Source organism: Dendrobates tinctorius, unplaced genomic scaffold (assembly GCF_039654945.1).
Source record: "Dendrobates tinctorius isolate UK_male_01 unplaced genomic scaffold, ASM3965494v1 ptg000384l, whole genome shotgun sequence".
NCBI lineage: Eukaryota > Metazoa > Chordata > Amphibia > Anura > Dendrobatidae > Dendrobates > Dendrobates tinctorius.
The window spans coordinates 2703525-2775613 of record NW_027362050.1 but is presented as its reverse complement, the minus strand read 5'-3'; the positions used below and the strand labels follow the sequence as shown (position 1 = coordinate 2775613).

At 46.4% G+C, this 72089-nt stretch overlaps 1 protein-coding gene across 2 annotated transcripts; it reads left to right on the top strand.

Annotated features, from left to right (window-relative positions):
* The first annotated feature begins 36973 nt into the window (after positions 1-36973).
* On the top strand, positions 36974-67677 carry CHKA (choline kinase alpha). Of its 2 annotated transcripts, XM_073563306.1 has the most exons (13): positions 36974-37056; positions 37155-37412; positions 43995-44103; positions 53299-53352; positions 54681-54794; positions 55231-55364; positions 56296-56400; positions 57223-57281; positions 58555-58642; positions 60601-60709; positions 61439-61545; positions 62414-62495; positions 63985-67677. In XM_073563306.1, exons 2-13 carry the CDS (start codon positions 37156-37158, stop codon positions 64042-64044), a joined length of 1278 nt encoding a protein of 425 aa, XP_073419407.1. In that variant the 5' UTR covers positions 36974-37056; position 37155; the 3' UTR covers positions 64045-67677. The 2 variants fall into 2 exon arrangements, with proteins under 2 accessions (XP_073419407.1, XP_073419406.1); XM_073563305.1 differs by having other exon boundaries at positions 37001-37412.
* Positions 67678-72089: the final 4412 nt, after the last annotated feature.

Below are 72089 nucleotides of genomic sequence, written 5' to 3'. Positions count from 1 at the left end.
CCCCCCAAATTCAATTTCGCTATGTGTGGCCCATAAACCCAGCCGAGTTTGAGACCCCTGATTTATATCATGGAGAGATGCTGTCAAAATGTGTATGGGCAGTTGTAGATTTTTTACAAAATGCAACATGACGTCAGGATTTCTCCAAAATTGGGAGATTCCATAGAATACAGGAATAAAGTACGATTTTTGACTTTTTCAAAGACTTTTTTAAGCTTTAGATTGTTGGCAGTCTTGGGAAGGTTACAGATGTGTGGCATGTTCAACCTCTGTGACTTTGATTTTACACTAATAGTCTGTGCCGAAATTCCTGAAATTCCTGCTGTGGAGGGTGAGGCTTGATAGTCATCAATAAAATGTCTGTGTGTAACTTGTATACCACGTGTATCTGTAGGTATTTATCTATATATACGTGTATGTATATATGGTTTTGTGCCGGATATCTCTGTGTAAATGTGTACTTATGTATATGTGCGTACCTATATCTACAAGTACAGATACATCCAGGGATGCCAACCTACGGTTCAATTTTTTCTGGTCAACTGGACCAAAATGGATGGCCCCAAATTTTGGGGGATATTTGCTACGCCACCTAAAAAAAACACACCCAAGATAAAGATAACACCCTGTGAGACATTAAAAAGCGTAGATACTCAGAAGGACACCCAGTATGCAGGACAGGAACAGGAGGAGTCAGAGCTGGCGTCACCATCCGGTGTACCGGGGCAAGTGGCGGGGCCCAGAGTAAGCAAGGGGGGTCACTCGCCGTCAGGGACACCGGCATGCTATGGAGCCCCCGTGCTTTAATCTGTCCTTAATACTTATCTTTCCTCATTCCCCGCTGGACGCAGGTTCGGTCTCTTCCGTATCTTATGACATCTCATGGCAGACGGTGCAATGACGTCACTACAGCACTCCCGATGTCCTGAGCAGTGCAGAGAGGCAGAAGTCGCAGAGGAGACAGGACCTGCGGCCGGCAAGGAGAGGTATTTTTTTTTTAATGTATGGAGCATTATATGGGGCCCATCAATTTATATAATTGCCTCGTAATGTTTTCATTTCCTGTTCTGTCCAGATGTCACCGTATCCCAGAATTCCAAGCAGAGGAAGTTCACCAACTGCCATATTGGGACACCCAAGTGATGTCTCAATATGGAAACTGCTGCTGGCACCAACCTATTGTGCGGTACCACCAGTGGAACACCGTCGCACCACACACACTCTGTACGCCGTACGCACCACACACACTCACAAACTCACACACTCACACTCACACAGACTCATACACTCAGACTCACACACTCTCACACTCATACACTCACGCACACACACTACTCACACACTCACGCACACACACTCACTCTCACACTCACTCACACACTCAGACTCGCGCACACACACAGACTCACACACTCAGACTCACACTCTCACACTCACAGTCACACACTCACGAAGGCTCTTGCATGGTACCACCAGCGGAACACCGTCGCACTGCGCCTGCCCGAATTCCACGCAGGCGCAGTGAATCATTCAGCTGATCCCGGTGGCAGATGCACAACGTGTCTACAAGCAGAGGAAGCCTGTCACATTAAAGGGGTTTTTACACGAACGAAAGTCCATTTTAAAAATTGTCTGTGTCTGACCGTGTACGGTGCATACCACATCTCCTGGGCAGGGGAGGAAGCAAAAGACAATACTGACATTACAGCAGGGGATCACAGAGGATTCATTTTGTGAGGTAAAATATTTCATTGACTGCTTTTAAACAATATTTTACCTCACAAAATGTATCCTCTGCGATCTCCTGAGGTAATGTCAGTATTGTCTTTTGCTTCCTCCCCTGCCCAGGAGCTGAGGTATGTTCTGTACATGGTCAGACACAGGGGTGAGACAGACAGAGCACAGGGGGGAGACAGCTGAAACGGGACAGCACATGAGGGGAGAACACAGCACAGGAAGGGGAGACCGCAGACCAGGGGGATAGCACGTGGGGTAGACAGGTCAAAGAAGAGAGCACAGACGAGAGAAGTCAGCACATGGAGAAAGAGAGAGTGGATAGGTGGGTGAGCGCATGGGGGGAGAGATTCTCAACGTTGCAAAGCCTGCCCTCATCGTGACATTACCGCCCTCTGGATGCAATAGTTATTATATATTAAGCATTATTTGGGGCCCATTCTATATGGAGTAATATATGGGGCCCATTATACTGTATGAAGCATTATATGGGGCCCATTATTCTATATGGAGCATTATCTGGGGCCCATTCATCTGTATCATGCAATATATGGGGCTCATTCTGTATGGAGCAATATATGGGGCCCATTCTATATGGAGTATTGTATGGGGCCATTCTGTATGGAGCATTATATGGTGCCTATTCTGTATGGAGCATTATATGGTGTCCATTCTGTATGGAGCATTATATTGGGTCCATTTTTTGGCATGGAGCATTATATGAGGTCCATTATTCTGTGTAGAGTATTGTATGGGGTCCATTGTTCTGTATGGAGCAATTTATAGGGCTCATTATACTATATGGAGCACTATATGGAGATCATTATACTTTACGGAGAAATATATGGGGCTCATTATCCTGTATGGACCAATATATGGGGCTCATTATACTGTATGGAGCAATATATCGGGCTCATTATTCTGAATGGAGCAGGTCACGCACTGTGCACGGCGAGGATTCGCCTGTTTCTGAGATATTGTAGAATTTACAACACAGTATATATCACTCATGTAATGTAAGAAGTAAGTGAAAACTTTGACATTATACTACAGCTATATTTCTTTGCTGTATCTGTCCATCATGAATCATGGTATGTGTTAAAGGGAAGCAGTGACACTCTTTTGCCCTGGGCTCACGAAAATCTGGAGCCGGTCCTGGGTGGAGTGGTACTTTGTAGTGTATATGTACTGAATACTACAGATACTGAGGATTACACCCAGTATAAAGGTCAGGAGAAGCGGTGCTGTGCAGAGTATATATACAGGACAGGAGGAGTGGTGCTGTGCAGTGTATAAATACAGGACAGTAGGAGTGGTGCTGTGCAGTGTATAAATACAGGACAGTAGGAGTGGTGCTGTGCAGTGTATATATACAGGACAGGAGGAGCGGTACTGTGCAGTGTATATATACAGGACAGGAGGAGTGGTACTGTGCAGCGTATATATACAGGACAGGAGAAGTGGTGCTGTGCAGTGTATATATACAGGACAGGAGGAGTGGTGCTGTGCAGTGTATATATTCAGGACAGGAGGAGTGGTGCTGTGCAGTGTATATATACAGGACAGGAGGAGTGGTGCTGTGCAGTGTATATATTCAGGACAGGAGGAGTGGTGCTGTGCAGTGTATATATACAGGACAGGAGGAGTGGTGCTGTGCAGTGTATATATACAGGACAGGAGGAGTGATACTGTGCAGTGTATATATACAGGACAGGAGAAGTGGTGCTGTGCAGTGTATATATACAGGACAGGAGGAGTGGTGCTGTGCAGTGTATATATTCAGGACAGGAGGAGTGGTGCTGTGCAGTGTGTATATACAGGACAGTAGGAGTGGTGCTGTGCAGTGTATATATTCAGGACAGGAGGAGTGGTGTTGTGCAGTGTATATATACAGGACAGGAGGAGTGGTGCTGTGCAGTGTATATATTCAGGACAGGAGGAGTGGTGCTGTGCAGTGTATATATACAGGACAGGAGGAGTGGTGATGTGCAGTGTATATATACATGACAGGAGGAGTGATACTGTGCCGTGTATATACACAGGACAGGAGGAGTGGTGCTGAGCAGTGTATATACATAGGACAGGAGGAGTGGTGCTGTGCAGTGTATATATACAGGACAGGAGGAGTGGTACTGTGCAGTGTATATACAGGACAGGAGGAGTGGTACCATGCAGTGTATATATACAGGACAGGAGGAGCGGTACTGTGCAGTGTATATATACAGCACAGGAGGAATGGTACTGTGCAGTGTATATATACAGGACAGGAGTAGTAGTACTGTGCAGTGTATATATACAGTGTAGGAGGAGTGGTACTGTGCAGTGTATATATACAGGACAGGAGGAGTGGTACTGTGCAGTGTATATATACAGGACAGGAGGAGTAGTACTATGCAGTGTATATATACAGGACAGGAGGAGTGGTACTGTGCAGTGTACATATACAGGACAGGAGGAGTGGTGCTGTGCAGTGTATATATACAGGACAGCAGGAGTAGTACTGTGCAGTGTATATATACAGGACAGGAGTGGTACTGTGCAGTGTATATACACAGGACAGGAGTAGTAGTACTGTGCAGTGTATATATACAGGACAGGAGTGGTACTGTGCAGTGTATATATACTGGACAGGAGGGAGTGGTGCTGTGCAGTGTATATATACAGGACAGGAGGAGTGGTACTGTGTAGTGTATATTTACAGGACAGGAGGAGTGGTACTGTGCAGTGTATATATACAGGACAGGTGGAGTAGTACTGTGCAGTGTATATATACAGGACAGGAGGAGTGGTGCTGTGCAGTGTATATATACAGGACAGGAGGAGTGGTACTGTGCAGTGTATATATACAGGACAGGAGGAGTGGTACTGTGCAGTGTATATATACAGGACAGGAGGAGTGGTACCGCGCAGTGTATATATATACAGGACAGGAGGAGTGGTGCTGTGCAGTGTATATATACAGGACAGGAGGAGTGGTACAGTGCAGTGTATATATACAGGACAGGAGGAGTGGTGCTGTGCAGTGTATATATACAGGAGGAGTGGTACTGTGCAGTGTATATATACAGGACAGGAGGAGCGGTGCTGTGCAGTGTATATATACAGGACAGGAGGAGTGGTGCTGTGCAGTGTACATATACAGGACAGGAGGAGTGGTGCTGTGCAGTGTATATATACAGGACAGGAGGAGTGGTACTGTGCAGTGTATATATACAGGACAGGAGGAGTGGTACTGTGCAGTGTATATATACAGGACAGGAGGAGTGGTACTGTGCAGCGTATATATACAGGACAGGAGGAGTGGTGCTGTGCAGTGTATATATACAGGACAGGAGGAGTGGTACTGTGCAGTGTATATATACAGGACGGACAGGAGGAGTGGTACTGTGCAGTGTATATATACAGGACAGGAGGAGTGGTGCTGTGCAGTGTATATATACAGGACAGGAGGAGTGGTACTGTGCAGCGTATATATACAGGACAGGAGTAGTGGTGCTGTGCAGTGTATATATACAGGACAGGAGGACTGGTGCTGTACAGTGTATATATACAGGACAGGAGGAGTGGTACTGTGCAGTGTATATATACAGGACGGACAGGAGGAGTGGTACTGTGCAGTGTATATATACAGGACAGGAGGAGTGGTGCTGTGCAGTGTATATATACAGGACAGGAGGAGTGGTACTGTGCAGCGTATATATACAGGACAGGAGTAGTGGTGCTGTGCAGTGTATATATACAGGACAGGAGGAGTGGTACTGTGCAGTGTATATATACAGGACAGGAGGAGTGGTGCTGTGCAGTGTATATATACAGGACGGACAGGAGGAGTGGTACTGTGCAGCGTATATATACAGGACAGGAGGAGTGGTGCTGTACAGTGTATATATACAGGACAGGAGGAGTGGTACTGTGCAGTGTATATATACAGGACGGACAGGAGGAGTGGTGCTGTGCAGTGTATATATACAGGACAGGAGGAGTGGTGCTGTGCAGTGTATATATACAGGACAGGAGGAGTGGTACTGTGCAGCGTATATATACAGGACAGGAGGAGTGGTGCTGTGCAGTGTATATATACAGGACAGGAGGAGTGGTGCTGTGCAGTGTATATATACAGGACAGGAGGAGTGGTGCTGTGCAGTGTATATATACAGGACAGGAGGAGTGGTACTGTGCAGTGTATATATACAGGACGGACAGGAGGAGTGGTACTGTGCAGTGTATATATACAGGACAGGAGGAGTGGTGCTGTGCAGTGTATATATACAGGACAGGAGGAGTGGTACTGTGCAGCGTATATATACAGGACAGGAGGAGTGGTGCTGTGCAGTGTATATATACAGGACAGGAGGAGTGGTGCTGTGCAGTGTATATATACAGGACAGGAGGAGTGGTACTGTGCAGTGTATATATACAGGACAGGAGGAGTGGTACTGTGCAGTGTATATATACAGGACAGGAGGAGTGGTGCTGTGCAGTGTATATATGTAAGGGAGTGAGATATGATGTATTTCTTGCTTCCCTTCCTCGGATTGTCCCTCCTATGTTATTGTGTATATATTGCTAAGTGATAATGTTTATGATTAACATCTGCAGTACTGCTACATAGAAATATGTATTATCGCTCGTCTTTAACCCTTTCATGACCCAGCCTATTTTGACCTTAATGACCAGGCCATTTTTTTGCAATTCTGACCTTTATGACATCACAATTACATGCAAAAAGACATCACTTCCTGTGGAAACGCCCCCTCCAATGTCAAAATGTCATACACCAGTCCAGGCTCGGACTGGCCCACCGGAGAACCGGAGGATTCTCCGGTGGGCCCAATCACTGACACCTGCTGGCATACTGGCCAGCAGGTGCCTAGGGCCCCCATTGCTCGATGGGCCCCCAAGCCAGTGGCTATGGGGCCCCTGAGTCAAGGGGGTCCGCCCTGTGCCAGCTAGCAGCAGCGGGAGATAGGATCCTGTCCCCGCTGCTAAAGCGAAATGAATATTCACGCTTCTCCACGCCCCTATGGGCATGGAGAGGTGTGTATACCATTCCTCTTTAATAGCGGGCAGACCATCCCCACCACACCACACACACAGCACCCCATCACTCACTCACACATACACGCAGCAGACACACAGCACAGCTCACCTCTCCGCAGCCGCAGCACATCCCGGCGTCCTGCTTTCTGGGCGTTTCCTCTCTGAGACAGCCCAGCTGGATGACGTCATCATCGAGCATGCTGTCTCAAGAGAGAAAGCTGCCGGAGAGAAAGAGGCTTCCGGGATGTGCTGCTGCAGGGAGGTGACCTGTGCTGTGTGTCTGCTGCGTGTGTGTGAGTGTGAGAGAGATGCAGTGCTGTGTGTGTGTGAGATACGGTGCTGTGTGAGTGTGAGTGAGTGATGCGGACCGGTGCTGTGTGAGTGTGAGAGGGGTGGTGGGGAAGGACAATATTGGTGGGGAAGGCAATGATGGAGGTAATGGGCAATGATGGAGGTGATGGGCAATGATATTGGTGTAAGGAGGCAATAATGGAGGTGATGGGCAAAGATGGTGGGGAAGTAGTGATGGAGGTGATGGGCAAAGATGGCGGTGGGGGAGGCAATGATGGAGTTGATTGACAATGCTGGTGGGGGAGGCAATGATGGAGGTGATGGGCAATGATGGCGGTGGGGGAGGCAATGATGAAGGTGATGGGCAATGATGGAGGTGATGGGCAATGATTGATGGAAGGGAATGATGGAGGTGATGGGCAATGATGGAGGTGGGGGAGGCAATGATGGACGTGGGGGAGGCAATAATGGACGTGATGGGCAATGATGGTGGTGGGGAGAGGCAATGATGGCGGTGAGGGAGGCAATGATGGAGGTGATGAAATGGACAATGATGGTGGGGAGGAGGAAATGATTGAGGTGAAATGGTCAGTGATGGGGTGGTGGGGGAGAATGATAGGGGTGGTGGGGGAAAAGGCAATGATGGAGGTGGTGATGAGGACAATGATGGGGTGGAGAGGGGCTGCATTATACTTTATGATGGGACTACATTATATTCTGTGGGGGACTGCATTATTCTCAGGGGACTACATTATATTCTGGGGGGCTACATCATACTATATGAGGGGGCTGCATTATATTCTGTGGTGGGGCTGCATTATTCTCTCAGGAGACTACATTATATTCTGGGGGCTACATATTACTATATGAGGGGGCTACAGTATACTCTATGGGGGGCTGCATTATATTCTTTGGTGGGGATGCATTATTCTCTCAGGCGACTACATTATATTCTGGGGGGCTACATCATGCTATATGAGGGGGGCAGCATTATGCCCTATTAGGGGGCTACAGTATACTCTATGGGGGTTGCATTATATTCTGTGGTGGTGCTGCATTATATTATATGAGAGGGGCTGCATTATACCCTATGAGGGTGCTACAATATATTCAATGGTGGGGACTGTGTTATACCTTATGTGGGGGTTGCATTATATTTTGTGGGGTGCTGCATTATACTCTATGAGGGGGGCTGCATTATATTTTATGAGGGAGGCTACATTATATTCTATGAGGTGGCTACCCCTCTATGATTCTACGCCAACCCCTGCTACATAATTAAGACGCGTACTACCTTATATTATACCCTGATATTAGCGTGTTTTACCACACAATTGGTTGTCTTGTATTTCTATGTAGCTACATAGTGGGCCCCAAGAATGATTTTCTCTGGTGGGCCCAAGGTGCTCCAGTCCGACGCTGCACCAGTAACAATAACTTTACATCAAGATCTAACCTCTGATGAAACACATTAAACATCTAAACAATTCATCTTTAATTTGAAAAAGTATATGAAACCTATAATCACTACATATTAAAATAGAGTTAACTAGAATCAAACCCACAGGTTTTAGGCAAGTCAGAACACTTAAGGCTTCCCATTACCATTATGCTATCTCTCCACTTGTAAGGAATGGTTGTGTGATTTGGAATTTACCGATTATTTGGTAAAATCCCCACTAGGTGTCCGACATCCAAAACCGGACCCCCACGTGAGAACGCTCACCCGCCAGGTCAGGCAAAGAAATCCGTCGGGCTGCTAGGGACAAATGGACAAAAAAACATTAGGGACAGCTTATCAAAAAAGATCTATCAACTCATTAAGGCACAGCTTTGAAGAATATTTCTGTCCTTGTGTGGTCAGCGCAGATACATTGAAAAACCGGGTCATTTTCTTTCCTCCTTTGTGACATTGGTATCTACGGGAGTCTGCAGCGATCACTGATTCCTTTTACATTCTGCAAGGGGTTGTGACTGTTCACAACCTGTAAAGGTGAGTGCACTAACCTTACTAACCTAACTAACCTAACTATTGTCACCCAAAAAATCACTTTTATCGCCCTATGTGCGCTCTCTTTCCTTAATTTCAGAGTTTTTTTCGTGACATATTGGGCTTCATGTTAGTGGTAAATTTAGGTTGATAATTTTTGCGTTTATTTGTGAAAAAAATGGAAATTTGGCGAAAATTTTGAAAATTTCAAATTTTGAATTTTTATTCTGTTAAACCAGAGTTTATGTGACACAAGATAGTTAATAAATAACATTTCCCACATGTCTACTTTACATCAGCACAATTTTGGAAACAAATTTTTTTTTGTTAGGAGGTTATAAGGGTTAAAATTTGACCAGCGATCTCTCATTTTTACAACAAAATTTACAAAACCATTTTTTTTAGGGACCACCTCACATTTGAAGTCACTTTGAGGGGTCTATATGGCAGAAAATACCCAAAATTGACACCATTCTCAAGCTACTTAAAACTACATTCAAGAAGATTATTAACCCTTCAGGTGCTTCACAGGAACTAAAGCAACGTGGAAGGAAAAATGGACATTTTAATTTTTCCAACAAAAATTTTCTTTTAGCCTCAATTTTTCCATTTTCACATGGGTAACAGGATAAAATGGATCCTAAAATCTGTTGGGCAATTTCTCCTGAGTACACCGATACCTCATATGTGGTCATAAACCACTGTTTGGGCGCACGGCAGGGCTCAGAAGGAAGGAGCGCCGTTTGACTTTTTGAATGGAAAATATGCTGGAATATTTAGCGGTTGCCTTGTTGCGTTTGGAGAGCCCCTGTGTGCCTAAACATTGGAGCTCCCCCACAAGTGACACCATTTTGGAAACTAGACCCTCCAAGGAACTTATCTAGATGCATAGTGAGCACTTTGAACCCCCAGGTGCTTCACAAATTGATCCGTAAATAAAAGAAATACTTTTTTTATCACAAACATTTTCTTTTAGCCTCAGTTTTTTCATTTTCACATGGGCAACAGGATAAAATGGATCCTAAAATTTGTTGGGCAATTTCTCCTGCGTACACCGATACCTCATATGTGGTCATAAACCACTGTTTGGAAGCATGGCAGGGCCCGGAAGGGAAGGAGTGCCATTTGACTTTTTGAATGGAAATTAGCTCCAATCATTAGCGGACACCATGTCGCGTTTGGAGAGCCCCGTGTGCCTAAACATTGGAGCTCCCCCATATGTGACCCCATTTTGGAAATTAGACCCCCAAGGAACTTATCTAGATGTGTGGTGACTCTGGTGAGCACTTTGAACCCCCAAGTGCTTCACAGAAGTTTATAACGCAGAGCAGTGAAAACAAAAAATATTTTTTTTCCTCAAAAATTATTTTTTTAGCCCGCTATTTTTTATTTTCACAAGGCTAACAGGAGAAATTGGATAACAAAAGTTGTTGTGCAATTTGTCCTGAGTACACCGATACCCCATATGTGGGGGGAACCACTGTTTGGGTGCATGGGAGAGCTCAGAAGGGAAGGAGCACCATTTTGGAATGCAGACTTTGATGGAATGATCTGCGGGTGTCATGTTGCGTTTGCAGAGCCCCTGATGTGCCTAAACAGTAGAAATCCCCCACAAGTGACGCAATTTTGAAAACTAGACCCCCAAGGAGCTTATCTAGATGTGTAGTGAGCACTTTGAACCCCCAAGTGCTTCACAGACGTTTATAAACGTAGAGCCATGAAAATTAAAAATCATTTTTTTTCCTCAAAAATCATTTTTTAGCCCGCTATTTTTTATTTTCCCAAGGGTAACATTGGACCCCAAAAGTTGTTGTCCAGTTTGTCCTGAGTATGCTAGTACCCCATATGTGGGGGCAAACCACTGTTTGGGCGCACGGCAGGGCTCACAAGGGAAGGAGCGCCATTTGACTTTTTGAATGGAAAATTAGCTCCAATTAGTGGACACCATGTCGTGTTTGGAGAGCCCGTGTGCCTAAATTTTGGAGCTCCCCCACAAATGACCCCATTTCGGAAACTAGACCCCCTAAGGAACTTATCTAGATGCATAGTGAGCACTTTGAACCCCCAGATGCTTCATAGAAGTTTATAACGCAGAGCTGTGAAAATAAAAAATCATTTTTTTCCTCAAAAAATTATTTTAAGCCCATAATTTTTTATTTTCACAAGGGTAACAGGAGAAATTGGACCCCAAAAGTTGTTGTACAGTTTGTCCTGAGTACGCTGGTACTCCATATGTGGGGGGGGAACCACAGTTCGGGCACACGTCGGGGCTTGGAAGGGAAGTAGTGATGTTCTGAAATGCCGACTTTGATGGAATGGTCTGCGGGCGTCATGTTATGTACGTTTGCAGAGTCCCTGATGTGCCTAAACAGTGGAAACCCCCCACAAGTGACCGCATTTTGGAAACTAGACCACCCAAGGAACTTATCTAGATGTGTGGTGAGCACTTTGAGCCCCCAAGTGCTTCACAACAGTTTATAACGCAGCCGTGAAAATAAAAAATCTTTTTTTTCCTCAAAAATGATTTTTTAGCCTACAATTTTTTATTTTCACAAGGGTAACAGGAGAAATTCGACCCCAAAGCTGTTGTGCAATTTTTCCTGAGTATGCTGATAACCCATATGTGGGGGTAAACCACTGTTTGGGCACACGTCGGGGCTCGGAATGGAGGGAGCACTGTTGGACTTTTTGAACGCAAAATTGGCTGGAATAAATGGTGGCGCCATGTCGCATTTGGAGACCCCGTGATGTGCCTAAACATTGGAAACCCCTCAATTCTAACTCCAACCCTAACCCCAACACACCCCTTACCCTAATCCCAACCCTAATTATAACCCAAACCACAACCCTTACCCCAACACACCCCTAACCCTAATCCCTATTCTAATCCTAACCACAAGCCTAACCCTAATCCCAAGCCCAACCCACCCCTAACCCTAATCTTAACCCTAATATCAACCCTAATCCTAATTCCAACCCTAACCCTACTCCCAACCCTATTTCTAACCCTAACCCTATTTCTAACCCTAACCCTAATTCTAACCCTAACCCTTATTCCAACCCTAACTCTAATTTCAACCCTAACCCTAATTCTAACCCTAATGGAAAAATAAAAATATTTTCTTTATTTTATTATTTGTGCCTGCCTAAGGGGGTGATAAGGTGAGCGGTGATTTACTTTTTTTAATTTTGATCACTGTGAGAGTTTATCACAGTCATCAAATAAATGAATGAATCTGCAGCTTTGCAGATTCCGACGGGCGCACTGCGCATGCCATTTTCCAAGATGGTGGCGTCCATGATCCGGGACGGACATCGAAGGCACTGTGGAGGGTGAGGGGGGGTGAACGGAAGGTGGGGGGGCGGAGGGAAGGGGAGGGGGAGCAGATGATGACGGCGGCGGCCGATCGGCGCCGTCAGTCGGTGGTGGCGGCTGATCGGCCCCGTCAGTTGGTGGGTGGGGGGTCAGATCTCAGTCTCCAGTCATGGCAGATGCTATTGCAGCATCGGCCATGTCTGGATTGTAATATTTCACCAAATTTCATTGGTGAAATATTACAATCGCTCTGATTGGCTGTCAAAAGTGAAACAGCCAACCAGAGCGATCGTAGCCATGGGGGGCTAAGCCACCCCCCCTGGGGTGAAGCACAAAGGGTCCTGTGCTTGCGGGTTGGGTGACCTTTCAGTGACCCCGGTCACCCGACCCGCAGGAACGCGATTCCCCAGACACAGCATATGCGTCACAGGTCGGATTGGCACCGACTTTCATGATGCATACGCTGTGTCACAGGTCGGGAAGGGGTTAATGGTATTGCCACATGTATGTGTTACCATTGTGTAGAAAGCTGTAACATATTGTCTTGTGTTTCTGTATTATATTATTGCATAATATAGTGTACCTGTTGTGCATGTACAGTTGGGGTAAGTTAGTGTAACCTTTTGGGGACATTAGTGGAGGGCACTTTAATATATAGTTTACATAGTCATGGGTAAGTGTAGTTCTGTTGCGGGCCACTAGATGGGGGCATAATAGTGGGCCATATAGGTATAGCTGATAGGACGTTCATAGAGGGTTATTTGTAGGAGGGGCTGTCGGGTAGTAAGCGGGGACCTTGTAGGAAGTTAGCTCAGACGGGGCCAGTGTGCTCTAGTGTCCACATGGGCTATAGGCCCGGACAGCTTGGCAGCCACGCAACGTTCAAGCGCTGCAGCCCACGTTACCCACGGCCACTGTGTGTCATAGCAGTGGGCCAGTACAGAAATGGAAAGATGTGGCGACTTGTCGCCTGGGCAGATGCTTTTAAGGCAGGAGTCGGTTGGACAGCTGAAGTGAAGGAAGTTGGAGCTTCAACGAGTTCGGTACAGACGGGCCAGATGCTTTACCAGAGGCAACCAAACCTGGTGATTGATGATTTTGAGTCTGGGGCGAAACAGGCAGAAGGAATTGTCATCATGGCAAGGTTAGGCAAGGCAGGAATTGGGGAGCAGTCTAGGACGGTCCGGTCCGGGCGTGTACTGCACAGAAGTGACAGCCAGAGAGGGAAAGATGAGGAGGCAAGTAAGTGTCACAATGTACCAGCTGTGGATGTAATGTGTGAAGTATTCAGTAAAGAAAGTGTTAAAGTTGACTCAGACTGTGTCTCCATTGCTGGGGGTCGCCTGAAAGAGGGACCATTATCGCCTAGGAAGCGCCCAGAGGAAGCTGATTCTGGAGATGCAGGTATGCAGAAGAGAAAAGTACCTTTTTCTGTAGGGGAAGGACTGGACATGGATATGGCAGTTGTTCAGGTCACGACTACAGTCCTGTCCCTCCCTTACATATAGAAGTGGTACTGTGCAGTCTATATATACAGGACAGGAGTGTCATGATCCAGAGTGGATCTGACAGTTTAAATGTACAAAATGAGTTTTTTTCCTTTGGCAAGGTGCCAAAGTGGTGTGATTGCCCCCGGTGGCCATTAGAATTATTGCACTGTGGTGTCGTTTGTTCTAAGTTGCCCCGGTGGTGGTGAGTGGTATTGCACTTTAGTTCTTTGGTTTAATGTGCACATAATTACCAATCAGGTGTGAGGTTCTATAAAAGAGTGTCAGATGTGTTTGGTCACCGTTGGTGATATTGTGAGTTCATCATTTGGGAGGCAAGCCTGGGTGATGAAGGAGCTGAATGAGAGTCCTGGGCAGCCCAGCCAGAGGGGTTGAGTCAGCTATGGCGTCTGCAAGGAGTGCTGGCATGGATTGGTGGAGTTCATCGTTGAAGTCTACAAGAAAGGCTGGCATGGCGTGGTGGAGTCGCAGTTTTGGGGTCGGCAGGAAGTGCTCGCATGGTTTGGTGGAGTGGCGACTATGGTGTAGAGTTGCACTCACCATGCTGGACTTGGTTGCTGAGAGCTGTACTCAAGCATGCTTGACTTCTTGGCAGATAAGTTGGACTCGAGCATGCTCGACTTTTTGGTAGAAGCGGGGACTCTGTTTACTGGGCAGCTACAACTGGTGGTGGACTCTGCTCCAAGGCTGCACTATGGTGATGGATCCGGTTATGGTGATGGATCCGGGTGGAGGAAAAGATGCACGCAGGTGGTGGGCTCTGTTTCTAGGAGCGTACGCAACAGAGCAAAGCTAAGTGGTGTTTCCCCTGTATTGTCATTTTTCCTCATGTGTGTTTAGTGCAGTGGTGGGATTAGTTTCCGCATCGACCAATTCCCTAGTGAGGGTTTAGGTGCAGGGCGAGTCAGGGTTTTAAGGTTTCTGTGCGTCGCCCGGTGCGGAACCGGCATAGGGAACGTTAGGAGTGCAGGGACTCTGGCTCAGGGGAGTTCAGGAGGTCTCCACTTTCCCGTTCCCTATTGCAGGGCCCCCATTGTTAATGTTACCCAGGTTTCCCTTTATTATTTAAATTCGCCTTCCTGGAGGTGGGGTTTCCAGACTACTGTATATATAACGTGTATTACCTAAATTTGCCAGTTGGAGGCGGCGTATCCAGCTGCACATTTTATTATTTAAATTCGCCCTACTGGAGGCGGTGTATCCAGGGTCACGCGTGTCATGGGTTCGCCTTGCGGTGGTCGCTGCGTCCAGACACACGCGTGATCGTGACATTATCACCAACCCTACATTTTTTTTTTCTCTGGTGAGCCTTGGCCATGTGGAGACCTGTAATTGCTGCCGGGCCTCACTGAGGTGAGTGGGGAGCGGCATGGTGTGTTAGAGCCGCTGCAGCAGCAGTTATCAGGGTCTGGGGCCTCTCCTCAGGCAACCAGGAAATCAAAATGGTGGCTTTGGCAAAATGCCCCTAGAGTCGCTGCTGGGGAGCGGGACTTGTTCATACAGGCGGACGTAACCAGACAGGTGGGTGGAATTGGTGTCCCCATGGTGCTGTCTGGGGTTCCCCGAGGTGAAGGGGTACATCCCTGTAGTGAGCAGACTGGTGCCAAATCTTCAATACCACCGAAGAAGCCGCCCTCTCCTGGTCGTGTGGAGGAAGGTGACCAGCGAGTGTATATTTCCTCCATATCCCGGTTCCCTTCTCCTCCAGGTGTGAGCAGCAGGTGCGCTGCGGGGGAGTGGGGGCAAATCTCAACCCTTGCCATTAACCAACCCTGGGAGGCACAGACCTCATGGTGAAAGGGTTAGAGGGTGGTGTCCCTTGGTGAATAGCGGGGGTGTGTGTGTGGTGACACAGGGGGATGCCTCTGTTGTCGATCCAAGAGTGAGTTCACCGAATATTGACAAACGAATGCGTGGCAATAAACGTTCAGGTCCGGACCTGTGTGTGAACGAGCATGTATGGGTGGCCACCAAAAAACATCCTGTGGAAGTGTGATGTGGAGTCTTACCAGCTCATAACAAACCTACACATACAAAACTCGTTCTCCAGGTCAGCGCTGTGAAGATGTGTGGTGCCTCCAAAACATACATTGCCAATACCAGCGGTGCGTTTGTCATAAACCTGAAGTGTCAGGTAGTGGTGGGGTGAACTCTGGATCTGGGCGTCCCCGCTGTAGGTGTTTTCCCTAATGAGGAGTGGTCTTGAGGGTCCAGAGGCCCCTCATTAAGGAGGGGGTACTGTCATGATCCAGAGTGGATCTGACAGTTTAAATGTACAAAATGAGTTTTTTTTTCCTTTGGAAAGGTGCCAAAGTGGTGTGATTGCCCCCGGTGGCCATTAGAATTATTGCACTGTGGTGTCGTTTATTCTAAGTTGCCCCGGTGGTGGTGAGTGGTATCGCACTTAAGTTCTTTGGTTTAATGTGCACGTAATTACCAATCAGGTGTGAGGCTCTATAAAAGAGTGTCAGGTGTGTTTGGTCACCGTTGGTGATATTGTGAGTTCATCATTTGGGAAGCAAGTCTGGGTGATGAAGGAGCTGAATGAGAGTCCTGGGCAGCTCAGCCAGAGGGGTTGAGTCAGCTATGGAGTCTGCAAGGAGTGCTGGCATGGATTGGTGGAGTTCATCGTTGGAGTCTACAAGAAGGGCTGGCATGGCGTGGTGGAGTCGAAGTTTTGGTGTCGGCAAGAAGTGCTCGCATGGTTTAGTGGAGTGTCGACTATGGTGTAGAGTTGCACTCACCATGCTGGACTTGGTTGCTGAGAGCTGTACTCAAGCATGCTTGACTTCTTGGCAGATAAGTTGGACTCAAGCATGCTCGACTTTTTGGCAGAAGCTGGACTCATCTTTGGGACTCTGTTTACTGGGCAGCTACAACTGGTGGTGGACTCTGCTCAAAGGCTGCACTATGGTGATGGATCCGGTTATGGTGATGGATCCGGGTGGAGGAGAAGATGCACGCAGGTGGTGGGCTCTATTGCTAGGAGCGTACGCAACAGAGCAAAGCTAAGTGGTGTTTCCCCTGTATTGTCATTTTTCCTCGTGTGTGTTTAGTGCAGTGGTGGGATTAATTTCCGCACCGACCAATTCCCTAGTGAGGGTTTAGGTGCAGGGCGAGTCAGGGTTTTAAGGTTCCTGTGCGTAGCCTGGTGCGGAACCGGCATAGGGAACGTTAGGAGTGCAGGGACTCTGGCTCAGGGGAGTTCAGGAGGTCTCCACTTTCCCGTTTCCTATTGCAGGGCCCCCATTGTTAATGTTACCCAGGTTTCCCTTTATTATTTAAATTCGCCTTCCTGGAGGCGGGGTTTCCAGACTACTGTATATATAACGTGTATTACCTAAATTCGCCAGTTGGAGGTGGCGTATCCAGCTGCACGTTTTATTATTTAAATTCGCCCTACTGGAGGCGGTGTATCCAGGATCACGCGTGTCATGGGTTCGCCTTGCGGTAGTCGCTGCGTCCAGACACACGCGTGACCGTGACAAGGAGAAGTGGTACTGTGCAGTGTATATATACAGGACAGGAGAAGTGGTATTGTGCAGTGTATATACTGTATACAAGAGGAGTGGTACTGTGCAGTGTATATGTAGTGAAGTGGACTGACCTATGGACCTGTCTGAAGAGGAACAGTGAATGTAAAATGTGCAGTAAACATCTTGGAAGTGAATTTGTATATTCATGTGGGGAGACAGCTAGAAATGGTGAAAGATGGTGACGTGTTGTGAGTTCATTTTCCCCTTCGTCACTGGGGTCTGGTGAACTCCCTATTCTGGTAAAGGAAGGTAATGAGCCTGATTATCAGGCACCTGAGTCTAATGAGGATGACTGGCTGAGTGGAGTCACGGACTGGATATAAGGCTGCCAATGCCCTTCTGCCCTGCGGGTGATTTCTCTGTGGACTCCTAGGACATCAGTCTGATTCCTGCTAAGCTAAGTTTTCTGTTTTGGCTGTTAGCCTTTTTGTTTTGTTTTTTGTTTTTCCTTGCTTTTCAGTATTCTGCCATCCCCTGCTGGGGTGAGCTGAATCTCCTTTTGCCTGTAGCTCTGTTTTCAGTATATTCCTGAGTGCTGACATAGCTTTTTGAAGCCTAGCGTCTTCAGGGCCTTTTTCACTGTCAGTTTGTTGGCTCTTATTTTCATAGGGTTTTTCACGGATTGCAGACAGCAGCCTTCCTGTCCTTTTCTATCAAGTTAGCTTGGGCCCCTCTTTGCTCTGTCTATCTTTTTGTCTGTGTTAGTATTTTCATCTTGCTTCACCGTCATTATATGTTGGGGGCTGCCTATTGCTTTGGGGTCTGCTCTGGGGCAGTTTAGATTTCCCCTTTCTTTCTTTAGGCCTATTTAATTCTCCGGCTGTGATCGAGGGGTCTAGGGCATCGTAGGAACCCCCCACGGCTACTGCTAGTTGTGTTGATAGGTTCAGGGGTCTGCAATCCGATAGCGGCCAACTTCTCTGGTTTTCTGGACTTAGCTAGCATTTCTGTTTTTGCCTCCTACGGTGACTCAATCATAACAGAATCACCCGCCCTACCGCAGATCCTAGGGTACTCAATAGCAGGAAAGAATTGTGTTTAAAAAAAAAAAAAAAAAAGGTGTGTGTATATTCTTTCCTCTATATCTCTGAGGCCGTAGGGGGAATTTTTTTTTCTCTCAATGGAGATAAAGCAATTGTCTGATCATGTGGAGCAGCTCGCTGCGGAAGTGCGGGGAATTTCCGCCTACCTTGCTCGTTCGCATGCTGTTGAACCAAAGATCCCTACACCTGATGTATTTTTTGGGGATCTGTGACATCGGCGGCCGTGCCCGCCGATGCCCCTTCAGCGGCGGTGCCCGCCGCAGCGTCCCCTCACCTGCGCACTCCTGTCCACGCGCACTTCCGCTCTGGTCTCCGCTCTGCTGCGGGTAACCGCGCCGGCCTTAGGCCGCGCACGCGCGTTCCCCCGCTCTCTTCTGCTAGTAGGGGGCGTCGCTGAGGGGCGGGTCTGTAGGACGTACTTCCGGGTTCTGGATATATCAGGCGTCCGCTCTATTCTGAGGGCGCCTGGTGATTGTGTGACTTCCCTGCACTCATCGTCCCCATATCTACTCTAGTGAATCCTGCCTGTCCTTCTGCTGTTTTCCCCTGTGTGCTCTGTGCCCTGCTCCACTTCCGTCTGTCTGTCTCTGCCCTGTTTCCCCCTCTCCGATCCTCCTCCTGTGGACTCCTGCCCAGTATTTTCCGCTATCCCGTCCTGCTATCCTTGTTCTGCCTGCCTGTCCATCGAGCCGTCCCTCCTGGTACCGGCTGTCGCGGTTCTGCCCCCTGCGGTCCTGCCCCTAACGATCCCTGTACAGGGGTCGGTCTTCACCAGGTGTGCTCGCCCCAGGGGCTCCTGATCCACGACCCAGAGGGTCCACTCTTGGACGTATTAGACCAGAATTGTCACAGTATCACCAGGCCATGGATCCCGCCGGTGCCGCGGCCGCTACACAAAAGGAATTACTTTTCCTTCGAGAAAATCAGACCCGGATAATGTCCTTTATGAAGTCTATGGACACCCGGCTATCCGCCCTGCAGACCTCAGACCCCGGGCACGCCCCCCTCCTGGTCAGCCTCCAGCAGGAGCTCGCGCAGCAGCGCGACGCTCAATCCCACATCTTAAGTTACATGGCATCCGTGGATGATCGATTGCTTGCTCTGCAATCCTCTGCAGCCGCAGCAACTTCCCCCTGAGACGTAGTCTCTGCCCCGTCTCCCCGTCTGGGTAAACCCCCCAGGTACAGCGGAGACCCTAAGTTATGCCGGGGTTTTCTGAATCAATGCAGGCTACACTTTGAGCTAGCCCCCCTTCAGTATCCTACTGACCGCGCCAAGGTGGCGTTCATTGTGTCCCATCTCGAGGGTGAGGCCCTGTCCTGGGTGAATCCCTTGTGGGAGAGGGATGACCCCGTAGTGTCAAGCATTCAGACTTTCTTGGAAACCTTTCGCAAGGTATTCGATGAACCGGGTCGCTTAGCATCCACCACGGAGGCCCTTTTTAACCTCCGCCAGGGTTCCCTTACAGTGGGGCAATACGCCATCCGCTTTCGGACCCTGTCTTCAGAGTTGGGGTGGAACAATGAGGCTCTTGTGGGAGCCTTTTGGAGAGGCCTCTCCAGTAAGATCAAGGATGAGCTTGCCGGGCGAGACACTCCCACCACTCTGGAGGACCTTATTTCGCTGGCCACTCGTATTGATCTACGCTTTCAGGAGCGCGCTCGAGAGGCGGTCGGAGAGAGAAGGTCCTTTAGGCTGTACCAGGCTCCTGTCCCTCGTTTCCCTGCATCTCCTATTAGTACCGCTCCTGAGCCCATGCAGATTGATCGTGTCAGACTGTCCGAGCAGCGGCGCAGGGAGAGGATGACCAAGGGACTCTGCCTGTACTGCGGAGGGGCCAACCATTTTGTGCGATCTTGTCCGGAGAAGCCAGAGAGGTCGGGAAATGCCTCCACCTAGGTCAGGTAAGAGAGGACCCCCTAGGTGATCAAAATTCCTCTCTCCCCCTTACCCTTTCAGCTTTGATAATTGCAGGTCGGGAGCGTGGATCTGTGGAGGCGTATGTGGACTCGGGTGCTGCTGGTAATTTCATCCGCCAGGAGGAGGTTGATAAACTCCGGATCCCGGTGAATGTATTGAGGAACCCTCGTGCTATTTCCTCCGTTGATGGTAAACCTTTACCCGGACTCATCACCACGGTTACCGTCGAAGTAGACCTTCAAATCGGAGCACTCCACCTCGAGAGAATAGCCTTTTATGTCCTGCCACAACTAGCCCATGCTGTTCTTCTAGGGCTACCCTGGCTCAGACGGCACGAGCCGGTGATTGACTGGCGCTCTGGGGAAGTTCTCCGTTGGGGGCACTCCTGTCAGGAGCACTGCCTACGGGCTCTCACTCGTCCCCGTCCATGGTCGAAGCCTGCCGACCTTCCGGGCCTTCCCGCACCCTATCACACGTATGCTGATGTGTTCAGCAAAAAGGAGGCGGACTCCTTACCACCTCATCGCTCCTATGACTGCCCTATCGACCTGGTCCCCGGAGCCACCCCTCCCAGAGGGAGAACTTATCCTCTATCCCCAGCAGAGACCACGGCTATGACGGAATACATACAGGAGAATCTGGCCAAGGGGTTCATCCGGAAATCCTCGTCCCCTGCGGGCGCAGGTTTCTTCTTTGTTCGGAAGAAAGATGGGTCCCTGCGACCCTGTATTGATTACCGGGGCCTGAACAACATCACTGTTAAAAACCGGTACCCGCTCCCGCTGATTCCAGAACTCTTCGACCGGCTGAGGGGGGCCAGGATCTTCACGAAGTTGGATCTGCGGGGAGCTTACAACTTAATCCGAATCCGAGCGGGGGACGAGTGGAAGACGGCCTTCAATACTCGGGACGGCCATTACGAATACTTGGTCATGCCGTTCGGTCTCTGCAATGCTCCGGCGGTGTTTCAGGAATTTGTAAACGAGGTATTCCGGGACCTACTCTATTCCTGCGTGGTGGTGTATTTGGATGATATCCTCGTTTTCTCGGCCGATCTCTCCTCCCATCGGAGAAGTGTACGCATGGTCCTGCAGCGCCTTCGAGAAAATCATCTTTACGCCAAGATTGAGAAGTGCCTCTTCGAGCAAACAGCGTTACCTTTCTTGGGATATATCATCACGGATTCCGGCCTAAAGATGGATCCGGAGAAGCTGTCCGCGGTACTCCAGTGGCCTCGTCCAGTTGGCATAAAGGCCATCCAGCGTTTCCTCGGCTTCGCTAACTATTACCGACAGTTTGTACCCCACTTTTCTACAGTCACCAAGCCCATCTCGGTCCTGACCCGTAAGGGGACGAAGTCTAACGGCTGGTCTTCCGAAGCCGAGGACGCCTTCCTTGCCCTGAAACGCTCTTTTGCCTCTGCTCCGATCCTACACCGCCCAGTGGCCAGTAGGCCCTTCATCCTGGAAGTTGATGCCTCCTCCACTGGAGCTGGGGCGGTCCTTTCCCAACAGGCTCCATCCGGACGTCTAGTCCCCTGCGGGTTCTTCTCCAAATCCTTTTCCCCTGCGGAGAGCAACTACTCCATTGGGGACCGGGAATTGTTGGCCATTAAGATGGCGCTGGAGGAATGGCGATATCTGCTCGAAGGGGCAGTGCATCCCTTTACTATCTTCACGGACCACAAGAACTTGGCCTACCTGCAATCTGCCCAGAGACTCAACTCCAGACAAGCCAGGTGGGCCCTGTATTTTTCCCGTTTTGAGTTTAAGCTCCACTTCCGGCCCGGCAGTAAGAACATCAAAGCTGATGCACTTTCCAGGTCCTTGCAGCCACCTGAAAAGGAGAAGGATCCATCATATATTATCGAGCCGGCTAAAGTTATCTCCGTGGCTCCTGTGAGATTCTCTACTCTTCCGCCTGGCAAGACCTTCGTTCCTTTGAACAAACGTCTGGAAGTGCTGCGCTGGGGGGTATTCCTCCAAGGTTGCTGGGCACGTTGGGATTAAGAAGACCCTTTTGCTTCTCTCCCGGTATTACTGGTGGCCCTCTCTCCACCAGGACGCAAAGGACTTTGTAGCCTCCTGCAGGACCTGTGCTCAGAACAAGGTTCCAAGGACTCTGTCCTCCGGTCTCCTTCATCCGTTGCCTGTGCCAGAGGCCCCTTGGCAGCAAATCGCAATGGATTTCGTGACTGATCTGCCTCGCTCTGCTGGATGTACTACCATCTTAGTCGTCGCAGACCGCTTCTCCAAGATGGCCCACTTCATTCCCTTGTCCGGACTGCCATCTGCTCCGAAGTTGGCCGAGATCTTTATCCACCAGGTTTTCAGGCTGCATGGTCTTCCTCTACGAATCGTGACCGATCGAGGGGTCCAGTTTACCTCACGATTCTGGAGGGCTCTCTGTCGGCTCCTGGGCACGTCTCTCGACTTCTCCTCAGCGTATCATCCGCAAACCAATGGCCAAGTGGAACGGATTAATCAAATTTTGACTACCTACTTACGCCACTTTTCTAACGCCCATCAGGATAATTGGGTCTCACTCCTACCTTGGGCAGAATTCGCTCATAATAATCATCCCAGCGAATCAACGTCCAAGACGCCGTTCTTTGTGGTAACTGGGCTAAATCCTGGGGTTCCGTTGCCCTTTTCCGCATCGTCTGGAGTTCCTGCAGCAGATACTCTCGCCAAGGAATTTTCGCAAATTTGGAGGGAGACCAGGGAGGCGCTCGAGGTAGCCAGCATCCGAATTAAGAAACATGCAGACAAGAGACGAAGGGATCTACCCCCATACCATCCCGGGGACAAAGTCTGGCTTTCTACCAAACATATCCGCCTAAAAGTCCCTGCTTACAAGTTAAGTCCTCGATACATCGGGCCTTTTGAAGTACTTGGGCGCATTAACGAAGTAGCCTACAAATTGAGGTTGCCGGCATCGCTCCGGGTCCCTAACGCCTTCCATGTCTCGCTCCTTAAACCTGTAGTTCTGAATCGGTTCCAACCAACCTCCATGTCCCCTCCTTCGCCAATTTGTTCGGACGATGTCTTTGAAGTAAAGGACATTTTGGCCATGAAAAGGGTCAAGGGTAAAACTCTTTTTCTTATCGACTGGAAGGGTTTTGGTCCAGATGAGAGGTCCTGGGAGCCCCGAGAGAATGTCGATGCCCCCCTTATCATGAAAAGATTTCTGACCAACCTCAGAAGGGGAGGACATATGGGGGGGGTACTGTGACATCGGCGGGCCCGCCGATGCCCCTTCAGCGGCGGTGCCCGCCGCAGCGTCCCCTCACCTGCGCACTCCTGTCCACGCGCACTTCCGCTCTGGTCTCCGCTCTGCTGCGGGTAACCGCGCCAGCCTTAGGCCGCGCACGCGCGTTCCCCCGCTCTCTTCTGCTAGTAGGGGGCGTCGCTGAGGGGCGGGTCTGTAGGACGTACTTCCGGGTTCTGGATATATCAGGCGTCCGCTCTATTCTGAGGGCGCCTGGTGATTGTGTGACTTCCCTGCACTCATCGGCCCCATATCTACTCTAGTGAATCCTGCCTGTCCTTCTGCTGTTTTCCCCTGTGTGCTCTGTGCCCTGCTCCACTTCCGTCTGTCTGTCTCTGCCCTGTTTCCCCCTCTCCGATCCTCCTCCTGTGGACTCCTGCCCAGTATTTCCGCTATCCCGTCCTGCTATCCTTGTTCTGCCTGCCTGTCCATCGAGCCGTCCCTCCTGGTACCGGCTGTTGCGGTTCTGCCCCCTGCGGTCCTGCCCCTAACGATCCCTGTACAGGGGTCGGTCTTCACCAGGTGTGCTCGGCCCAGGGGCTCCTGATCCACGACCCAGAGGGTCCACTCTTGGACGTATTAGACCAGAATTGTCACAGGATCGATCTAAATTTTTGAGTTTCAAAAATAATTGTAAATTATTTTTTGCCTTGAAGCCTAACTCGTCAGGGAGCTCCGCGCAGCAGGTTAAAATTGTCATCTCTTTGCTGCGTGGCGATCCCCAGGATTGGGCGTTTTCTTTGAAACCAGATGATCCTATTCTGACTAATGTGAACGCATTCTTTCAAGCTTTGGGGTTGTTGTATGACGAACCTAATGCTATTGATCAGGCTGAAAAGACCCTGTTGGCATTGAACCAGGGTCGAGATTCTGCAGAGTTGTACTGTCAAAAGTTCCGAAAGTGGGCGGTCCTTACTACCTGGAATGATAATGCCTTGGCTGCTCTCTTTCGGAAGGGTTTGTCAGAAGCCGTAAAAGATACTATGGTGGGATTTCCTGTTCCCTCTGGTCTGGACGATTCTATGTCATTAGCCATTCAGGTTGATCGGCGTTTACGTGAACGCAGGATTGCACGAGAGGTGTTGTCACCGGTTGAACAGACGTCTGAACCTATGCAATGTGATAGAGTATTGTCTAAGGCGCAACGTCAGGAGTTCAGAAGGCGTAATAAGCTGTGTTTTTTCTGTGGAGATGACTCGCATATTATTTCTATTTGTCCTAAACGAGAGAAACGCTTTGCACACACGTTTTCTGTTGGTAATGTTCAACCTAAGTTTCTTCTGGCAATTACTCTGATCTGCTCCCTGTCCACATTTTCCACCAAGGCTTTTGTGGATTCGGGAGCAGCGCTAAACCTAATGGACTTGGATTTTGCTAAACGTTGTGGATTTCCGATGACACCTCTGCAGACGCCTATCCCTTTGAGGGGGATTGATGCTACTCCTTTGGCTAAAAATAAACCTCAGTTTTGGACCCAGGTGGTCATGCAGGTCGCCCCAGACCATCAAGAAAATTGCAGATTTTTGGTATTGCATGGTCTGCATGATGCCGTTGTTCTGGGGTTTCCCTGGTTGCAAATTCATAATCCAGTTTTGGATTGGAAATCTGTGTCTGTGGTGAGTTGGGGTTGTCGGTGTGCCTTTAGTGAGGCTCCGGTTTTTTCCACCTCTCCTCAGTCGCATGATGTTCCTGGCTATTTGGCGGACTTTTATGATGTATTTAGTGAGAATGAGTCTGCGTCTTTGCCTCCTCATAGGAGTTATGACTGTGCAATTGAACTGAGCCCGGGGTGTAAATTTCCCAAGGGTCGGCTCTTCAATTTATCTGTACCCGAGCACGAGGCTATGCGGTCCTATATTAAGGAGGCGTTGGAGAAGGGTCATATTAGACCATCCTCTTCACCCTTAGGTGCCGTTTTTTTTTTTGTGGCCAAAAAGGATGGTTCTTTAAGGCCTTGTATTGATTATCATGCCCTCAATAAAACTACTATTAAATATCAGTATCCGTTACCCCTGATTTCGGATCTATTCTCTAGAGTTAGAGGTGCTTGCTGGTTTACCAAGCTTGACCTCAGGGGGGCGTATAATCTTATCCGCATTAAGCAGGGGGATGAATGGAAGACGGCGTTTAATACTCCGGAGGGACATTTTGAGTACCTGGTTATGCCTTTTGGGCTCACTAATGCCCCTTCTGTCTTCCAGTGCTTCATGAACGATATTTTCCGAGACTTTGTCGATAAATTTTTGATTATTTACCTGGATGATATTTTGATCTTATCCAAAGATAGGGATTCTCATGTGGAACATATTCGGACTGTGTTCAGGATCTTGAGGGAGAATTCCCTGTATGTCAAAGGATCGAAATGCCTTTTTGGAGTACAGAGGATTTCATTTTTGGGATTTATTTTGTCTCCGTCAACTATTGAAATGGACCCGGCCAAGGTACAGGCCATTTATGATTGGGTTCAGCCCACTTCTTTGAAGGCCCTCCAGAAGTTTTTGGGTTTTGCTAATTTTTATCGGAAATTTATAGCAAAATTTTCTAGTATTGCCAAGCCATTGACTGATCTGACTAAGAAGGGTGCTGATGTGTTGAATTGGTCTCCTGAGGCTGTTGCTTCCTTTCAGGAGCTGAAGTGAAGATTTACCTCCGCCCCGGTTTTGCGGAAACCTGATGTCTCACTCCCGTTCCAGGTAGAGGTGGATGCTTCTGAGATTGGTGCAGGAGCTGTTTTGTCCCAAAAGGATCCTGTAACATCTAAAATGAATCCCTGTGCTTTCTTTTCCCGAAAGTTCTCTCCATCTGAACGTAACTATGATGTGGGGAATCGGGAACTGTTGGCCATGAAATGGGCATTTGAGGAGTGGAGACATTGGTTGGAGGGAGCTAAACATCAAGTTGTGGTCCTCACTGACCACAAGAATTTGATTTACCTAGAGTCGGCTAAACGCTTGAACCCTAGACAGGCTAGGTGAGCCTTGTTTTTTACACGTTTTGATTTTGTGGTCTCTTTTCTTCCTGGAACTAAGAATGTCAAGGCAGACGCCCTCTCTAGGAGTTTCTTTGCTGATTCTCCTGTGGTGACCAAGCCTGCTACCATCTTAGGCGAAGGGGTAGTTCTTTCTGCCATCTCGCCCGATTTGAGACTTGCTCTGCAAGAGTTCCAGGAGGACAAACCTGAGCGTTGTCCCAGTGGAAAGTTGTATGTTCCTGACCAGTGGAAGAAGAGAGTGATGTCTGAAGTTCATTGCTCTGCATTGGCTGGTCATCCAGGTATTTTTGGTACTAGAGATCTGGTGAGTCGCTCTTTTTGGTGGCCCACCTTGTCTCATGATGTCAGGAATTTTGTGCAGTCCTGTGGGACTTGCTCCCGGTCTAAATCTTGTTCTCGCTCTAGTGGGTTGTTGATGCTTTTGCCGGTCCCCAGGAGGCCATGGACCCATATTTCAATGGATTTCATCTCTGATATGCCGGTCTCTCAAAGAATGACTGTTATTTGGGTGATTTGTGATAGGTTCTCTAAGATGGTTCATCTTGTACCACTCCCTAAGTTGCCATCTTCCTCTGAGTTGGTGCCCCTGTTTTTGCAACAGGTGGTTCGCTTACACGGGATTCCTGAGAACATTGTATCTGACAGAGGAGTTCAGTTTGTGTCTAGATTTTGGAGGACTTTCTGTTCCAAGCTGGGAATTCAGTTGTCCTTCTCCTCTGCTTTTCACCCTCAGACCAATGGGAAGACAGAGAGAACAAACCAGACCTTGGAGTCGTATTTGAGATGTTTTATTTCCGCTGATCAGGATGATTGGGTATCATTTTTGCCCTTGGCCGAATTTGCTTTAAATAATAGAGCTAGTTCTGCCACTTTGATGTCACCTTTTTTTTGTAACTTTGGGTTTCATCCTCGATTTTCTTCAGGGCAGGTGGAGCCTTCTGCCTGCCCAGGTGTTGACACTGTGGTGGAGAGAATGCACCAGATCTGGGACCAAGTGGTGGATAAGTTATCTCTCTCCCAGGAAAAGGCCCAGCGGTTTTCCAATCGGCATAGGACCATTGGTCCCCAGTTTAAGATTGGTGATATGGTGTGGTTATCATCAAAAAATATTGCTATGAAGGTGGCTTCTCCTAAGTTAAGCCTAGATTTATTGGACCTTACAAGATTTTGGAGATTATTAATCCGGTCTCTTTTCGTTTGGCTCTTCCTGTCACATTTAAAATCCATAATGTGTTCCATAAGTCCTTGTTGAAGAGGTTTGTTGAACCAGTTGTTCCTGGGGTGGCACCTCCAGACCCTGTATTGGTTGAAGGTAACATGGAATATGAGGTAGAGAAAATACTGGATTCCCGTCTGGCTAGACGGAGACTCCAGTATTTGGTTAAGTGGAAGGGTTATGGTCAGGAGGATAATTCCTGGGTCTCTGCCTCTGATATTCATGCCAAAAGATTGGTGCGTGCATTTCATAGGGCTCACTCTGATCGCCCTGGTGGCGTGGTTGAGGGTTCGGTGACCCCTCCTCAAGGGGGAGGTACTGTTGTGAGTTCATTTCCCCCTTCGTCACTGGGGTCTGGTGAACTCCCTATTCTGGTGAAGGAAGGTAGTAAGCCTGATTATCAGGCACCTGAGTCTAATGAGGATGACTGGCTGAGTGGAGTCACAGACTGGATATAAGGCTGCCGACGCCCTTCTGCCCTGCGGGTGATTTCTCTGTGGACTCCTAGGACACCAGTCTGATTCCTGCTCCCTAAAGCTAAGTTTTCTGTTTTGGCTGTTAGCCTTTTTGTTTTGTTTTTTGTTTTTCCTTGCTTTTCAGTATTCTGCCATCCCCTGCTGGGGTGAGCTGAATCTCCTTTTGCCTGTAGCTCTGTCTTCAGTATATTCCTGAGTGCTGACATAGCTTTTTGAAGCCTAGCGTCTTCAGGGCCTTTTTCACTGTCAGTTTGTTGGCTCTTATTTTCATAGGGTTTTTCACGGATTGCAGACAGCAGCCTTCCTGTCCTTTTCTATCAAGTTAGTTTGGGCCCCTCTTTGCTCTGTCTATCTTTCTGTCTGTGTTTGTATTTTCATCTTGCTTCACCGTCATTATATGTTGGGGGCTGCCTATTGCTTTGGGGTCTGCTCTGGGGCAGTTTAGATTTCCCCTTTCTTTCTTTAGGCCTATTTAATTCTCCGGCTGTGATCGAGGGGTCTAGGGCATCGTAGGAACCCCCCACGGCTACTGCTAGTTGTGTTGATAGGTTCAGGGGTCTGCAATCCGATAGCTGCCAACTTCTCTGGTTTTCTGGACTTAGCTAGCATTTCTGTTTTTGCCTCCTACGGTGACTCAATCATAACAGTGACGTACTGGGTTTTTGCCACTAGGGGGAGACAAAGAACAGCAGGAAAAGGAGACGGTGCAGTACTAAGGTTTGGCCACTAGAGGGAGACCGAAGAAAGCAGGGAAAGGACTTAACAGCAGCTAATGCTAGAGAAACCACAAAGTCATGGTGGGCGGAGTTATGGGGGCTAGAGAGGGGAATTCCCAGGGAGGGGAATAAAAGGAAGAGAGAGAGTGGTCCAGGTAAGCCAGTCCTGGAGGAGGAGTTCAGCGAGGAAGAGACTGAAGGAGGAAGAGACTGAAAGAGGAAGAGCTCCGGAAGGAACTGGAAGGAGAGACAGTCAGGGGGTGGCCCTGACAGGAGAGCCGCAGGACAGAGGAAGCCCGGGGGTACCAGACGGACGGACTCGGACAGGCGAAGCGCTGTGGTGGTGGGCCTAAGGCAACCACAGTGAAAGAGCCGCGAGGGACGTCACGGTAAAGGACAGAGAAGAAGGTGAAAGGTACCCGGGCCTGTGTGTACGGAAGCTGTTGTGTTGCTGTGGTTGTCGGAAGGACGGCCAATAAAGAGGACCTGTTGAACGTACACCGGTTTCTGTTTCCAGTCTGTTCGCGGCGAAAAAGGGACCACCCCCCAGTCGGCTCACGTTACTACATATACATAGGATTTATATATAGGATTATGATTTAGCAGATAATTTGAAGGTATTAGAGGTATTAGAGTCTGTTGTCAATCAGTTGGATGACAGTCAGGTGTGAGTGAGGACTCAAGTCTTCTTGAGGAGTAAACTAGCCTAGATGTGTATGTTTGGGACAGGAAGCAGTGCTAGAAGTAAAGTGGTAGCAGTCTAAACAGAGCACAGCCAATCTGACAGTCAGGACAGGTGGACTCGTGGGGGTCGGACGCAGACTGTTAGGAACGGCGGAACGCACTAAATAAAAATAAATAATAAAGTGCGTTCGCCACTCGGGGTCCACCGTGCAGTAGGTGTTGCACCGCTGCTAGGTAATGACAGACGAGCAATATGGCGGTATAATGCGCATGGGTTAGACTTCATCCGAACTGCGCAAAGCGGGCTCTGTTCACACACACAGGCGCCGCAACATAAACATATGAAAACGCTGAGCCTGTTAGTGTCACAGACCACAGGGAAATGCACACATGGTATCAGGTCACAGGAGCAGGACCCAAGGCAGAGGAGCTGCGTCCGTCTAGACCTACCGTGTGTGCGGCGTTGCTACTGCGGACGCCAAGGAGGGCTGCAAATGCAGCGCAGCGTAGGGCACGGCCACTAGTCGACAAAGCTAGGAAGCAGGTGCAATGTCGGACGCTAGAGTAGAGGTGCGGTGTGCACAGTGGCCTAAGGCTTGCCACTGACTGGCGCTGACTGCTGCACTAATTCCCTATCCACATGCGTAATATCAGAGGGAAGGGGTTTCAAATGAGTCAGTCACCAGAGTCATACATCCGTCACCATTCACACATTAGCTTGAAAAGTCTATACTAGCGTATGGCCGAACGGTCATGCGCGCTTTTTATAGTCGTGCGGGACCTTCCAGATCTCCGAGATGGACAAATGAGATCTGGAGCAGGACCTGGGCACATGACTCCCGATCTCCAATGGGAGATCGCCTCGTGAGCATGCCCAGTAGGAGCACAGAGGAACTTAGTCTATGGAGCGGTCTGCTGCAAAGTAATCTTCTCTGCAATAGATAGACAGCAGGAGACCGCAGGATGTGAGGCTCTGGATTCCTGCAAAGCAGGCGCAGAAACCAGACTCCTAACAGCAGACAATGCCAGATGCTTCCCCTTTCTCCTGAGTCCGTGGATCATAACTGTCAGCAAAGCCCCCATACACATAAGACAGCAGCCGGCAGAATGATGTGTCAGCTGGCAGCCATCTCTCCCACACACAGGAGCGCTTGTTCAACTGTGCGCTTGTGTGTTTGTCATCTGCGAGAAAGCTGCAGACAGTTGTCTCTGCCGGGGGCTTATATCCGGGATGTCTGAAATCAGACATGCCCAATCCACAGCTTCACTAAGGCTAAGTTCACACTGAGAGTTTTTGCTGCATTTTGTTGCTTTTTTTTAATGCTAATTTTCAGCTGCATTTGACATCACCAGCTATGTCTATGAGATTTCAGAAATCTCATGCACAAACATTGTTTTTTTTTAATCATACATGGATACAAGAGAGAATAGATACAAGAAATCCATTCCAGACACAGAGTATTTGGGGCCCCATGCACGTATCAGACATTTATGCCAAATACTTTGGGACATGGGATAACCCCTTTAAATTTCATCTACAAAATGATGGGCAAACTTAGTTCCCACCATGGTGCCCTTATTTTACAAAAATGTAAATCCAGCAAACAGTATTTTGTTCTGTTCCCTTTCTCTCATGGGCCCACTAAAAATTATAGGTTGAGCTTAAAGGGTTTGCCCAAATGAGGTATTAGCACAGAAAAGGTGATTACTAGTTGATTGGCGGGGGGTCCGACCAGTGGGACAGATTGGAATAACGGGGCACATTTATCCCCTGCAGTTTTGGGCTGCAGTACACATGCTCCACCGCCTCTCCAGTCATCCAGTAAGGGGCTGGTGAGCGACCTGCTCTTTCTGGCAGCCCCTATAGGCTATATGCACACGTAGTTTTAGGTGCTGCGGATTTGTCCATGCGGATTTAGGAAAATCCGCAGGTAAATCCACAGGTCAAAAGACCTGCGGTTCACCTGCAGATTAGCCTGCGGTTTAACCCTGCGGATTCACACCTCTACAAAGGAGCAGGTGTGAAACCGCAGCGGAATCCGCACAAAGAAGTGACATGCTGCGGATTGTAACACGCAGCAAATCCGCGAGGAAAAATCCGCAGCATGTGCACAGCATTTTTCAGTTTACCATTGAAAACAATGGTACTGTACAACGCACCTAAATCTGCTGCGCACCCGCAGGGCCTGAAACACTGCAGATCCGCAGCAGAATCCGCACCGTGTGCACATGGCCTTACTTGATGACTGGAGCGGCAGTGGAGCATGTGTACTGCAGCCCCAAACTGCAGGGGATAAATGTGCCACCCGACCGGTGCAGATCCCAGCAGTAGGAAATCTATAGATCAGCAGGTTATCGCTTATCCTACAGGTAGGTGATAACTTGTTTTATCCTAAATACAAGGTGCAATTATGGGTGCACTCAGCTGTGCACAATAGCAACATCAATGATATGGCCAGGTGCCGCAGCAGTGGAATAATAACAATAGGAAAAAAAAAAAAAAATAGAGAGAAAGCACCACTGCAAAAAAGCGCACACTGCACCAATTATAATTAAGACTGAAATAAGTAATTTTTATTGATACAAAAGAGTTATACACAATAAAAACATGATAAAATCACAAAACTATGGCATCCATAGTACCCATAATACATATCAACACATAAATATCATACATATAAGCACATATAATGTGAGCATATGATCCAGCAACACTGTGGCACTATGGCCTTATCCCTCCCTATTCCTAGGCTCAAGAGGACTATATAACCTTAGACAAAGCCCAGCCCATAGATGAATTGGAGCAACCACACACAAAAATCCATGTTATATAATTTTCATACCAGGACCCTAATAAGCCCAGATAGCAAGAAAGGGGGGAAAAAGTTAAACCCTCCACATATCAGTGGTACAGTGCCACAGTGCTGCTGGATCATATGCTCACATTATATGTGCTTATATGTATGATATTTATGTGTTGATATGTATTATGGGTACTATGGATGCCATAGATTTGTGATTTTATCATGTTTTTATTGTGTATAACTCTTTTGTATCAAAAAAATTACTTATTTCAGTCTTAACTTGTTTTATCCTGACAACCCCAATCTTGAGCTGCCCTTTTTGTTTAATCCCTAACCTCCCCCCCCCCCCCAGAGAGGATCCAATTTACTAGCAAAAGTCGAGTCCGAATTTCTGGGTTGTAGGGTCTCCACATGAACAGCAGGGTCCTTCATGCAGAGTGGGACCCCTTAACCCTCCAGGGCCCTTTTGCGATGACGGATCTGGCTCTTTCACTGTGAAAGCGGCAACAGACGGTTGTGGGGTCCTGCTCTGCATGTTGGGGTCTCATTCTGCATGTGGGGCATCGCTCTGCATGTTGGGGTCTCATTCTGCATGTGGGGGCCTGCTTTGCATGTTGGGGTCCTGCTCTTCCTTTTGGAGTCCTGCTCCTCATGTAGGGTCTCGTTCTGCCTGTGGTGTATTGCTCTGCATGTGGGGTCCTGCTCTGCATGTGGGGTATCGCTCTGCATGTGGGGTCCCGCTCTGCAGGTGGGGTCCTGCTCTGCATGTGGGGTATCGCTCTGCATGTGGGGTCCCGCTCTGCAGGTGGGGTCCTGCTCTGCATGTGGGGTCTCGCTCTGCAGGTGGGGTATCGCTCTGCAGGTGGGGTCCTGCTCTTCATGTAGGGTCCCGTTCTGCATGTGGGGTCCCAGTTTGCATGTTGGGGTCCTGCTCTGCATATTGGGGTCCCACTCTGCATGTGGGGCAGGGGCATATCCAAGGGGGTCAACCGGGGCGTTTGCCCCGGGCGCAGCCGACAGGGGGCGCCATCGGCCTGCCTGATGCGGCGGTCCAAGGAGGAGACTCCCCGTCGGCGGCATTCTGCCGCCCCCACACTCAGTCTCTCCCGTTCTCTTAGCCGGCTGTCAAACTGACAGCTGGCGCAGAGAAAGTGCTGCGCGTCTGTGTACTAGCGTCTTCAGACGCTAGTACACATACACACTGTCTGACAGACTCTGTCTCTGACTCACTTGTTGTGAAGGTGTAAGCGCCGCTGCGCCTGTGCGCTGCCACTGCCAGCGGCCAGCAGCGTGATCAGATCACATGGTCACACGCCGGCTCTTCAGAGGCGAGCTGAGGCAGCGTTGCGGTTGGTGCGGTAAGTGCTCCAGACGGGTAATGGAACTGAAGACACCACCGACGACTGTGCTTGGGAAGATAGGGGGATGGCTGCCTGCAGAGTCCCATGGAATGGATAGGAAGGGAGCAGGGGGAGTTAATTTACTGAGGACAGTGTGTGAGGAGGACTCGGAGCAAGGCCAGGCCCAGGGTGCAGACATATTAATGTGATTTGGTGGAGAAAGATTGAGGAACATATGGGGGGTGGAGGGGGAAACCTGAGGACATTATGGGGGGAAACCTGAGGACATTATGGGGGGAAACCTGAGGACATTATGGGGGAAACCTGAGGATATTATTGGGGGACCTGAGGACATTATGGAGGAAACCTGAGGATATTATGGGGGAACCTGAGGACATTATGGGGGAAACCTGAGGATGTTATGGAAGAAACCTGAGGATATTATGGGGGAAACCTGAGGATATTATTGGGGGACCTGAGGACATTATGGGGGAAACCCGAGGACATTATGGAGGAAACCTGAGGATATTATGGGGGGAACCTGAGGACATTATGGGGGAGACCTGAGGACATTATGGAAGGAACCTGAGGATATTATGGGGGAACCTGAGGACATTATGGGGGAAACCCGAGGACATTATGGAGGAAACCCGAGGACATTATGGGGGAAATCTGAGGATATTATGGGGGAAACCTGAGGACATTATGGAGGAAACCTGAGGATATTATGGGGTGACCTGAGGACATTATGGGGGGAAACCTGAGGATATTATGGGGTGACCTGAGGACATTATGGGGGGAAACCTGAGGATATTATGGGGGAAATCTGAGGACATTATGGGGGAAACCTGAGGGCATTATGGGGGGAAACCTGAGGACATTATGGGGGGAAACCTGAGGATATTATGGGGGAAACCTGAGGATATTATGGGGGAAACCTGAGGACATTATGGAGGAAACCTGAGGATATTATGTGGGAAACCTGAGGACATTATGGAGGAAACCTGAGGATATTATGGGGGAAACCTGAGGACATTATGGGGGGAAACCTGAGGATATTATGTGGGAAACCTGAGAACATTATGGAGGAAACCTGAGGATATTATGGGGGAAACCTGAGGACATTATGGGGGAAACCTGAGGACATTATGGGGGGAAACCTGAGGATATTATGAGGGGAAACCTGAGGACATTATGGGGGAAACCTGAGGACATTATGGGGGAAACCTGAGGACATTATGGGGGAAACCTGAGGACATTATGGGGGAAACCTGAGGACATTATGGGGGAAACCTGAGGAAATTATGGGGGAACCTGAGGACATTATGGGGGAAACCTGAGGATATTATGGGGGGGACCTGAGGACATTATGGGGGGAAACCAGAGGATGTTATAGGGATAAGTGGGGATAAGGGAACATAATGTCTGGGTGGATTTTGAGTAGGGATATTTAATGTGTGGGAGGATTTGGAGTGGGGATGGGGGATACTTATGTGTGTGGGGAGATTTGAGGACACAAATGAAGAGTGTATGTATGAGGGCATGAATGAGGAAACAGTATGGGGGATGGGTGCAGACACAGTATGGTGAGTGGGGGATGAGTGCAGACAGTATGGGGAGCCAAACGGGTAAATGTATGTGGACACAGTATGAGTAGCGATGGAAAAAATCTATGTGGACACAATATGGGGAGTGAGGGTGATGGGATGTGTGCAGACACAGTATGGGGAGTCAGGGGTATGTGTGAGCAGACAGTATAGTGAGGGGGTAAATATATGAGGAGACAGTATGGTGAACAGAGGGATGTTAGAGGAGACAGTATGAGGAAGGAGGGGGAATAGTGTGAGGCGACAGTATATTGCAGACATTTTTATTTAGGTGCATTATAATGACACTTCTATCTTTAAGGCATCGTGTGGAGATTTGCTGCAGAAGACCGGAGAAGATGGTCGTCTGCAGAGACGGCTGTGGATGAGAAAACTCATCATGGGGTCTGGACAAGAAGAAGAAAAGGAGAACGACTCCAGAGACGTCATCTATAAGGTACCTGGATGTAAATATTATTTGTGATACTAATTCTCATGTTTTTATTTGTTAGGAGCATTAAAGGGGTTGTCCAGGTTTGCGCTGAGTCTGCAGTCATTCTATGTGACTGCAGACTTCTGAATTCTCACAGTGCTCACTGCACGCTGTTAGGATTCTCTCGTGCCGGTAATTTACATACATGCGGTCACATGCTGACTAGACATGTGTGGCCTCACTCAATGAAAATGAACTGAGCGAGGACGGGCACGTCTAGTCAGAATGTGGCCAGAAGTATATAAATCACATACTTGTGCTGACATGACTGTACATCGGCAAGGGAGAATCCTAAATGTGTGCAGTGCATTCGATGTGAGAATTCAGAAGCTGCAATGTCAGGATTCAGCTCTGCAGGTTCCAGTACTCATCACATGGACACCTCACTCATGTGCGATTTTCATAGTTATGGTCTTGTGACAACGAGCTTCTCTTCCTGCTTCTCTCAGTTTTTTACTGAACATTGAGAGCATTAGGAGGAGCAGCTCGTGGGTACATGGCTAAGTGTGCAAGTCGCATATGTACTGGGGGGGGGGCCGAACCGAATTCTTGCCCCGGGTGCCAGAGAGCCTAGATACGCCTCTGATGTGGGGTATTGATCTGTATGTCGCGTCCCACTCTACAGGTGGGGACCCCACAACCCAGAATTTCGGACTCAACTTTTGCTAGTAAATAGGGTCCTTTCGGGGGTTTTGGGGACCCTCCTGTCCACTTTTGTCGATAACTTGCATTTAGATGAATCACCACCAGTCTGGGGTAGGTCCTGTGCCGGTCCCTGATGTCTGGGCTGTAGCCACACGGATTCTTGGCAGACATATGTCTGTAACCATAGAAACTGCAGCTGAGACTAAAAAGTCTCGGGGTGTAATACCTGCGGCGGCCACGCGTGTCACCATGGCAACCACGAGCTCGCGCAGCTCCCCAGGACCCAGACTGCGGCCGCTGATCACAAGGCAGCGCTGGTGGGAGGAGCCCAGTGAGGAGGCTTTGTGACGTCACGAACAGAGTCTATATAAGAGAGCCATCCGCTGAGTGACAGTTACTAACAGACTACACATCTAGTAGAGGGAGGATCGCGCAGCTGCTCCCGTTATAAGAGCGGTGTGTCCTGTGACCGGCCCCGTGCACACTCTGCCGTTACCGCTCTCAGTTATCCGTCACTAGAGGACATCTGTATATTCTTCTTATATTTCTACCAGGATGAAGACGAAATTCTCCTGCGCGGAGGAGCTGCCGAGCTCTCTGGGGCTCCTGATCAGCTCGGCCGAGGGGCTGGTGACCAACCAGAGACTGGCGGAGACCGTGGCGGAAACCGGAGACCACGACGAGAACTGCCGGGCCAAGGAGGACGAGCCCGAGCCCCTCACCAGGCGCAAGGCTTACCGCTGGTGCAAGGAGTTCCTGCCCGGGGCGTGGAGGCGTCTGGAGGAGGAGCGCTTCCAGATCAGCGTTATACGGTGCGTGGCGCTGAGACTGGCGGCGGCTGCCCCCCCCTCCTGAGACTGTGCCCCCCCCTCCTGAGACTGTGCCCCCCCCCCCCTCCTGAGACTGTGCCCCCCCCCCTCCTGAGACTGTGCCCCCCCCCCTCCTGAGACTGTGCCCCCCCCCCTCCTGAGACTGTGCCCCCCCCCCCTCCTGAGACTGTGCCCCCCCCCCTCCTGAGACTGTGCCCCCCCCCTCCTGAGACTGTGCCCCCCCCTCCTGAGACTGTGCCCCCCCCCCCCTCAGGAGACTGTGCCCCCCCCCCCCCTCCGGAGACTGTGCCCCCCCCCCCCTCCGGAGACTGTGGCCCCCCCCCCCCCCTCCGGAGACTGTGGCCCCCCCCCCCCCCTCCGGAGACTGTGGCCCCCCCCCCCCCCTCCGGAGACTGTGGCCCCCCCCCCCCCCCCTCCGGAGACTGTGGCCCCCCCCCCCCCCCCTCCGGAGACTGTGGCCCCCCCCTCCGGAGACTGTGGCCCCCCCCCTCCGGAGACTGTGGCCCCCCCCCCCCCCCCCCTCCGGAGACTGTGGCGCCCCCCCCCCCCCTCCGGAGACTGTGGGCCCCCCCTCCGGAGACTGTGGCTTCATACATTATAGTGGCCCCACATGATGCTCCATACAGTATAATGGTCCCACATGATGCTCCATACAGTATAATGGTCCCACATGATGCTCCATGCTGTATAATGGCCCCACATGGTGCTCCATGCTGTATAATGGCCCCACATGGTGCTCCATGCTGTATAATGGCCCCACATGGTGCTCCATGCTGTATAATGGCCCCACATGATGCTCCATGCTGTATAATGGCCCCACATGATGCTCCATGCTGTATAATGGCCCCACATGGTGCTCCATACTGTATAATGGCCCCACATGGTGCTCCATGCTGTATAAAGGCCCCACATGATGCTTACAGTATAATGGCCCCATATGATGCTGCATACAGTATAATGGCCCCACATGATGCTCCATACAGTATAGTGGCCCCACATGATGCTGCATTCAGTATAATAGCAACGCATGATGCTCCATACTGTATTATGGCCCCACATGATGGCTACATTCTGTATAATGGTCCTACATTGTGCTCCATGCTGTATAATGGCCCTACATGATGCTCCATACAGTATAATGGCCCCACATGATGCTGCATACAGTATAATGGCCCCCATATGATGCTGCATACAGTATAATGCCCCCACATGATGCTACATCTAATATATAAAGCTCAAAGTGTGTATGTATGTGTGTGTGTATGTCCGGGAGATGGCGGATATGTATGATGGGTATATGGGCACGGGACTATGGAATGGAGGACATGTATGATGGGTATATGGGCACGGGACTATGGAATGAAGGATGTGTGATGGGTATATGGGCACTCGACTATGGGATGGCAAATATGTATGATGGGTATATGGGCACTCGACTATGGGATGGAGGATGTGTGATGGGTATATGGGCACTCGACTATGGGATGGCGGATATGTATGATGGGTATATGGGCACTCGACTATGGGATGGCGAATATGTATGATGGGTGTATGGGCATGGGACTATGGGATGGAGGATGTGTGATGGTATATGGGCATGGGATGTAGGATATGTATGATGGGTATATGGGCATGGGACTATGGGATGGAGGATGTGTGATGGGTATATGGGCACGGGACTATGGGATGGAGGATAATTATAATTTGCTACAACTAACCACAGTTAGTTACTATGCCCGGGCAGCGCCGGGATCTTCAGCTAGTACTGTATAATGGCCCCACATGATGCTGCATACAGTATAATGGCCCCACATGATGCTCCATGCAGTATAAGGGCCCCACATGATGCTGTATACAGTATAATGGCCCCACATGATGCTGCATACTGTATAATGGCCCCACATGATGCTACATCTAATATATAAAGCTCAAAGTGTGTGTGTATGTCCGGGAGATGGCGGATATGTATGATGGGTATATGGGCACGGGACTATGGAATGGAGGATATGTATGACGGGTATATGGGCACGGGACTATGGGATGAAGGATGTGTGATGGGTATATGGGCACTCGACTATGGGATGGCAAATATGTATGATGGGTATATGGGCATGGGACTATGGGATGGAGGATGTGTGATGGGTATATGGGCACTGGACTATGGGATGGAGGATATGTATGATGGGTATATGGGCACTCGACTATGGGATGGCGGATATGTATGATGGGTATATGGGCACTCGACTATGGGATGGCGAATATGTATGATGGGTGTATGGGCATGGGACTATGGGATGGAGGATGTGTGATGGGTATATGGGCATGGGACTATGGGATGGAGGATGTGTGATGGGTATATGGGCATGGGATGTAGGATATGTATGATGGGTATATGGGCATGGGACTATGGGATGGAGGATGTGTGATGGGTATATGGGCATGGGATGTAGGATATGTATGATGGGTATATGGGCATGGGACTATGGGATGGAGGATGTGTGATGGGTATATGGGCACGGGACTATGGGATGGAGGATAATTATAATTTGCTACAACTAACCACAGTTAGTTACTATGCCCGGGCAGCGCCGGGATCTTCAGCTAGTACTGTATAAAGGCCCCACATGATGCTGCATACTGTATAAAGGCCCCACATGATGCTCCATGCAGTATAAAGGCCCCACATGATGCTGCATACAGTATAATGGCCCCACATGATGCTGCATACAGTATAATGCCCCCACATGATGCTCCATGCAGTATAAGGGCCCCACATGATGCTGTATACAGTATAAGGGCCCCACATGATGCTGCATACAGTATAATGGCCCCACATGATGCTGCATACAGTATAATGGCCCCACATGATGCTGCATACAGTATAATGGCCCCACATGATGCTGTATACAGTATAATGGCCCCACATGATGCTGCATACAGTATAATGGCCCCACATGATGCTGCATACAGTATAATGGCCCCACATGATGCTGCATACAGTATAATGGCCCCACATGATGCTGCATACAGTATAAGGGCCCCACATGATGCTGCATACAGTATAATGGCCCCACATGATGCTGCATACAGTATAATGGCCCCACATGATGCTGCATACAGTATAATGGCCCCACATGATGCTGCATACAGTATAATGGCCCCACATGATGCTGTATACAGTATAAGGGCCCCACATGATGATGCATACAGTATAATGGCCCCACATGATGCATACTGTATAATGGCCCCACATGATGCTCCATACAGTATAATGGCCCCACATGATGCTGTATACAGTATAATGGCCCCACATGATGCTGCATACAGTATAATGGCCCCACATGATGCTGCATGCAGTATAATGGCCCCACATGATGCTGCATACAGTATAATGGCCCCACATGATGCTGTATACAGTATAATGGCCCCACATGATGCTGCATACAGTATAATGGCCCCACATGATGCTGCATACAGTATAATGGCCCCACATGATGCTGCATACAGTATAATGGCCCCACATGATGCTGCATACAGTATAATGGCCCCACATGATGCTGCATACCCTTAAAAGGTAAAAAAACTTCTCACCTCTGCCCTTTGCAACTCTGATCTAGTCTCCATCTATCAGTCCTACCTGTGGGCACGCGCGCCATCTCGGCAACAGCGCCGCCGCCACTCTCCTCAGCCTGTGTGTCATCCGTGTCCTGAGCACGCGAGAGATCCCCGTCCTCAGCATGTGCGCAGACTGATGGGAGAGTTAGGAGCAGAGGAGAGTGGCGCCGGCACTAGTGATGAGGGTCCGGGAGATTGCGAGCGGGCTGAAGAGTGGTGGCAGCGCTAGTTTTGAGGAAATGGCGCGTGTGCCACAGGTTCGCCACCACTGGTCTATGTGCTGTCTGTTTTTCACTCGTATGAACATGGCCTGAGCTTCAGCTGCCCGTCACAGGCTTGGCCGCCTCTCTGCTGCAGAAAGTCCCATTCTTCACTTTCTAGGCACCAGTTCCTAATTTACTCGTCCGGGGGGAAAATCCCCTTTGTTGAAGTTCCTCTTCTAACTTTCCTTTTGCTGTTGCCCAGTGTAGTTCTCCTTTAGGAAAACAGAAGTGACCTTGTGGGCCGGCCCGGGACGTTACACATTTACATCTTCAGCAAGCACTGTTTGCATTCAATGTTTGGGGCGTGCGAGTCCTCGTAGTTGTTCTCCAGGAGATGGCTGTTGCAGAGCGTGAATCGATTGGCTACTACAAGCCACCATTGACTAGTGTTCAGGAGCAGATTTATTTCGTCCACTGCTGAACAAAGCGGGTCAGCGCTATGAAAGATCCCAGTGACCGGGTCACGATGACCCTGGTTGTACAGGTCAGAAGTGCTAATTCTGAGCAATCCCACGTGGTGAGCTGATTAATCAGTTACTATCATGGCGACAGCTCTGTGTTTGATTCCCCCCCCCCCCCCGCCTTATTGACTCGGGGTCAGTATTGTAACAAGCACTCATCGGAGAGGGCTAAATGGCGCGCTAAGTGTATGCAAGTCTCCAGTTATTTCAGGTATTGCCCAGGTTAGATCTGATTGTAAAGCATACCGGTTATGTAACCCTTTGTGACAGAACAGTAACTGATAAAACAGGAGTCTGAACCCTGAGTGAGCATGCCCTATAGGAACTGGAGCCACTTTGTTTTTCTTCTTTTTTTTCCGACTTGTGTTTTACTGGGGTCAGGTACAAAAAATGCTTTTTACTTGCAGATATGGGTTTAATTTGCAGATAAATATAATTAAAATCCTGCCGCTTACTTGCAAAATGAGCCACTACAGGGAGAAATTGAGGTTGTATCCTGGCTGCACTCGAGCGTCGCTGCACTCGAGCTACATCTGCCACTGTAACCATTCCGGCATCACCCTACTGACGGAAGCAAGCGGCGTCATGGCAGATAGAAGTTAGTTTTCTCCCTGTAGCCGCTCTTCCGGTAAGGCAGGCAGCATTTTAACGCTCTCTGCCTGCACACTAATCCTGCACCAGGGTCTGGACTTTTGGGCACCAAGTCCTTGTTCAGCTTTATAAAGTGCAATTTCTCTAAATTGCTGCAGTGTTTCCAAGTAAAACATGTACACGGCTGCAGTTACGCAGCTCCTGGGCCAGTCTTGTGTTTTGACAACACTGCTTTATTCGAAGCGTTTATCAAGTTACGTCAGCGTTCACACGTGTCGCTTATTGATGTGAACAGTAGTTTGATTCTTCTCAATGGTCAAGGTCACTCTTGTAGCAATGACCTTGAAGACATTTGCTGTTTTCATAGGTATCTAAAGTTTTTACACCTTTTACGTCAAACACCGGTGAGCAATGATCAGCTTGTGTTTATTCCTAAAATCCGTACTTTTATAGCTGAACGTAAAGGGGTATTCCCATCTCCAAGATCCAATCTCAATATGTTGTAGATGCAATAATATTGGCAAATGCAACCAATTAGAAATGTAGTGTAGTTTTTCTGATTGACTTTCCTCATGTGCAGACATTGCAGGGGTATTCCCATCTCCAAGATCCAATCTCAATATGTTGTAGATGCAATAATATTGGCAAATGCAACCAATTAGAAATGTAGTGTAGTTTTTCTGATTGACTTTCCTCATGTGCAGACATTGCAGGACCTTGGCTATCCATGGTTACAACCAATTGATGCAGCTGTCACTAGATCAGTTGTCTTTACCATGGATACCTAAGGTCCTGCAATGCCTGCACAAGACAAAAGATATAGTGAATCAGAAGAACTATACTACATTTCTAATTGGAGATATTTGCTAATATTATCACACCTACATATTGGAATAGGATTTTGGAGATGGGAATACCCTTTTTAATTGAATAAATTAATATTACACTATTTGACAAGTGTCCGATGAACATTTATTTTAATGTGTTAAAACTTGCAGCCGCTTATATTCATCTTTAAAAAGTAACCTGAAAATGAATCGGATGAAGGCATCACTTGTAAGAATTTTGTTCTCTTCATACTAACAATATAAATTCAATTTATAAAATCCAAGACTCCTGGGGGGAAAAAAACAAACATTCAGGTTCCTTTAAAATATTTTATTCTTGATGTTAAAAGTAGCCTAAAGTTTAGAATTAACCCAGGTTAACACAGGTCATCAATCTGTCATCCCTGGGTGGCTGCCGGAGACTGAAGATCAGCTGCTGTTGACGAGGAACTGATATGCAGTATCCAGCAGAGGAGAATGAGAGAGAGGTCATCGATACCTGACCGGTCAACCACTTTTATGGGCCCCCTCACATACTAGACAAAGTTCATCTGAATGGGCCAATATTGGAGAGACTGGCCAACTGTTCTGTGGGTATGGAGGCCTCTTGAAGGATCTGGAATGTTGTATCCGCCCCACTTATGTTCTCCACTTTTCCCTCTGACGACACATGAGCACTCGGCGAAACAGACTGAATGAGGGATTGGAGGAATAGTGTTTGGCTGAACAAAGGTGTATGATTATTGGTGTTGGACATTATTCGGCACCCTTGTGTAACCAGATTGTCCCTTTTTTTTTTTACTTTAGCGGTGGCCTCAGTAACATGCTGTTTCACTGCTCGTTGCCGGAAGACGTGATCTGTCTGGGCAATGAGCCCCGGAGTGTTCTCCTGCGGTTATACGGCGCCATCTTGCAGGTGGGTGAGCTGGTCAGATAAGTTGTGTATTTTGTGTCCTGCATTTCTCCTGTTAGTGTGTAGTTTGCCAACATCACCAGACGGACTTTGAGCAAACGTGAAACCTTTGCGATTCGTGCTCCTTCCGATTCGTACATACTTCTTCACATGGTCAGTCTTCATACCAAACGGAAATCTTATCATTGCACCTCGCTTTATCAGAGATCTCTTACCAGCTCACTGAGCTATGTTCATCACTGCTGCTAATCCAGACCCCTATGTCATACCCCAATTCTGCATCCCCCTCCACCAGATAGGCAATGGCATATCCAATGCAGCATGATCGTTACACTGGGCAATTCACATGTTTCCAGGTATAGGAAGCTTCTGATATGTCAACATATATATATATATTTTTTTTTCCTTTGTCCCCTTCTGGGCTCCGAGACCCCCGACTTTTTCTAGAGTGAAGCTTCTAAAGTGCTATATAGGTTGATGACCAGCTTTGGCTTCTGACAACTTTTTTTGTGCCGTTATCCTGACAGCCAAGAGACTTCTATTTTAATTAACCGAGTCTTCCGCTCCTTAAAGGAATGTAAAAAAAAAAAGCAAAGGGAACGGGAAAAGCCTTGACCCTTTAGTCAGTCAATTAAAGGGGTTTAGACACTGGTGGCATGATCAAAGCCCAATGTCTGATCAAAGCTCAGTTGGCCTCTAATCCCTGCCAATCTCTAGAACAAAAGGGCAGTGGTGTAGTAGAGTCTCGCTATTTCTTCTGATGTTGGCGCCACTTGTGCTTTCTACAGAATTTGCGTGGATGGCCATTGTATATAATGGCTGCCTAAATAAAGAGCTGACGAGGGCCAAAAGCTGGCACTCTAGTGGTTGCTGCGTCTCTTTAGCGTTCCAACGTTAGAACCCCACTGATCCAAGCCTTGTCGCACCGACGCGCGCAGGACACTTTCAGACAGCTGATTCCTAGCAGATTGTGAGGAGGTCTCTGTGCTCAAGGCATACGACATATCAGAGGCTTTCTGTATCCTGAGGCCTCATAAATTTATAGAAGGTTGAAGTTTAAAGGAAACCTGACAAGAGGTTCATGCTGAATCAGACGAGCTATAGGGTTTGCTCTGAAACCTAGCTAGTCAAAATTTTTGGTGGCTTTTTCCTGCAAATCTCCCTTAGGCCAGCAGGTTTTTGTGTGTTCACGCGCCTTGGGAGAGACCTGTCACTCTAGAAGAGGGGGCAGGGAGAAGTCACCTGAGTCAGCCTCTTGGAGTAATCATCTGAATCCCATTCTCAAATTTTTTTTTTTTTTTTTTTTCTGAAACACTCATTTCAGAGCAAAACCTAAACCTTGGATTCATTCTGCCTGGTGAAACTCATGCCAGCATCCCTTAAATAACAAAAAAAGCTGCATTTGCCTTTGTCATAAGAGCAGATGATCTTTTAATTAACACTCGTTGGCAGAGGTGATCATTGTCAGCTTTTCAGATTCAGTGTTTCCAGCTGATGGTTGGCGCTTTAATTCTGAAGAAATGGCTGGAGACTGTAGATTGGTCATGCCATAAGGTTTAGAGGTAAACGCCCCTTTACATACCCCCCCTTCACTAAGGCTTTGTATCTTACGGGTAAGTTTAAGAGATTTCCTTTTACAATAGCGGAGGTTGATGTTCCACCAAAGAACACGTTGATGAGTTTATAAATGCCCATGAATCATCCATCCGCCCTTAATCTACTAGCGGTACATAGTTGTGCAATCTATTAATAGTGTGTATGGTTGGTAAAGGAGTCAATTACATTCTGCAATATTTAGACTTGGGTTTATAAATGATTTATTAATCACATTTGGCTTTGTAAACCCATTAGAGTCGATTTTTCTGTTTTGACGCGAGAAGCTTTTAAGGTTATTGACATTGGCGGCTTCTCTATTTACCGCTGGGTTCTTTCCCCAGTCGGTCACAATCAAAGTCCAAACCAAGAGAGCCGTGTGGCCCGGACTTTGATACTGTCAGTAAAATTCCTATTGGGGTTAATCAGCCGTCTACGCTTGACTAATTCCCTTCAGTAACACGCCCAGGTACAGGCATAGAAATCCATGCCTGCCCACTTATCTGACTTTGAACTCTGCCCTGCCATTAAGAGACGTGTGAGGAGGACGAGTCATTCATGCAATAAGTTGATGCAAGGAAGGTGGATGGTGGCTACATGTCCAGCTAGGACTCATTAGAGGCTGACACAAGGTTGGTCATGATCTAGATCAGACGTTCCCAACTTTCTCTAGATTGTGAGACGGCTGTTGATCCGCTCAAGTTTTTTTTTTTTTTTTTTTTTTACAGATGTTACCCTGTGAATAAAATTCATCTTTAAAAGTGCTCAGAGGATAAGTAATACTTCCTCCTCGGCTCATTCTCAGCCAATCACAGCATTGACTCACCTCAATCACTGGCTGAGCAGGCTTTTCTGCCCATTTGGCCTCAACCACTGATAGGCTAAGCAGGCTTTACCGTCCGTTTGGCCTCAACCACTGATTGGCTGAGCAGGCTTTACCGCCCGTTTGGCCTCAACCACTGATTGGCTGAGCAGGCTTTACCGCCCGTTTGGCCTCAACCACTGATTGGCTGAGCAGGCTTCACTGCCCGTTTGACCTCAACCACTGATTGGCTGAGCAGGCTTTACTGCCCGTTTGGCCTCAACCACTGATTGGCTGAGCAGGGCAACCACTGATTGGCTGCGCATGCATTACCACCTGTTTGGTCTCAACCGTTGATTGGCTGATCAGGCTTTACCGCCCATTTGGCCTTATCCGCTGATTGGCTGTGCAGACATTACCGCCCATTTTGCTGAGATGTCACCACTGAGGTCATTGGTCATTTTCAGGTGGCACCATGAAGTAGGTTCAAGTGCAGACTAGGTAAGCAATCAAACCGGTTCTCTTTAAAAAAAAAAAAAAATACTTTTATCCACCAGACAACCCCTTTAAAAGAGAAAAAAAAACTATTAGTCATAACCATATAACTGGTGGATACCACAAGAATAAGACCTGTCATTTGGATATAATTTGTAGGGCGTTTGTTAGCACAAGATGACTGTTAAAACCCATGCACAGAGGCTGTTATGGAGCAACATTCACCTACTAATTCTCTTTCTTGATTGACAGTTGTCTTCACAGGAATAGAGAGAGATGGAAAGCAAGTAGGTGGGAGGAGGGGGCTCTGTAACAAACGTCTAAGCACCTGTCCTTTGTTTACAGTTAAGGACCACCTTGTCCCCAGTCCGTAAGGGCATATATAAACGATATATGTAACCGCCAACATCTGGGGAACTAAACTCCAGCGGCTTAAGAGTCTCCTGCCGCTCACAATCTACCGGTTAGGAAACGCTGATCTAGATCAGGTGACTCTTCTCCAAGACCTTATGGTGAATATTTTGAATTTCAAAAACTCAGTTCTCGTGTTTTTGGCCGCTGCATTCAGCTTACTTCCTCGCCTATCCTGCTCCGGTGAATTATGCACCGTGCAGACTCGATAAACAAGTTCTAGAGTAAATATTCGGGAACACTGAAATCATGATCCTATGCTGTGCCCTTGTTTTTTTTGTTTTTTTTAAAGTTTTAACTAAAGCTGAAGTTGCTTTTGCTATTTAATTTGAGTTAATTTCAAATTGTCGTGGTAAACCATGCACATTCAATTTTTGTTTGGCTTCATGTTTACCTAACAACAAGTTTTACCATTTCCAACACCTATAATAATTTAAAAAAAAAAAAAAAAAAAAATGGCCGTCCTGTTCTCTAATAGAAATATAGCAGCCAACTTGGGGGGAAAAAAAATGAAGGAGGATGATGATGATGTCCTTATCTACTTGAGATTTTCACACAAGGAATTGGTGTATAAAGACTACGGGCTAGATCATTTTATATCAAGAAACCGGACGGTGAAAACTGTTGTGGCTGGTAATGCTCAACTTTACTCTTGATAGTATGAAAGTAGTTTTTTTGTTTGTTTTTTTTGAGATCTAGCAGAATTTTTATTGCTTGGTTATAATATGTTGAACACCATTTTATGTTCCAGTTTAAGTCGAGGTGTTTATTATTATAGTATTTTTATTATACTAATTTTCTACTAATGTTCCAAAGTGGCACAATATATTTTGCATTATTAAATGCCAGTGTGTAAAAAAAAAAAAAAAAAAAAATTGTAACATGACCATGGGTAGCCTGGTTTTCTGGCATTTTTTTCCAGGTGTTTGTTGGGTGGGTTTTGCGGGTGGAGACTAATCATTGCGGGGCAGGGTGTTATACCTCTTTAGTTGTATGTGCATGTGTTCTTTGCTGCAGGCGTACCCATGCCATCGTGCCTTGCACACTCTGGTTTCCAGGTGACAGACACGATCCACGGTATAGTATGCAACCTCAGAGTCGGAGCATTATGTTTTAAGCTTTTTTTTAAATTTCCGAAGCAATGCTATATTATGCATGCATCAGTCTGTTTCTATATATATATATATGCTTTATGGTCTAGCTGTGCTTCGAGACCAAAATGAACTAACCAGACAATTGTCTATTTTAATGGCTCTTAAATTGGACTTTTTGTTTTTTTTTTTTTTTACAAATTTTAATCCAGGTCTTATGGTTTTTGGTACAAACTCACAACTGAAAAAGGTGTCCTATTCCTTAATTTGTATGATGGGACTGCAATAGAAATCTGTAACACACGAAATAAAAAAAAAAAATGGTCCCACTAAGTGACCAAAAATGGAAATATGGCCCTAAACAATATACGGTATATAGTACAGTGAAATTTCTCGGAATAGCTTTTAAAGGAACATGTCAACAGTTTTATGCTGCCTCATCTGGTTTCGCTGCCATAAAATCCTTCATCTGGCGCATTGGGCAGGGCTGAGGAGTAAGATTCTAGACATGACTCCAGCTTAAAAAAATGAAAATATGTATGTATAATATACATACATACATACATACATACATACATAGCCTTGCGAAAGTATTCAGCCCCCTGGAACTTTTCAACCTTTTCCCGCATATCATGCTTCAAACATAAAGATACCAAATGTAAATTTTTGGTGAATCAACAAGTGGAACACAATTGTGAAGTTGAGCGAAATTTATTGGTTATTTTAAATTTTTGTGGAAATGCAAAAACTGAAAAGTGGGGCGTGCAATATTATTCGGCCCCTTTAGCTTAATACTTTGTTGCGCCACCTTTTGCTGCGATTACAGCTGCAAGTCGCTTGGGGTATGTCTCTATCAGTTTTGTACATCGAGAGACTGAAATTCTTGCCCATTCTTCCTTGGCAAACAGCTCGAGCTCAGTGAGGTTAGATGGAGATCGTTTGTGAACAGCAGTTTTCAGATCTGGACTTTGACTTGGCCATTCTAACTCCTAGATATATTTATTTGTGACCCATTCCACTGCAGATTTTGCTTCATGTTTGGGATCATTGTCTTGTTTGAAGACAAATCTCTGTCCCAGTCTCAGGTCTTTTGCAGACTCCAACAGATTTTCTTCAAGAATGGTCCTGTATTTGGCTCCATCCATCTTCCCATCAATCTTAACCATTTTCCCTGTCCCTGCTGAAGAAAAGCAGGCCCAAACCATGATTCTGCCACCACCATGTTTGACAGTGGGGATGGTGTGTTCAGGGTGATGAGCTGTGTTGCCTTTACGCCAAACATATCGTTTGGCATTGTTGCCAAAAAGTTCGATTTTGGTTTCATCTGATCAGAGCACCTTCTTCCACATGTTTGGTGTGTCTCCCAGGTGGCTTGTTGCAAACTTTAAGCGACACTTTTTATGGATATCTTTGAGAAATGGCTTTCTTCTTGCCATTCTTCCATAAAGGCCAGATTTGTGCAGTGTACGACTGATTGTTACCTATGGACAGACTGTCCCACCTCAGCTGTAGATCTCTGCAGTTCATCCAGAGTGATCATGGGCCTCTTGGCTACATCTCTGATCAGTCTTCTCCTTGTTTGAGATTAAAGTTTAGAGGGACGGCCAGGTCTTGGTAGATTTCCAGTGGTATGATACTCCTTCCATTTCAATATGATCGCTTGCACAGTCCTCCTTGGGATGTTTAAAGTTTTGGAAATCATTTTGTATCCAAATCCGGCTTTAAACTTCTCCACACCAGTATCACGGACCTGCCTGTTGTGTTCCTTGGTCTTCATGATGCTCTCTGTGCATCAAACAGAACCCTGAGACTATCACAGAGCAGGTGCATTTATACGGCGACTTGATTACACACAGGTGGACTATATCATCATTAGTCATTTAGGACAACATTGGAACATTCAGAGATCCACAATGAACTTCTGGAGTGAGTTTGCTGCACTGAGAGTAAAGGGGCCGAATAATATTGCACGTCCCACTTTTCAGTTTTTGAATTTCCACAAAAATGTAAAATAACCAATAAATTTCGTTCAACTTCACAATTGTGTCCCACTTGTTGATTCTTCACCAAAAATTTACATTTGGTATCTGTTTGAAGCATCATATGTGGGAAAAGGTTGAAAAGTTCCAGGGAGCCCAATACTTACGCAAGGCATTGTGTGTATGTGTATATATATATATATATATATATATATATATATATATATATTATATTTTAGAATTGTATAATTAACTTTGATAGGAATTCAGAAAGGTTTAAATATTTTAATGATGTAAATGTTTTACATTTGATCAATCTAAGGCCCCTATTTATCAATCAGCGATCCAGTGATACCAATTCACCATTCATGAAGGGGATATGTCGGAGTTGGGAGTGTTGGTATAGTAGGAGTTAGGACCAGGGCTGTGGAGTGGGTAAGCCAAACATCCGACTCCTCCATTTCCATGATTGACTCCACCAAAATGGGCTCCGACACAGACTCCACAGTCCTGGTCAAGACAGTATCTTTTGACTCCCCGGTTGTGACAATTGGAGTCTTGGACTGGAGTTTTAATCCACGGTGTCTGTACACCCACGTCCTTGATATTGGGTGAGTTCCTGGCTCCCCCAACCTCTCGGTGGCCTCCTATTCCCTTTGCCCTTTAGTTGCTCTTAAATACCAGCCCTGGGCCTCCCAGTTTGGCTGATAAAATGAGATTTTATGACTAAGTAATTTCCTCTGGCCAACCGCTCCTATTAGGCAAATGCTGATGGGCTACACGCGAGCCCATCAGTCTTCATTTAAGAGATCAGACAGGATGACCCCCCCCCACTTCCCATGCGCATAGAATGATTAATCGATCGTCACTCAAAGTGCATACACTGGGGGGATACATGACGAAAACAGTTGGACAGCATAAACCTAACGACAGATTCCCTTTTCAAAAACTGTCCTCCCCAAAAGATCGAAAACTGAAAAATCTGTTCTCGATAAAGCGGGGTTGTTTTGGAGAGCTTCATCGTAGATGAACTTTCTTGACTCCATCATATTCAAGAGAATGGCGTTCTTTCGATTTATAATCCTCTTGCATGGAGCCCTGATATCTATAGGTCCCAGGCCACTTTTTGGAAGGTCTAAAAAAGGGGGCTCCTTCAAACGACCATAATAGGTCTGATTTCTGATCCCAATGCATGGAGTGCCCATGTGTCTCCCAACCCCGAGCTGTCACGCTCAGGGTCGGGACACGCACGGCCAGTCCGTGCATTGCAATTGGAGATCAGACTGATTTTCACGAATGTCCGATGGAGCCCTAAGCGGTACGGTAAGTTAGGACTGCCTCCATTCAAGCCTGGCTTAGTTCATTTTTGGTTCTGCACAAGCCTCCATAAAATACCAACTAGGCTTAGAAACCAGGTTTCTAGCTGGTCCGTCCATTTAGCTCACATTATCGCCTTTTCCCTAAAATGGCCCAGTAGTTGACCTATACTCCCCTCCCCATGGTAGTGTAAGCCTCATACTCATCGATTTCCCATTAATGTGATCTGGTTCTCCATCCAACCCTCCTGAACCAGTGTTATTTTACAGTTTGAGCCAAGATCAAGGACTTGTGCTCAGTCATCGACAGAAGTAATAGTTTCGCCCCATTTTGCCCTATATATCGCCCATACTATTCCTTTCTGTATGAGATGGACACCACTAAGAGCCTGCTTTCTGATCTGATGCCTAGAGTTGGTTTTAGCCATTTCTTCCTGGGTACAGTATAAGAAATGTTCTGTTGCCGTTACCCTTTACCTTCATGTGTTTCCATACAGGAATATTGTGCAAAAAGGTATGTCTTGTCATGTCTGACAGCTGACTGTAGTAGCGTCTTAAAGATTAAGGGGAACCGGTCACATGTCCAATCAGTGGACAGCACGGTATAGAGGAGAAGCTGAGCAGAATGATATATACGTTTGTGGGAAAATATTCAGTAGAACTTGTATTTTAAAGTCCTTGTTTGTAAGCATGAGTCAGGTGGGCGGTCCTACTAATGATTGACAAGTCACGGAGTAGTACCACCCACTGGACCAGTATGCTTACAAACAGGGAGGTGAATAAAATGAGTCCATTGGGCAGTCCTACTAATGATTGACAGTCATGGAGTAGGACTACCCACTGGACCAGTATGCCTACAAACGGAGGTCAATATAATCAGTCCGTTGAGCAGTCCAAGTAATGATTGACAGTCATGGAGTAGGACTGCCCACTGGACTCGTATGCTTAAAACCGAGATGTCAATGAGTATGAGTCCATTGGGCGCTCCTACTCAGAGCTTGACAGTCAATCAGTAGTAGGAACGCCCACTGGACTCTTATGCATACAAACACCAGGGATTTTAATGAATAAAATAGAAGTGTTACTGAAGCTTATCTCTCAATCCGATTAGCTCCGCCTGCTCTATAACATCCTGCCTGCAGGTCAGACTATCTTGACCATGATTGGTTTCCCTTTAAATTTCAGCAAAGCAGCGTATGTGAATGTAAAGAGCAATAATGTACGTTGGGATTGGTCTCTCTGGATTTCACATGTAACGTCACTTTATTAAAATTTGTCTGTCTTGCCGTTATGGCTGACTTTTATACTGTAGGGCAGGTTACAGGCTGCACGCTTTTATGGGGGGCGGCTCACTTTTGGGGGAGACCTCCAGGAGAACCTATCGATGTAGATTGTGACTATTGAAATTGGCGTATATTCAGACACACACTTTGCGCTTGCCAATGTGTCTGCGTTGACGAGTTACTTGCCATTTCTTGTTCGTTAAATGACTTCACTGTATTTTTTAACAGATGTCTTGTAACAAAGGGGACAATCAGGAGACCCAAAGGGAGAATTTCTTCCAGGTGAGTTTTTCTTTTTGTTGCAATGAACGTTCTTCAGAGACACTGACCATCGCAGTGCCATAGGACTTTTTGGATGGGGGGGTATACCCCAAAATGACCGGCCAGATCCGGGTATGAACAGCGCTTTATTTCATGGTTCACTACAGCACACATGGTGTGATTTATTCTATGTTTACACCTTTCCTACGAGCTTCCTGCCTTATGAAGCCTGAGCAGCACGGCGCATTAGCACAATGTATACATGCAAGCTCACGCCTTGCTGCTCGACTTACTTCTTATGAAGAGATCATAGTTCAGGTGTAGTTTTTTTTTTTTTTCTTTTTTTAAAGTTGCCTGTGAAGTGTCGAAACTGTGGAAAATCACTGCAAGCCGCAGCCGCTTTTAGACATGCTAAATAAACTTATTAAAGTAATCCAATTACAACGCTTGCATCTATACATGCTACCTGGCCACACATGAAAAATGGCCTCTGAAACCATAACCTGTCCATAAAAAAATTAAAAAATCCTGAATTGAGCCCCATCAATGGAAAAATAAGTTGTCTCGCACAATAAGGCTAATAATGCTTGTTTTTTTTCATAAAATATATATTTGGGCTGCAAAAGTACTAAAATGTTGAAAAGTAAAAAACTTAGGAACTTAATTGTAGAGAAAAAGTTCAATCATTAATCTGCTTCTGTTGATTAACTTAAAGGGAATCTGTCACCAGGTTTTTGCTCACAGCAGAGACCCTGATTCCAGCGATGTATCACTTACTGGGCTGCTTGCTGTAGTTTTGAAAAATTTCCTAACTTGTCTGCTGTAGATCTAGCAGTTCTCTGCTGAGCCCTGTATCACTGTGCCCACACCACTGATTAGCATCTTTCTGTGTATGCTATGCATAGGCAGAAAGCTGCCAGTCAGGACAGGTTTACACACGCAGGAGGAGTACATGACATGAGTCACCTAGTCCTCTACTGATGATCTCCTGCTGATAAAACGGTGATTTATCAAAACTACATCAAACAGACTAGTAATTGACACATCGCTGGAATCTGGGTCTCTGCCTCTACATTACATTGCTCATTAGGTAGCAAAAACCTGGTCACTGATTCATTTCAACATATGGACTCCCTTGAACAGCGGTGTCCAGTAAGCCATTTGACCCCTATTGAAGGGACTGGGCCTTTAATTATATTATCTATTAATTTTTTTTATTATATTATGTTTTAGATTATAATTTTTTGTTACTTATTATATTAATTTTTTATTAGAATTTTATATTCTGTTTTTAGTATTCTAATTTAATTATATTTTTATTACGGTATATTTTATTTTTTTGCTATCAGGGTGCTGCAGCCATGGTAATGGAGAGTGTGATGTTTGCCATCCTGGCAGAAAGGTCTCTCGGCCCCAGGTTGTATGGAATCTTTCCACAGGGGCGACTGGAGCAGTTCATTCCGGTGAGTGCAGCGAGGGTGTCGCGTTGTTCTTTGACTCGTGATGTGTAATTCTGGATGTGATAATTGTGTCACTGCTGCCGGTCAGTGACTCGCTTATCACATGCCAGACATTGCTTCTCAGTTCTTGGCCCCAGTTTCTGCTTTCTGTACAGTCAGATGATTTCCTCTGGATCTCGCCTCCTTGTCTTATTCAGAGTCAGGAGACTAAAAATCTACACAAGCCAAGTAAAATTAGTCATATCCATTGTCCATCCTGATGAATGAAATATTGTTTGTTTGTTTTTTTTCCTTTAAATACATAGTATATATCCGTTTAAAACCTGAAATCTGACCTGTAACTTGGACCCCACTTACTCCCCCTAAAACAATGAATTCTCAATTTTCTAGATGCATGGGGAGTAAAACAAATAATAATCCTGTTGACTTTGATTTTTAGAGTCGAAAGCTAGAGACTGAAGAACTGAGTTTTCCTGATATATCTGCTGAGATAGCGGAGAAGATGGCCCGTTTTCACGGCATGAGTATGCCATTCAATAAGGAACCCACGTGGCTTTTTGGAACAATGGAGAAGTAAGTTAAAGCCCATTTAGATTTTTGGCAATCAACGTCTGTAAGAACCCGTGTAAAAACTTGTGTAAAAATGCCAGCGATCGCCTGATAAACCAGCGAAGCGCTTTCTTGTTGCTGAATCTCTCATGCTGGTATTAAAAGTAGTAGTATCGGTGGAGCTGTTGAGTGGGAACTAGTCTGATTGCCATATGTGGAGTCGGTAAGGAATTTTTCTTCTAATATGGAACCATTGGTGTCTTCCCCATGGGTTTTTTTGCTTTCCTCTGGATCAACATGATAGACTGAAGTCCATCAGGTTTATCCTATAGCTTACCTTCAAACTATCCTATGCACGCAGAACCATCTTATTACAGGGGTTCTCAAAGAATACATTAAAATAGTCCCTGGGCTAAAGTCTGAGGAAATGCTGCTCCTGTGTCCTGTGTCTCAACTGACAGAGGAGCCGTATCATAAACACACACTGGAGATGGGCTGTGACATAATAAATATTCTCTACTGGCTGAACACACAAGATATTTCTCTGAGCGCAGAGGACTGAGGCTAATCAGCCAAGGTGAAGATTTGTTTCTTCTCCTGTCTCAGCCCTTCTCTGGTAAGTGTAAAAGGACTTTAGTTAATTATTCTAGGCTGCGGTAGGGAAATTTAGATTTTCTACAAAATCAGCACTTTTCCTGGGGGCAGAAGAGCCCCTAAAATTCGTCACAAGGAATCAGATGTCATTGTCATTCTGTAAGGGCTCTTCTGGGCTCATCTTTGCGTAGGGGACAGTAATGCACTTTGTGTGACGGGGGATGGCCGAGCGACGGGCGCGTTCATCTACAAGTAGGTTCTAGTACTGAACGTTGTTCTTAGAGCTTACTATAAGACCAAAGCCGATGACATTGGTTTAAGCTGCAGATATATTCTTACTTTTTTTCTCCCCCCATTTCAGGTACTTGAAGCAGGTCCTGAAGATTAAGTTCACAAGAGAATCCCATGCTAAGAAGCAGAACACTTTTTTAAGCTACAATCTTCCTAAAGAAATGGCTAACCTCAGGTATTTTCTTCATAAGTGAGTGTATTTTATTCAATGAAATCCGTGTTTATATGTAAGAGTCCAGTGGGCGGTCCTACTGGTGATTGACCACTCCCCCTACAGACACATTACAGGGAAGACTCAATCCCTGAATAGGATCGTCCACTGGACTCATATACAAACACAAGGTATTTCAATAAAAAAAAATACAAGTTTTCTGGAAACTTGGAACAGAAAAAAACAAATCTGTCTGATCCGCTTCCTCCTGCTCTATACCATCCCGCCTGCAGAGCAGAGACCATCAACATAACAGGTTCCCTTTAAGGCTAGTTTCACACTAGCGTTTATTCCACGCAGCGCATGGCGCCGCAAGCCCCGCCCCCTGCCGGCTCCCTGCCCGCCCCATCCGGTCATCGCCGCCTACTATCGCACATAGACGCTTGCGACCTACGCACCCTATCTTTAGCATAGGATGCGCTGGCCGTGCGCTAGTAGGATTTTGGCGTGCGCTGCGCACTTTTGAAGGTGCACCGTGCGCGCCGAAATGCAACATGCTGCGTTCAGCACGCACGGGCGCACCTTCAAAAGTGCGCAGCGCACGCCAAAATCCTACTAGCGCACGATCTGCGCACCCTATGCTAAAGATAGGGTGCGCAGATCGCAAGCGTCCATGTGCGATAGTCGGCGGCGATGACCGGATGGGGCGGGCAGGGAGTCGGCAGGGGGCGGGGCTTAGCGGCGCCGTGTCGAATAAACGCTAGTGTGAAACAAGACTAAGAAAAATCAGCAGCTTTAAGTGAATACATGCTAGGTTAATCAAGATTGTCTTCTACTCTTCTCCAGGGCTTTGCTGGAAGCCACTCCTTCTCCTGTTGTATTTTGTCACAACGACTGTCAGGAAGGTAAGACAGCCGGTGAGGGGACTCTGCGTTCAGTTCATAGTCGGATTCAGGGCTGATTAGATGCAGATTCTGCTGCTTTATTTTGGCCATAAATGGAGAACTCTAGATCTGGCTGATAGACACCCCCCCCTAAATATACATGTAAAGCTTGGCTGAGCTTGCATGTTTCTCACTGGAAGGAGAGAAAAAAGCCACTGACATGCCTACTAACATGGAAGAGCTGGGTGGACTCCATACACTTTTGTCATAGTATCGTGGTTTTAAGGGTGAATGAAGCACAAGTCTATGGCGCAAAACCTATACCCTAACGTGTGGATCCGTAGGAAGTCAAAAACTCCATGAGGCAGATGCTAATTGCCCATATGGGGCGAAAAATTTCTTCCCGACTCCACATACAGCAATCAATTCATTGGGTTCCCATCCTGGTAACCAGTCACCATAACCTGTAATATTGCTATCAAGTCAGGCATCCAGACCCGCCTCAAATTTTTTTTTTTTTTTTTTTTTGTTTAGTAAACTATATAACATCATATGGCAGAGTTCTGTGGTCTTGCTGCTTGTACAGTAAAGAACCCGGGGTCTTGCTGCTTGCACAGTTCCTTGGATCAACGCCCCATCACAGAATTTAGAACCCATAAGCTGTAATATTATATTGATCAAAAAAGGCATCCGGCCACTCTTTAAACTGTTTTTTTTTTTTTTTTTTTTTTTTTTTTTTTTTTTTTAAGCGATTGACCATTACAATATCATCTAACAAGAATGTTCCATTACTGCACATGCAGTAAAAAATAAAGTCTTACTGCTTGTAGAGTAAAGAATCCCTAGTCGCTCTGCTTGTACAGTAAAGAATCCGCATTTGTGATTGATTTAAACATTCCTTCCTCTAGATGTAGATGATGCCCCCTGTCAGTCGCATGCCTAGAAGTGAAAAGGTCATTATACAGAACTCTGTACTGTCCCCTTATTGTATATAGAAATAAGATCATCCCTAATGATTCCAAATTTGATAACCGCTCGTCGTACTGTAAGCCACCCATTCCCTCGCCCTTTTGAGCAGGATTAAATGACACTCTCTATCCAGTGTTTTAATACATAAAAGGGTATTTCCATCGCAACCATTTATACTGGGATGGGAATATTTGCCCACATTTTGTGGACAGGACTATGGAGGTAGCAGAGTGGGCTGCGGGTTATGGTGTAATGACACTTTCTCCGGCGCACTTTTTTTTTTTTTTTTTTTTTTTTTTTTCAGTGTTTTTCATTGTATTTTCAGGAAATGTCCTATTGCTGGATGGAAGGGAGAACTGTGAAAAGCAGAAACTAATGCTGATAGATTTTGAGTACAGCAGCTACAATTATAGGTACGTGAACATTTTATTTCTTTACTAAAGTAAATCTCACATCTCTGAAACGAAAAAGACGTATTGCAATATTTCCCAGTAACTGCCCAAAGGTGTCGTCATAGATTGACTTGGTGCTGTTTCTTAGATCTACCGCTAATGTACAAGGATTTAAAAGTCGTTGCTGTTGTGGACTGATGAAAAACTCCAGTGACCCCTCAATATCGAGTAGAGAAGTTGTAAAAAAAAAAAAAGTTCTCCATTCCCAAATTTTTAAAAATTCAAAGAGCTCTCCGAAACTGTCAAATAAAAGATCTATTAATTTACTGATTCCCCCATCACTCCCACTTATGCCCCTCAGACCGGAACTCAAGGTAAAAAACAGAAATGGTTAAGTCCTTGGCTGGCTACACAGCGCTCAGTGCATAGATGCATTGGCATTGCTGATGCTTGTGTAGGATCTGGCGATCACACTATTTCCACATCGGACAGTATAGCAGTGCTGTGCCTGGTATGTGTGATGCAATTCTGAGCCGTTTTCCCCTGTAACTTTGGTTTCTATGGATGCCCCAGTTACAGTGGGGGGAAAAAATTGAGCAATAAAGTGAAAAAAAAAAAATCACAACTGAGAATGTAATTGTTTGGGGTACAAATAATGGAAAATAAATACATATATAGAACATAAGGGAAATAAAATGTGGATAATGTGCCATATTTTTTCCTATATAAAATACATTTTATTATAAAACAAAAAACACATTTGGTATTTTTCTAATTTTATTTGTTGCATAATTTTTTTTTTTCTCTCACAGTAACTTGTCTGTATTCAAAACCACAGTAAAAAAAAAAAATACAATTTGCCCCACGTAAAACAAAGCTAACATAAGTCACATCAGCCAACGAATGAAAAAGGCAATAAATGAAAATGATCTGACGCAATTATGGCTTTCAGGCCTGGTCAGGAAGGAAATTAACTCAGAAGGAAAAGATAAAGCGATCAAAAAATAAAATTAAATCTTTATTTATAGTGTGAACAGAGACAAGAAAACATGGGGGAAATTTGAGTCAGAATGACCATGGCAGCACTGAGGCAAGCAAACGGGCCATACAAGGGGAAGTGAGACCAAATAGGGATAAGGCATATCTAAGGCATAATGACAATGTAAAATGGAATGATAAATTGCGCCAAATCCAGGTTGTCAGATGCAGCCAAACAGGTGTAGATGGATATAAACATTAACATTGTATACATTTAAACAATAGAGGCAACTTTACCTGTTGGGACAGCAAGTGGAGGTCTCGCCACATGTATACCCCCCCAACGCACGTTTCGGCAAATGGCCTTTCTCAAAACAAAAAACACATTTGGTATTTTTCTAATTTTCTTTGTTGCATAATTTTTTTTTTCTCACAGTAACTTGTCTGTTTTCAAAACCACACTAAAAAAAAAATACAATTTGCCCCACGTAAAACGAAGCTAACATAAGTCACATCAGCCAACGAATGAAAAAGAGGCAATAAATGAAAATGATAGGACGCAATTATGGCTTTCAGGCCTGGTCAGGAAGGAGTTAATAACAGTATGACTGCGCTCCTGTATTCATAGCATGAGGTCTTGTGATAATTAACCAGAGCTGCCGGAGTTTGGGGGTAAATGATGCAGGACATTACGGGGACGACTATAGAGAGTAGTCTCCCTATGTGTGTGGGGTTTACGAGCCTCGTCGGAGGAGATGTCGCTCTGCTACATTGAGTTCTTCCATGACGTCGGAGCTGCACGCGGCTTTAAGCTGCTTAGTGTCAAAGATCTGCGATCACGCAGGCGGCGGTGATCAGATTACAGCTCTGCGCTGCTGTCGTCTATAGCCCCGGGCTTGGGATGTATTGATATGACCCTAAGAGCGGAACCGATCTCTGGGGTTTGACACCGTTTTTTGTTTTTTTTTGTTTTTAATAATCACTCATTTCTATTCGTTCAGGGGGTTTGACATCGGAAATCATTTTTGCGAATGGATGTACGATTACACCCACGAGAAATTCCCATTCTTCAAAGCCAATTTCTCAAAGTATCCCACAAAGAAACAGCAGGTATTTGTTTTATGACTGTTGCTTCTGATTAACGTCTCTAAAGAGGTTTTTTTTTTTGTTTTTTTTTTCCTCCAGTTCCATAATTATTGGACCCATTATTGGGTCCCTTGGATAGTTAAAAGAAACCAGTCAATGCATTCATGCTGCCAAAACCACGGGCGGCGTGCATCTGAGCCTGCTGCCTGATTAAAGGCCAGGGTTGGTTCTGTGAAACGCGTTGGCGTTTCAGAGAAATCAGTTTGAAGTAACAGACAGATGCCATAAATAAACCTGACTAGTCCTGTGTTGCCCCAACAGATGAGTTTTTCCTGCTTACCTCCAGGTTTGTCCACATTGGAGAGACCTGTCAATCAACTAGAGGAGGGTGGCCCCAGACTAGTCACATCTCAAGTTATGGTCCCTGCCTGGTTCTGTAAACTATTTTCTCTGAAACATTGGAACGCTACAAAGGAAAGAGATACCCGGCTCTGATTCATGCTGCCCATGGTTTAGAAAGCATGAATCAGGTGACAGGTTCCCTTTAACTCAGTTTTGCAAATTGTGAGTTATTTTGTGTTCATCTCGTTATACAAAGCTGCTTTAATAACTCTGTGCTTTACCTTTAAAGATTGGCCACAGTGTAGCCCATCTGCGCCATCCAGACGGGTGTCCTAACGTCTCCACGATGCAGCAGTCTGATCAGGAGAAGCTGAATCCTGACTGTTGACTTGTATCTGTTTTGTTTTTCAGCTTCACTTTATATCCAGTTACATAGCGGAGTTTCAGCCCGGCTTTGAAAACCTGAGCAATGAAGAGCAAAGTAAAGTGGAGAATGAAATGCTAATAGAGATCAACAGGTGAGTCTGTCCTGACGTGCATTTTATAATTGCCAGAGGTTTTTCAGTTTGGATACTTTTTTTTTTTAAGCAATGATACCCCCCAAAAAATATGATTTTGGGCAAACTGGCTATTGGGACCTCCAGCGATCGGCTGTAGCAAGTGTTGACATTTTTGGCAGCGCCACCACGTGGCGAGCAGAGTATCTGGCTCATGTTCACACAGAATTTTTTAAGGAGATTTTGGGGCAAAGACTCTTAAAAATTTTTCTAAAACTTTGTTTCTGCTCTTAAAACTCTGCAAAAAGATTTGCTCCCTATGTAATGTGCCGACATTGCATCCAGATCGAGGGGCGTTGTGGCTGCTTTCAGATTTAATAAACCTCTAAGATAAAGACGGTCTGTACTTTATCACATGAAAAATCTGTGTTCATAAAGGGGCAAAAAAATGAAAGTCCTCACCTGTCCCGCAGACGGGGTCTTAAGTGCCCCACTTGAATGGAGTGGTGGTGCCGCACCCTCACGACTGCTTCATCTATGGGATTGCTGAAAGTAGCGTACCGCTGGCTGTACTTGGTGATCTTCCAGTCCATTAGACCATGGATGGAATGGTGATGTCCATGCAGGACCATTGCTTGAATCAAACAGGGCACTATTGAGCCCATTTTTGGGGTTTGTTGGGGTCCAAATAGTGTGATCAGTGATTTGCATTTATGGTTTAACCCCTTTAAAGCCAAGGAACATTCAATATAATCCTAGCAGGACTCGTCAGCCTTCATATGAATACCTTCACATAGTAATCCAATGCCGTATGTTGTGTCTGGGTGTACACAGCTTTCACAGATCTATAGAATAATACCTCTTATTCCCGGTTGATGTCTTTTTGTAGGTTTGCCCTCGCATCCCATTTCTTCTGGGGTCTCTGGTCTATTATTCAAGCAAAAATCTCAGCTATTGAATTTGGGTACATGGTGAGTATAATTTTTGGAATTGTGCATTGTGATATCGCAGGCCGCTGTATAAACATTACTGTCGTGTTTAATCAACTGCATCCTGACATCACATGACTCCCCTTCCCTGAAGAGGGGCCACCATGTCACGATAATAAAAACTGTAAGGAATCTACTGCATAAGTTCTCCACCTTGAAAAGCAGACCAACGTCTATCACAGATACTGATGATGATTACACAGCTTTTGTTGTACAGTTATATAGGTGGTTGCAGTCCAGCCTTTGACAGAAGCTATTCACTTATCTAATGGATCGATTTGTAAGACCCTGGACCTCCTACTTGCTGATTTCCTCGGCTTCTAGAAATTGGAAGATGCGCCTAGGCTAGGGTGTCAGTGGGTGGGAGGTGGATCACAGGGAATGCTGACGCTGCTTTGGGACCAAGGTCCGGCAAATCGATTTCATCTGAGATTAATAGCCGAGCATAGAGGAATGAAATGTGGCAACCACGATGGAGGCAGAACTTCAGTGAAATAAGTACACTAGACCTACAAGAGTAAGACAATCAGGCCAGCGCTGGAAAGATAAAACTGCTGGGCGGCGTCTTTAAATCACTGTTTTTATGATTTGCCCACTATTGCATAAAAAGGGGAATTTGCATTAGAATAACAAGAACAAGGGAAAAAAATCAATGGGAAGGTTATTTTAAAAGTTCTCCCATGTTACGCCATACTCTGTTAATATGGATCTAGGTTATGTTTGCTAAGTAAATATCTTGGCTTGCAATTATCTGTCTGCAACGACAAGAGTTGTGTAGTTTTCCTTATGTAATCAGTGTAGGATAAACCATCGCAGAGGATGATGGATTACTACTAGTGATGAGCGAGCGTGCTGGGATACAGTTATCTGAGCGTGCTGGGGTGCTAAGAATGTTTTTAGAGTGCTCGAAAATTATGTTCCAGTCCCCGCGGCTGCATGTGTTGCAGTTGTTACACAGATGTGACATGCATCTGCGAGGAGTCGAATAAAATTTACTAGCACGCCAAAAATACTTGGTTAGCACCCGAGCACGCTCGGATAACTGTATCCCAGCACGCTGGCTCATCACTAGTTACTACTTGTAGAACCAATGGACTTGTCCTGGCGCAGTCATCATAGAGGATGGTGAAAGCAATGAATGGTGGAGGATTTGTCTCCACTGGGGTCACGGTCTTGGGAGGTCATAGAGAATGGGGAGTAGGAAAAACAGACATACCCAAAAAGACAAAAACTGCAACATCAAAAATGCGATAAAAAAAACTCATCACAGGAACGTACGGTCACACCCGAGCTCGATCAACTTTGTAAAAAGTTTTAAAGTAAGGATTGGTAATAAAACTCAAGAATTAGAGAAAACTAATGAATCGAGCCGTAGATCTGGATTAATATACAGGATGTAACTCAGAAAGCATGGAAAATTAGCGCTGCATTGTTCTCACTTGTCGTAACCCTTTTTTTTTTGTTGTTGAAGGAATATGCCATGGCGCGGTTCGATGCCTATTTCCTCCACAAGAAGAAATTAGGACTGTGAAGCTGGGACCGGACGAGACGATGACGAGAAAACCGCCCAGCCTCAGTACTTTTTCTCATTTTAATAATACCACGTTCTCCAAACCATCCTGCGCCTGGCGTTTACTCTAGTTTCCCGAAGCCATAATCTGAGTTAATATCTTCTGGATCGCGCAGCAGTCGAGCGGCCGTCTACTTTCCATGATCGATTTACGAGAACGAAATCTATCAATTCATCACATTGGGGGAAATGTCTGACAAACACATCAAAGTTGGCAGGACCAGCTTCTCTAGAATTAGTATGGGGGGTTCCCAGACTGCCCCGGAAGAAGGATCGGCCATGTTGGATCTCGACATGCCCTCTTTATTTTTTTTATTTTATTTTTTTTTTAATTAAGAAACTATTCCCAACGTTTATGTAAGAAGGAAGTCTAGAGGAGTAGATGTTGCCCGAACAAGGTCCTCCTCTGACTGTTCTCCGAGATGTGAGGCCAGCTGTAGAGTCCCGAGATCTGCGGTTTACATTGTAGCAGCCTCTTATGCTGACACTCGTCAATTGAGTAGAATTATTATTATTTTTATTTTTTTAATCGTAATGCAATTTTGTCATGAAATTCATGATGGTGGAACAAGTGTTCAGTCTGCTTTAAAATTGTGAATGTAAATGTTGTAAAATATCTTGATCATTTTTTTTAAAAAATTTTTTTTACATTTTAGTAGGGTAGCTCTCACACATTCCTGCTGCGAGGGGCTTCATGTAATAGATGCTGCTCTGTACCAAGAATCGATACTTTCAAATGGTAAGCGAGTGTGCTGGGATAAGGTGTTATCTGAGCATGCTCGGGTGTTAGCCGAGGGTCTTCGGCATGCTCAAATAATATGTTCCAGTCGCCACGGCTGCATGTCTCGTGGCTGTTTGACAGCTGCAACACATGCAGGGATAGTGTAACAAACATGAAGTCCCGGCATGTGTTGTGGCTGTCAAAAAGCTGCGAGACATGCAGCCGTGGGGACTCAAAGCACGCCAAAGACACTTGGTTAGGACCCGAGCATGCTCATATAACACCTTATCCCAGCATGTTCGCTCATCGGTACTTGCAAGTTGAGACCGACAGTTTTAATGAAAATTTGCTACACACTAAACGAGTCTTTAATTTTAGATTTTTGGCTTGTAGGCAGTTAGTACCTGTTGCTCAGTGCGTTAATCTTGTTATATAGTAATTGTATCATGCGCGCAGATGCGCACACTTTCTGTATGGAGCGTCCGCTGCGTACACGCTGGTTGCTGGCTGTAAAACACAGCTAGATCTGATTGCAACACTTTTACTGCTCAGGGTTTGTGCACTTAAAGTTTTTGGAGCAGAAGTCACTCAAAATGTTTGGCTTTCCCACACCGAAAACTCTGCAAAAAGGCTTCTGGGTGCGCGCACACCCTTAGATGCCACGGTCGATTGTGACAGAAGCATTTAGGTGGTTTATTTTGAAATACTGTAGTATTGCAGTGTACTGTATAGGTGTTTCAACACTGACTGGAAAGGTAAAATTGCCTGGACTAACAAAATATTTATCCCATGTAGTAAACTGACAAAACAGGTGGGGAAAAATAGAAGTTACTGCTTCCCCCCCCCCCCCCCGCCTCCCCCAAAGAAAAAAAATAAAAAAATTAACATAAGATCAGAAAGTTATTCCGTCTCCTGTAAGCTTACACTGATAAATCGGGGCAGGCTGTCTACTGGTTGGCTTAGTAATTTAGGCTGAAAGAAGGGAGAGCAACTGAAGACAAACCATTTGATGTCAGTGTTAGTCCAATAATCAGGATGCAGCCCCCCCCCCCCCGTTAACATCACTGCCTCAGGTCGTGCACTTGGCAGGACATGATTATGCATAGATTTTGATGTTGGTCAGTATTACATGCTTAGACAGTGTCAGGTTTTCGGGGATATATATATTTTATATATTTAAATTTTTCTGTAAATGATTTGATTCCTTAAGTGTCTGTTCTTGTAATGAACCTCTCTGGGGTTTTAATGTTGCAGCTAATTACAGAAATACTGTGTATTGATATTAACGTACTAAATTGAATTTAACAATGTGTGTAACTTCCTTTGTTTTCTTAGGAGTATAAAAATCCGATCGGTACATGGGTATTTTAAAGGGAATCTGTCAGTTGGTTTTTGCTATGTCATAGGGGAGCAGCATGACCCAGATTCCAGTTTCAACAAAATCAGTGTCTTATCAGCAGGAGATTATCACTACAGGACTAGGTGTCTCTTGGCCCGCCTCCTGCTCTCTATAACCACACCTCCACCACTGATCGGCAGCTTTCTGCCAATCAGTGGTGTGGGCAGGGTTATGCAGAGCTCAGCGTTTGACCTCTGCTAAATCTGCAGCAGAAAACACAGATTTGTATCAAAGTGACAGCAAGCAGCCCAGTAAGTGACACAACGCTGGAATCAAGGTCTCGGACCCTAAATCATCCTGCTCTTAGATTAGAAGGTAAAAACCTGCTGTCAGATTTCTTTTAAGTTCTGCATAAAGCCAATGGCCTGACATTCTCCCGCTTTTGCTACTGTTGTTGTGCCAGAAATCTGGCAAAAGTGACGCCTTCTTTTCATTGCAAGTACATCTTTTTGGACAAATGTATGAATGTGCACCAAAAAGAAAAATGTGCAATTTCCAAAGTCTCTAAAAAAAAAAAAAAAAAAAGTGGAGTGACAAATTTATCATCGCCAGGCGCTAGTTTTTTAGGTTGGAAATTAAAGTAAGCCAATGAAGAGTTGGCAAAAGTAAGAACCTACATTAATCCTGTGCTAAATTGATCACTCCACTCATGCCGGGGTGATGAATTTGCCGCCTCTTGTTACTGCCAGTTACTATTTTACCTGGTCTAACCACTAACACGGCGTCGGGCAACGTGGGTCGGGAACATGCAGTTATTTCACTGCTGGCTTGGTTTGGTAGCAGTGCCAGGCGTCATGTATTTGTGGTACAGGTATGAGATGTTTGCTGCCTTCAGTAATGTGAATTATTATACTGTGACTTACTTACTAAAACAATCTGCACCAAGTTTCTTTTTGGGGTTTGTTTACACAAATGTACCCATGTCCATATTCTCGTTTTTTTAAAGCTGGAAAATAGTGATGAGCGAGTGTGCTTGGATAAGGTGTTTTCTGAGCATGCTTGAATCCCAACTATCTTCAGTGTGCTCGCCAAATATGTCCTAGTCCCCGCGGCTGCATGTCTTGTGGTGGTTCACCAGCCTAACGGGCAATCCCTGCATGGGTTGTGGCTGTCGAACAGCCATTAGACGTGCAGCCGTGGGGACTCGGACATATTTTTTGAGAACACAGAAGACAGGACCCCCGAGCATGCTCAGATAACACTTTATCCCAGTACATTCACTCATCACTACTGGAGAACGGTAAATGTTCCATCCTTCCTCCTGTGTTCTGTGATGGAGACTATCGTCATGGACGTGGCGCCGGTGTAAACGAGCCTCCAACTTTTATCTACTGTCAATATACAAAGTTCCTGATCCGCAGAAATGTTTCATTTTTAGGTATTCATTGAATGTGTAATGTAAAGCAAAGCACTTTTTATTGTTCATGAAATGTAAATCTGTATTTTTATATTAAAAATATATTGATGGCTATCAGATCTTGGATTAAGTTGTGTTTTGTTTTTTTTGTTTTTTGCATTCAAAAAATTATTGCGTATTCTACTCCAAAATTCTGTCTACAAACCCTCCATGCCACATCAAATTCAATACTACTTATAGCAATTTTCTCTTAAATGACATAAAATTGAAAGGGATTTTCTCAGTTTGTTCAGGAGCGTGCAGCTCCCCAGCCTCCTAGCTACCTGCTGCCTGGGGGCAGTGTGCTCCCGATTGACATTTCACACCAGAGGCAACGTGGTGTCTTCGGTCCAAATGGTGTCTTCTCTAATGCTGCATGCAAAGGCGGTGGGGGGCACTGCGATCTGGCCCCTGTATGCTTACACACATTTTTTGGTTTTTCACAAACTGGTAGTTGCTTCCACCATGCCGGTTGTACCCAGTGCTCTTAATGGCTGGCACACACCGCTCCTGACAGCGATTCAGCTGTCTGTGCTGATGCCATGTCGACAGGAGGGGCAGCTTTTCCGCTGTGCTCTGTTGATGGGGCGGGACTTTGATATCATTGTGATTGACAGCCAGTTTCCCGCTGCCTAACTGGGTGAGCCAATTGTCAATAAGAATCACATTGACAGTCACGCCCCATCGACAGGGCAGGGTGGAAATGAAGCCGTTCTGTCGACGTGACTTTAACAGAGGCAGCCGAATCCCTGGCAGGAGCGGTCTGTGGCAGTGAAGAACGGTGCTGGGCACAACAGGCAGGTGGGTAGTAACTACCTGTATGTTAGTGCTTGGGTAAATTTTTTTGGTTTTCTAAGTTCTGGATATCCTCTTTAAGAGAAATGGTGACTGTATCCAGCAACTTTTGGCTTGTCAGGTCTGCAGTCACAAGATGGCATAGAGGGACCGGAGCAGATCTGGAAACCGTAGAGGACGGCCAGTGGTAATTACTGCACACATGGGTCTTGTTACTGATATATATATCCGGTGGTGAAATTTAAAAAAAAAAAAAAAAAGCCCCGGAGTGCCACTTTAATTCTTGAGTGTATTTTATTGGTCAATGTGCAGTCCGTGTGATCATGGTTGGTCAACGACACCATGAACTAGTCTCATATGACACAGTGCAATTTTACACTTCAGAGCGTCGGTACAGCCTGTCCGCAACATGGATGAGGGCAACGGAGCTGCACACGGACCCAGTAATGTCCAATTGGTGTCTGGACCCTGCTTTAGGACCACAACCTGTGGAGGGGGTTTGGGATGCCCTCCAAATATACAGGAACCAAGGAACCTTGTTGCTTTTGCAAGGTGTGACCTCTCTGAGGTGCTGTAGTCTACACTGGCCTATGGCACCGCATGTGCATCGCTGCGGAGAGACGACCCAACAAGAGGGACGCGGTATGTGCAGCGCTCGGAGTCTCCGAGGCTGCGAATTCTCAGTGTGATCCTGTGAGATAGTCACATCTGATATCGAAAAATGGGTTGGTGTTGTGAGTTCATTCTCTGGTTCACCAGTTGTGAGTTCTTCCAGACTCCCTCTGGTGGTAACAGGAGGTAAAGAGGCTGATTTGATCGGTGGAGATCTGCCACCTGAGAATGAGGATGACTATTGGATCTCAGGAGTCTCAGATTGGATTTAAGACAGCCGACGCCCTATTCAGTTGCTGGTGATTCCTTCTGGCTTGTCAGCTCTTGGTTTTCAGCTCTGTTCCAGTCATCTAAAGCTAAGTTTTTCTGCTAATGTTCACACTTGATTATGTTGGTTTATTCACTTTTTTTTTGGTGTGGTCAGCCAGCCCCTGCTGGGGGCTGTGCTGAATTTCCACTCTTATTTCTCAGTATTTTGCCAATTGGCTTTTTGTCCCTTACTAGTTTGGTCTCTTTTTGCTCTGTCTCAGAATATTTCAGAGTGCTGATATAGTGGGAGAAGTCTAGTGACTTCAGGGCTAATTTTTCTATCAAGTGTTGGACATGATTTTTGTAGGGTTTTTTGCAGGTTGCAGACAGTGTCTTTCCTGTCTAGTTAGTTTGGGCCCCATCATTTGCTCAGCCTATTTTCCTGCCTGTGTTTGTGCCTTCATCTTGTTTCACCGTCAATACATGTGTGGGGGCTATCTATTCCTTTGGAGTCTGCTCTGGGGCAGTTAGTTTTCCCTTTTCTTGCTTTAGGCTTATTTAGTCCTCCGGCCGTGACGAGGCGTCTAGGAACATCGTAGGCACGCTCCACGGCTACTGCTAGTTGTGTGGTAAGATCAGGGATCTGCAATCTGCATAGTTACCAACCTCTCTGGTTTTCTGTGACTTAGCTTGTTTTGCTTTTTTCTCCTCGGTGACCCATTCATAACAGAATCACCAGCCATACCGCAGATTCTAGGGTACTCAAAAGCAGGAAAAAATTGTTAAAAAAAAAGTGACAATTTTTTTTTTTTTTATATATTTTTTACTCTTTTTTTTCCTCTGGGGCCGTAGGAGGATTTTTTTTTTTCTTTTTCCTAATGGAGATTAAGCAATTGTCTGATCGTGTGGAGCAGCTGGCTGCTAAAGTGCATGGAATTTCCACCTACCTCATTCAGTCACAGGCTGCTGAACCTAAGATCCCTACTCCTGATGTGTTTTCTGGGGATCGGTCTAAATTTCTGAATTTTAAGAAAAATGGTAAATTTCTGGCCTTGAAGCCTAACTCATCGGGGAGCTCTGTGCAGCAGGTTAAAATTGTCATCTCCTTGCTGCGTGGTGATTCCCAGGATTGGGCTTATTTTCTGACACCTGAAAATCCTATTCTGACTAATGTGGATGCATTTTTTTCAAGCCTTGGGGTGGTTGTATGATGAACCTAATGCTGTTGATCAAGCTGAGAGCCCTGTTGGCATTAAACCAGGGTCAGGATTCTGCAGAGTTATACTGTCAAAAACTCCGAAAATGGGCGGTCCTTACTACATGGAATGATAGTGCATTGGCAGCTCTCTTTCGGAAGGGTTTATCAGAGACCGTATAAGATATTATGGTGGGATTTCCTGTTCCCTCTGGTCTTGACGATTCTATGTCATTAGCCATTCAAGTTGATCGGCGTTTACGTGAACGTAAAACTACACGGGAGGCGCTGCCACCTTTTGAACAAACGTCTGAACCTATGCAATGTGATGGGGGTTTTGTCTAGGGCGCAACGTCAGGTGTTTAGAAGGCGTAATAAGCTGTGTTTTTTCTGTGGAGACGTCTCTCATATTTGTCTGCCCAAAACGAGAGAAACGTTTTGCACACACATTTGCTGTGGGCAGTATACAACCTAAGTTCCTTTTGGCAATTACTCTGATCTGCTCCTTATCCACGTTTTCCACGAAAGCTTTTGTGGATTCAGGAGCAGCGTTGAATCTGATGGATTTGGACTTTGCTAAACATGGTTTTTCCATGACGCCGCTGCGGACGCTTATTCCTTTGAGGGGTATTGATGCTACTCCTTTGGCGGAGAATAAACCTCAGTTTTGGACCCAGGTGACAAGGAGAGTTGCCCCAGACCACCAAGAAAATTGTAAATTTTTGGTGCTGCATAATCTGCATGATACTATTGTTCTGGGTTTTCCTTGGCTGCAAACTCATAATCCAGTTTTGGATTGGAAATCTGGGTCTGTGGTGAGTTGGGGTTGTCGGTGTGCCCTTAGTGATGCTCCTGTTTTCTCCACCTCTTCTCAGTCTCATGATATTCCTGACTATCTGGCCAATTTTTCTGATGTATTTAGTGAGAGCAAGTCTGCGTCTTTGCCTCCTCATAGGAGTTATGACTGTGCAATTGAGTTATTGCCTGGGTGTAAATTTCCCAAGGGTCGGCTTTTCAACTTATCAGTACCCGAACATGATGCTATGCGATCCCATATTAAGGAGTCATTGGAGAAGGGTCATATTAGACCATCCTCGTCACCTTTTAGGTGCTGGTTTGTTTTTTTTTTGGTTTTTTTTTTGTGGCCAAGAAAGATGGTTCATTAAGACCGTGTATTGATTATCGTTCCCTTAACAAGATGACGGTTAAATATCAGTACCCGTTACCTCTGATGTCTGATTTATTCTCCAGAGTTAAGAGTGCCTGCTGGTTTACGAAGCTTGACCTCAGGGGGGCGTATAATCTTATTCGCATCAAGCACGGGGATGAATAGAAGACGGCGTTTAATACTCCGGAGGGACATTTTGAGTACCTGGTGATGCCTTTTGGGCTCACTAATGCCCCTTCTGTCTTCCAGTCCTTTATGAATATTTTTCGAGACTTTGTAGATAAGTATTTGATCATCTATCTGGATGATATTTTGATCTTTTCTAGTGATGGGATTCTCATGTAGAACACGTCCGGACTGTGTTCCGGATTTTGAGGGAGAATTTCCTGTTTGTTAAGGGATCGAAATGCCTCTTTGGTGTACAGAGGATTTCATTTTTGGGATTTATCTTATCTCCATCGACTATTGAAA

What these genes read in the sequence shown, in the direction of transcription:
- CHKA (XM_073563306.1), top strand. Translation starts at nt 37,156, where the DNA reads ATGAAGACGAAATTCTCCTGCGCGGAGGAGCTGCCGAGCTCTCTGGGG. An exon ending in CTTTTTGGAACAATGGAGAA is followed by an intron (nt 55,365 to 56,295) that starts GTAAGTTAAAGC and finishes CCCCCATTTCAG; the next exon opens with GTACTTGAAGCAGGTCCTGA. An exon ending in TCACAACGACTGTCAGGAAG is followed by an intron (nt 57,282 to 58,554) that starts GTAAGACAGCCG and finishes TTGTATTTTCAG; the next exon opens with GAAATGTCCTATTGCTGGAT.